Source organism: Quercus robur, chromosome 5 (genome assembly GCF_932294415.1).
Source record: "Quercus robur chromosome 5, dhQueRobu3.1, whole genome shotgun sequence".
Classification (NCBI taxonomy): domain Eukaryota; kingdom Viridiplantae; phylum Streptophyta; class Magnoliopsida; order Fagales; family Fagaceae; genus Quercus; species Quercus robur.
The window spans coordinates 18905454-18977542 of NC_065538.1; the positions used below are offsets into that span (position 1 = coordinate 18905454).

The window sequence follows — 72089 nt, forward strand, 5'->3', positions numbered from 1 at the left end:
TTACCATCTGCAACATCAGCGGAGTTCTAGCTAGAATCACTCACCAACTTACCTGCATCATCTTTTTAATTTAAGTGTCCTTTAGAGATCTGTTTATTTTGCTAAAACTGAAATTTTTTTACTGAAAGTACTGTAGATAAATGTAAAAATTAGCTGAAATAGTACAGTAGAACCAGTGATTAGTACCAAACAACCGTAAAAAATTATATTTATAAAGTATAAATATATTTCCTGATTACTGGGTGTAGCATAATACTAGCTTGTTTTATATTGTATACAAATTTACCATAATTTTTATATCAAATGTTTGAGAAGTTTATACTTTATAGCAAACAAGCGTAAAAAATTAGCTTCTTAAAGGATTAGGATCGCTGGTACCCTACCCCTAAGGAAATCCTAAACTAAAGGACCTAATCCTTTTTTAATGAATCAGAAAGAAATTTTCATTCAACCACATTGTACACAAAAGAGGCAAAAAATGAATGAGCATATAGCATAGAGTAGACTCTGCAACACAAGGAACAGGAGCTTCAGCTGCTACAGACAATTACAACACACAGCCGTCACCCATCTTCAACACCTAGACACTTTTAGCCTAGCACATTGCAAAACAAAAGAAAAACTCAATCCCTTCCAATTGAATACAACATTTTACCCCATGTAAATAACCATGACAGATTACCCAATTACCAGCAAAGGCAATCCAAATTACAGTGGGACGCAGCCTCCACAACTCAACAGAACACACCAAAAACTGATGGTCAATACCCTGGAATCAAACCTCGTAATTGTAAAACTAAATAAAATCTAAAGCATAAAAACTTTTTACTTGCATATTATTATCGAATTCCAAGTAGGTACATACTTATGTTATCTTAATATAATTTTGTTAAATGTAATTAAAATTCAACCAATTAAGCATTTAATATCATATATTCTACTTATGTTTTCGAGTAAAATATATATATAATAATTAAGTAAGGAGATAATGTTTTATATATTCCTTCATTCACCATAAAAGAAAAAAAAACAACAAGAAAGTATTTGTTATCCTCTATTTTTATTATTTAAAATCAAATATCCTTACACACATATTATATATTGTTAAAGTTTAGACCCCTGAAAAACTAAATTGTTTAACCTAATATAATTGCCAAGTTGGTACTTAGGTAAATTATGCAAATCTAGATTAAACAATAATAAATCATTTTATAAACAACGGAAAAGTAAAGAACACAATGATTTGATGACCCAGAAAAACTAATAAAACAATCCAATTTCAAAGTAAAAAACTTAGGGAGGATTTAACCTAAACAATTCACAAGGCAATAATTCACTAATATAATGAAAGTTTTTACAATAGACTTAACCCTAAATCTACTGCTATCTCATGTAGTACCTATTTATGTGACAACACATAACTCTGAATCCATGGACTCTTCTATTATGAATATATTGCACATAAACGCTCTAGTGTGTGACATTGAGGTCTCCACTCAAAGGTTTAGATCATCAATTGTGGTTGATCTACTTGTAGCAACTTATCTCCACTAGCACTAGTAATTTGAATCTTATCTCCAACAAATGCTTGTTGAGTAATTAGAAGGTTACAAAACCTTTCAGATCTCACAAGAGTAACTCATAAGACTTGAAAAATTTGTATTAGAGTTTCCCTTTTATACTTAACAGTGTTGGACTCAAACGCTAAACATTTTGTGGGCTTTTGGGCCTAATTTAAAATCTGCAGAATCCATGTCTCGATCGGTCGAAGCTTTCTTTCAATCGGTCAAGCTTAGCAATGTCTAAATTCTTCTTTCTATAACTTGTATGTTCTTGAGTCTTGACTTGTATCCTCTTGAGCAATATCTAAACCTTTTCAAAGACACTAAGATCTTATGCTAGACTAGTTCTTGTGCTCGATTTGCCAACATACAAAAAATTTAGTTCCTAAACTATAATCTTAAATATTTAGAACCTAACATATATGGTGGTAAGATCTCTCTTCTTTTTTGGTTGAGATGGATTGATAAAGGGGAGGAAGTGGTGAGGTCTAAACCATGGAATATAATACTAAAATATGGAATTAAAAAGAATGATTTTGATCATTTTATTGTAATATATAATGATACACATGAACAAAATTTACAATTTTACTGTCAATAAAAGTATTAAAATTAAGTCAAATTAAAATATTTTTGTACAAATATAACACGAGAAACTCAAGTGTACGTGTTGGCATAGACTGAAAGATTAATGAATTAGCGCTAAAAAATTCTTGAGTCTCGACAAATGGTGGCTTGAGCCTGCGATTGCGATTAGTGGTTGGTAAGAGACATGGCCAATGTAACGGTGGTGGTGTCAGTGAGTCGGTGACTATGGCTATAACGATGGTTGGTTATGGGCTGGGAGAGGTGGTGGTGGTGGCCATTAGAGGAGTTTTTTTTTTTTTTTTTTTAGAATGAAAAAATGGGGGCCTTTATGGCTATATTTTACCCCCGGGCAGGGAGCCGTACGCATGCCCACCCAGCTGAAGGGCCACGAATGCGAGCCGTGTGAGAGTCACCTCATTTGAGTACACCCCTCATTAAGTATGCCCACCAACGGAAACCTGTGGGCAGCGGGACTCGAACCTAAGTGTGGTTGCACGAAGTGCCCAAGCCTTACCCATTAGAGGAGTTGATTCTTGAGAATGTTTGCGAGGTATGGGAGGAAGATAGAAAGAATTAGAGAAGAAGAGAAAGGAGGAGAAAGTGATTTAACTGATTTCCTTCTAAATTTTGACTCTCTTTGTAATTTTTAATTATCTTTTAGTGTATTATCACAAACATACATCTTTTGTTGAACAATACAAAGAGCATGAGCTTATTTGTGCAAGTGCACTAACTAGTATCATATATAGGTGTGAGTGCTCAAACTTAATTGAATTTACCTTGGACTTTATATCATGGATTAGGTTAGGCTAGTGTGCTACGACTGAGGGTGGGGGGCTGAAATTGTGTGGGCCTACAATTAGCACATGAAGCAATGCTTGCAAAAAGAGTTTTCAAGAGACAGTCTAATGAGACCACCCTCTCATAGTATGTGGAACCCATATGTATTGTGAAAGGAAAGTCTCATAAAAACATCTCATAAGATAACTTTTTCTAATATGGGAAGGAGGTAAGCAATAGGTCTCAATTTGTTTAATCAATGGGTTACCACTTTTCTTTTATTAATGAAAGTGGGTTAAGATGTTGACAAAAGAGAAGTTTTTAGTTTATTTTTTTTATTTTTTATAAAATACTTTGTAAATTTTTATGGATATTATTTTTTTTTTTGTATTTTTAATCTTTTTAAAATTATTTTTTCCCCATAAGTTAGTTAATATTGTAGATTGTGAAAGGAAAGTCTCATAAAAATATCTCATAAAATAATTTTTTCTAATATGGGAAGGAGGTAAGCAATAGGTCTCAATTTGTTTAATCAATGGGTTACCACTTTTCTTTTATTAATGAAAGTGGGTTAAGATGTTGACAAAAGAGAAGTTTTTAGTTTTTATTTTATTTTATTTTATTTTTTATAAAATATTTTGTAAATTTTTATGGTTATTATTATTATTTTTTTATTTTTAATCTTTTTAAAATTATTTTTTCCCCATAAGTTAGTTAATATTGTAGATTGTGAAAGGAAAGTCTCATAAAAATATCTCATAAAATAACTTTTTCTAATATGGGAAGGAGGTAAGGAATAGGTCTCAATTTGTTTAGTCAATGTGTTACTGCTTTTCTTTTATTAATGAAAGTGGGTTAAGATGTTGACAAAAGAGAAGTTTTTATTTTTTATTTTATTTTATTTTTTATAAAACACTTTGTAAATTTTTATGGTTATTATTTTTTTGTATTTTTAATCTTTTTAAAATTATTTTTTCCCCATAAGTTAGTTAATATTGTAAATTCTAATTAACTTGACTGATAAAAGTTTTTCGCCGTTGAATAACAAATCTAGGGTTTGAACTTTGCCTATATTTTAAACTGATTGATATCTTAGTCTAATAATTAAAATTACAATTATTATAGAATGTACGTCATAGATTGAACTTCTATTATATATATAAAAGAAAAATGATGGTATGGAGGATGACATATGTGGGGCTTTAATGGCAATTGAACTAGAGATTATTGACTTGAAAGATTTGGTTCAAATTCCGTCTATACCATAAACTGATTGATGTCTAAGCCTGATAATAAAAACAATTATCATAAAGTGAACAACATAGATTGAATTTTTGTCATATTTACCAACAAAAATAAAATAAAAAATTAGCTAGTATGGAGGATGATATATGGGGCTTGGATGTCTCATGCTACACTATAAACCGATTGATGTCTTAATCTAACGATGGAAAACAATTATAATGAAGTGAACACCATATATTCAACTTCTATCATATCTATCAAAAAAAAAAAAAAAAAAAGTGAGCAGGTATGGAGGATGAATGACAACTGAAATTAGAGACTGTTGGCTTAAAGGCTTTGGTTAAAGATATTTCTAGCTAGTTTACTCTTAAATAAACATATATTTACTTTTATATAATAAGATATTTCTAGCTAGTTATTTAATAATCATATAATAAATTTAATATTTTGACAATCTCATTATTAGAAATACTATTGTAATAACCAACAAATTTAAATCTGTCATTTTTTTACTTTAGTGGAAACTATGTGCTCGTTTGGATAGCACTTATGCTGCGCCTGCGTTTCCTCAATTTTTTTTTTTTTCCCTTTTCAGCCGCAATAGTTGACCAGTTCTGCTGTGAACAGTGCATTTGTGCACTGTTCACGGATTCCACAAACTCCACTTTTTATCAACTTTTTCATTAAAAATGGGTCACACAATACTATTCACACATTTAAAAATTATTTTGCTACAGTGTTTTTAGTTTTCAGTTTTCAGTTTCAGCAAAATAAGTTCTATCCAAACAGACCCTATGACTTCAAAAAGGTTCAAACTTTCTTATTCTAAGCTTCTTGTCATAATCAACGCTTCTTGTCATAATCAACTTTATGAACCTCTATGTTTCTCTTATGGATGATATATTTGCTCGTGATTAACTTGAGGTTGTGGTTCTTATAAAAAAAAAACTTGAGGTTGTGGTTGTAGGGAAGAGAAAGACCATTTGAAGCAGTCTTTTTCTTTCATTTCAACCCTACAAAAGCAGTTAGATACCTTTATATGGGTAGGGTAGCCACACCCGTGAATGTGCAGGTCGTTTTCTTTTACAGGCACATATATTTACGAAAGGGAAAGGAGATTTCAAACCAAAAAGAAGAAGAAAAAGACACCGCGTTTATATTAGAAACACTCAAATGCGTTAGTTGAGTTATAAGATTTTTTAGAAAACCACTTAATATTTGGTCTAAAAAATGCTAAAAATACTACCAATTATACTATATAACCTCTATAAATAACATTTCTTTTTTCTTTTAAATTCCTACATTATCAGTGGATTATGTACCGCTCCTGTTTAAGAGCAAGAGTGGCTGATCTCTAGTACAATTATACTAGCAGGTCATTGATGAACCAACTGCATAAAAGCAAAGCCATGCACGGTACGACTATGGAGAGCCACACCCGTCTTGTTATTATCATCCAATAAAATTAAAGCAAAGAAGCAAAATATCTTAACACATTCATGGAATCACAACCAGAAGTGGTCAGTTCCAAACTTATATGCATAGTTATTTCAAACTTAAAAGAAGCAGAACAACTTGCTTTTCACGAAAAATCGAGCATATTCACAACTCTTCACGCTTACGTTGATAATTGACATGTGAGTTTCCAAGATCCACATAAATTCACTGTATAGGTTCAAAAAAAAGAGGAGTAGAACTAATATAAATAAGAGTAGTGCTGTAGTTTCCTTCTTCCATCTTGAGATAAGTGTTCAAAGTTATACCACTCATCAAAGTCATTTCAATTGCTCTTATTGTGTGATCTCTTTGTTCCTTTAAGAAAGTTATTGTATTGTTTATCATGGCACCACATGGAAAGGCTATTGCTAGCTCTTACAGTAGGAGCAACAACTTCTCCAAGCCACCAAGACTCTCATCCGATAGCCTTAAAAGAACAGTTTCAGACATTTCATTCGAGCTTAGCAAAGAAGGGATTGATTTAACAGCACTCCCACCAATATCCGAGGTTGAAAATGCAAAGTGCGAGTGCTGTGGCATGTGCGAGGAGTGCACGCCGGAGTACATTGAGAGGGTGCGAAACAAGTTCTCCGGGAAGTGGATATGTGGGCTGTGTACTGAAGCAGTGAAGGAAGAGATGGAGAAGAATGGAGGGAAGAGTGAAGAGGCTTTGAGTGCACATATGAGTGCATGTGTTAGGTTTAACAAGTTTGGTAGGGCTTATCCAGTTTTGTTCCAAGCTGAGGCCATGAGGGCAATGTTGAAGAAGAGCAAATTGGAAGGGAGAGGTGTGAGGGCTAAGTCTATTAGTCCTAGAGACAAAGGAGGGCAAAAGAAGGGTGGGATTGCTCGAAGTTCAAGTTGTATTCCAGCGATCACAAGGGAGATCAGTGATCTCACCATGGCCAATTGAGCCTTTAAAAGGCTCCTGCATTCCTATCTATCTTTGGAGGGACATGATTCTTTATATTTGTGAACATGTTCCTTCTCTATTCTAACTAGTATATGTATATTTCTCCATTTAAACCTTTTTAAAGCCCTATGCTTGGATTTTGCTAATTCCACAATGAAAATCCAGATGTCCCTCCTTAAGCTTGGATACTCATTCACCATCTATTTTGTGGACCAACCATTTAGTTACCTTACCAAGGTTTTTTTGAGTTAGTCCAAAGTTTTAGTGCATCTTTCTTCTATGGGGCTTTTTGACAATTCCTTGCGTGATTTGGTTCTGACTTTCCCATCTCTTATACCTTCTAGGGTTATGTAGTAAACGAGGTTCAAAACCTTAAATCTCACCCCTCCAAGGTTTTTATGGGTTGGACCAAATGCTCATTTACAAGCCATTTACCCTACTTTTTCACCTTCCCTTTTTTTGGGTTATGGGCACTCTGTCAGTCTTTCTTATTCCCTTGCTAGTTCATGCATGTTAACTATAAATATGGTCATCCAACAATTACGTATATGCCAAATTAACGTCAGTGATTGTGTTACATTAAACTTACAATCTGTGAGTAACAAAGGCTTTAGTTGTTAGATGTTGTGAAGAGCTGCCACCATATGTTCCTCACTTTTACTCTAACCTCAGGGTCATCAGTATTTGTAACCAGGCATATCCAGTTTGTGGGTGCTATAATATTAAACATGTATCTCTAGATTCTCTTCAATAAAGTACTTTCATTTTACTTGTATTTGTGAAATTATAGTTTTTCCTTTTTCTCATTTATATATACTCCCTTTATGTTTATTTTGTTGGATGTTATAATCAAACGCCGACTCAAAAAAAAAAAAAAAAGTATAAATAAAGAGTAATGCTAGGTTCACAATATTTTTAAAGTAAATTTACGATGAATTTTATGTGATAGACTATTATTTGTAAGTAAAAAAAAAAAAAGTGATATCAATAATTGACTCAAATTAAAACCAAAAACAATATATCATCCATGATTTGTTGTAAAAACATTATAAACGCAACATTAGTCATAGTTCATAAATAAACCAAAACTAAGCAGACTTGCCATGTTTTGATTCCATCACTAATTTATGAATGACTTTCTAATACTGCCCGTTATTAGAAGAAAAAATAAACCTATAATTATTAATTTGTTACTTTCAATTCATAGTTGTAACTAATAAAAAAATTGGGAAAAAAAACTATGATCACATTTTCTGAGTACATCATCAATATAGAAGAGGCAGTTCAAGACTCTTTAACCATATTTTATAAGATTAGAAAGAAAGGCATCTAAAAAATCAATAATAAATATTGTCCATATGGTATTCTTCTAGATGGAAATACAATATATCAATTGTTTGAAAAATGTGTTACTCTAAAAGAGTTACACTATGTGTAGCTTGAATATATAAATATTCAATTAAATCAATACCTTGAGTATTAAAATTTTGATTTTAACCCACTAAGTTTGAATCTGTTTTCAAAATGATCCTTCAATCCATATCCGTAACCAATCTAGCCATTACGCGAGGGGAAATTTTTTCTTTTTGCAGACTTCAATCATAAATTTTTAGCATGTCACTTCATTATTATTTGTAGTTAATCATGAGCATGTTAGAAATTACATTAGTGATATGGAATTAATAATATACACGTGATGCATTTCCAATTAAATCAAGGATAGTTTTGAGAAACAAGGAATAGAATAATTGAATCATTCTTTATAAATAGGGGCTTTGCTAATTGATCTTCATATTTCACAAAAAAAATGAAGAAAGTTAAAGGTATGATCAGAAACCTTATGTTCTCATATTTGTTTTTGCTACAATGTTTAGACCTATTATTTTAAGGAAAATATTAAGTTATTACCATTTTCTCTATAGTAAGCTTACAAAGTGAGATGACAATGAATGTACATAATGTTGCCAAGAACCTTGTAACTCAATTGATTGACACTTTTTAGTGTTTTCAAATGAGACATCAATGGTTCAAATCCTCTTCCTCTAACTATCGAATTATAGTGATCAATGTAATTTTATATCAATAACATAATAAATAGGTTGCTAAATTTTATTTTTGTTGTGTTTAAAATCTAAAATAGCAATTTGTAAGTTTTAGAGAATAAAATTTGAAGTAGCTTTTTTTTTTCTTGATTTCCTGAATGGATGCATGGGAAAAAATCGAAAACAGGAGGTGGTGATACTCAAGCTACACAAGCGAGTGCCTCTAAATCAAAGAATGGAAATGCATCTCAACAAGCTCCTCAGACTAAAGAAGCACCTCAACAACAACAAAAACAAATGGAAATGGTGACACAAGTACCATCAAAGGCATCAAATTCTCAGCAAGAGCCAAAAGCAAATAAATTATGAGCCTTTTAATTACTACATTTATGAGCCTTATAGACATGAAAGTTACCAAATAAATGAAAATTGACATCTTATAATATATATTCTCATTAATCGGTTGGATCCAGGTTGATCATATCAGGTTTCTCAACCAATAAAAAAAAATAAAAAAGGTTTATCATATCAGCCATCAAACCCTTTTGTGCACTCATCACGTGAAAATAGGGGGATATTCTTAATTTTGAGCCTTTGGCAGTTTGATTTGCAGATGGTCCTCAAATAAAATGACACCTTTTCTTCCACATAAATGGTGGAAGGTGATAAGATAACTGTTTGTATCTGTTTAGCATTAGCTTATTTAGGTGTGGGGTTTTTTTTTTGGTGTGTGTGTGTTGCTGAAAATGAGTTAAAATTTACGTGAGCTTTGAAAATTTGAAGTTGTAAAAAGTTGTATATAAACAAAAGAAAAATGTTATATCTACAATATTTTTACAACAAATTTTAAATGTCAGGTTGTTATTTGCATTTATATTTGGACAAAAAAGTAATTTAAGTTGTGAATTCAAATTAGAACCAATAACAATTTACCACCTATGATTTGTTATGTTAGTATTGTGAAAATGTTTTAGACGTAACACATCTCTAAACAAAATAAACTAAAAGTATGAAAAATTTTAAAGTTGCTACTAATTTTACGACCAAAAACTTATATGACAATAAATATTATTATTGTCACTTCAACTCATACTAATATTAAAATTTATAGTATCATGATTCCATATTTCATGGCATCATTCTTAATCGTGTCCACCTAAATAATGACCATGCAGTCAACTGGATCATATTAAAAAAGAATAACCAACATAATACACTTAATACATGTCATTAATTCATGACTATTCCGAACAGTCACTTGTCCAGATGACCCTACGACCATAATAACTAGTATAATAAATGTATTCCAATTATGGAATGAGACATATCATTCTTATCATAACTATCTACACCTAGACTCATTTACCTAAATGGATATATGCAGTTAACTAGACTAGAAAAGACAAATGTACCAATGGAATACATTTAATATGTCATTAATTCATGACAGTTCCGAATAGTCACTTATGCCGATGACCCTAAGACCGTAACAACAAATATAATAATTGTATTCCAATTACAAAATGAGACATATCATCCTTGTTGTAACTATCTACGTCTAGACTCGCCCAACTAAATGGATGACTATGCAATCAGCTGAACTAGAAAATGAAAGCGTAACCAGCGGAATACATTTAATATGCCATTAATTCATGATTGTTTTGAACTATCATGTGTCCCAACATTCTCCTGGCCGTTACAATTAGTGTATTAATTGCATTCCATTTATGTAATGGGACCATTGTAAAGGCAACCGTCACTCAAGTTGCCCATATAAAGGCAACACCAGCCCATTAGCAAAGGGTTTGAGAATAGCTCCCACTCATTCTATAATCTTATATTTCTACCCAAATTCTTAGATATCAAGTATCAATGACACTTAGGTCGGTACCATACCGGTTCCCTCCTCTATGATTTTCTTCTTGTAGATCTTTCAATGTTGTGTTTGGACACGAGGCTCACTGAAGATTTCTGCGCATCAACACTCATCATTATGCACAAGGCAATTCAAGAACAGTTGCAGTAACCACACCATGAATTCAAGAACAATTCATTATGCATTTCGTTAATTTTTTTACAAATAATTCAACCCTATTAAGTATGCATTCGTCGTCATGGCCATAACTTTGTTAGCTAGTAACGATCAAAATGTGGCTTGAACCTAAAATTTGAACATAAATACTCAAATTTAAAAGGGCAACCATACATTGGCTATCAAAGTACATGTCACACGTTCAAATCTTCTCACCCAGCCCAAGTGCCACCCCTTTGTTGCAGCCGGGCCACACCACAACTATTCATGTCCCGTTACTCCATTATTTAAAACTTGCATACAAAATTCTACAAAACATATCAACCATCAGCGTTTCAACGAAGTCCTTGCACTGACATGCTACTAACCAGGGAGATGAATATAAAATGCACATTTTTTTTTTTATACTATGAATAAGATTCAATTATACTGTTCCTACTTTCTAAAATTATTTTTTCACTGCAGTGCCTTAAATTTGGAATTTCTCATTTAACCCACCAAGTTTTAATCTGTATTAAAAATAACCCTTTTATCAATATCTGTAACTAATCTAGCCATTACGCGAGGGGCAAAAAAGCCATTTTATTGGCACTTAGTGATATTAATGATTCATTAGGAAGATAGATAGGAATATAGGACCATTTTCAAAGCAAAATCAAACTGCGTGGACCTACTAGTTAGTTGCATGTACGGAAAATCAACCACAGACCTGGGACCGGGAGTTAGTTACATGTTCGGAAAATCAACCACATATACCCGGATCCCAGATCTAAACCTCCTTGTTCAAGTTATGGATTGAGAGCTTGAAGACAAACCAGCACTGTTAGCATCAATAAACTGATTAAAGCATGACATACCAAGGTACTAGTATTAGTTTAAGTTTACAATTACAACAAAAAGGAAGGCTAACACATAAGGTCTTCATTCAGAAACAAGGTTTTGCAGCAAAAAGACTAACAAGCCAATATAACACAAGGGGTTTTCTGGAGTTCTATAATGCATTTGAATACTCACTGATCCAATTTCATACAAAAGACCAGTTCACAAACATAAAGCAGATGCAATGAGCATTCTCTTCTTCGTTCAGAACCTTCCAAGCCACTGCTCTCTCATATGAGACTGGTCGGCCCATGCTTGAGAGACAGATACCACCCTGGAGACAAGCAAAGCCCTACCAAAACGATAGAAATAAATAAAAACAATGTTAAAAATCTATCAAAATCTAATCCTGATTGTTATATAACAATTTATTACCAGCCTTTACAAAATTCTTAAAGCCAAAGGCCAAACAAAAGCTATCCACCATCTAAGTAGTTTCTCAGGTAGAACTAAAAGGACCTGATATTATAAATATTATTGACCCAAATGGATCTATATACTACAACATGTACAAGAAACTATGGACTACATAAAAGCACCGTTCGTACTCTTATTAAATGGTATTGGCAAGGAGTTCTGTATTTTGGAATGACTTCAAAGAGGGCCTATACTAGCTCTACGTGAGCAAATTTACTTTCGGTTTCAATTACTAAGAACACGGAATTAAAAGATACTGATTTTGGAGAATTTTTGCCATACCTGCTGCATTATTTGTGGGAACTCTGAGCAGAGAGTTTTTCGGCCATGATCGTCAAATATCTTTTCCAGAGTTATGTCTTGCAGAGCAACCAAGGTGGTCTCTAGCATGTCAAGCCCTGCCTGGTTTGCAAATGTGAAAACTGGTAATGCCTGCATAAATTGAATGTCAGATTCACTTGCTTAGAGACAAAGGATTGAACTCTAGGCTCTATGGATTGAAAATCATTTCTAAATACAAAAATTGTGAAGACAGCAATATAAATTGAACAAATTTTGAATTGTGAATCATCATTCTATTTCAGATTCTAGGCATGGGAAATTGACATTTAATTTGGCATGGTGGTCAAGAAATGATCTCTAAATTGTTTGATGCACTTATCCAGGAAAAAAGCACAATAATACTTTGACAGATAAAGCTATTAGAAGAGGTACCTCAAAATTTGTCTCATAACTTAAATAATTCATGCCAATGCAAAGACTTTTTCTAGTATCTCACTTCTCAGTACTGGAGAGTTTTAAAAGTCAGAATTATCCATTGTAATATGGTGCCAGATTAATAGCATGATCCCCAGTTTGAGTAGTCATATTGTTTACTACTGGGCATGTGTGTGTGTGTGTGTGTGTGTGAGAGAGAGAGAGAGAGAGAGAGAGAGAGAGAGAGAAACAATTTGGGAGAGGGTTTTTTAGCAAAGTAACTTTCATGCACACCTTCAAAGAGCAACACATTATTGCATCTGAGTGATGCCAGAGGGTTTTGAGGATGGATTCACTCCCTTCATTGCCAGATTTGAGTAGCTCTACACTCATGTAGCATCTGCATAATTAGAAAGAGTCAGCCAACTTATCTGACCATGGAATAAAATATATATATATATAACAGTTTTTAAGTTCCCAAATAAAGCCACTTAGCCCAGAAGGGTTAAAAAAATCCCATTAAATTCACCCCACTTCCTAACAACTTATTACATTCTGGTGTTGTATTAGTGAAAAATGCAAAAGATAAATTGACCCCGCGGGCCCTTTAGCATGCAAGAAACCATATCCAGTACCAATATTACTCGACTGACAACAATCTCTTTCTACAACTTCAAATTTAATTGCATAGGCAGCACCAATTATCTAACTACATACTTGTAAGTGTCAGTCAAGTACATCTGGTAAAACACATCAATGTCCTGCTTCATCAATGCCTGTCACTCACTAACAGTAAGACAGAATCTCGTACTACCATTTTGCTATTGATTTCCAAAATGAAATAAGAACATCATCCTTTAGGGTGTTCTCAAGGGAGGAAAACAAATTGATGATATTCAACATATTAACATTTCACAAGAAGCAAAGCATGGAAGGTAACACCCTGCAATCCACCAACCTCCTGGCAGAGGGATGCTCTGATTATGTTCATGAATAAAGGTTAAAAAATAATAACTGACACACCTGTAACTCTGGCAGATCCAACGAGCAAGTGTCTGAGCTTCAGGAGTACCCAGTGGTGTCCGAAGACCAGCATGTGAACTTAAATGAGAAGGAGATAGTGCTAATGCCACCCTCTGAACTGATGATATAATACTTCGGACATATTGCCGAGCCATGGATGCTACATGTTCTTGCATGTGGCTCTCAAAAGCAAACTCAAATGCTATTGTCATCACGGATCTCACACAACCAGAATTAGCAGAATAATCATTAGACGCTTTATTACCAGCTGGCCCAATCTCAAGAGCAGACGCAAGGTCCAGTGTGCGGTTTGGACTAGAGGCTTCCTGCAACATTTTAGACTGCATTAACTAAGAATTCCAAGGATGAGGTATTCAAGAAACAACAGTACTTGGCATATGCAATCTAGAAGCTAACCTTCCCAGAGTCGAGAGGAATTATGCGAAAACCAGAAGGAAGAAGAGGTGCATCATCAGCAAAAGAAGCATCAATTGGAGCAAAGATAAGTTCCGCACAAGTTCCGACAGCATTCTCATCCATTCCACTACAGAGCTAAAGAGACAGCACAAGCAAGCAAAGTAAGAAAGATGCCCAGAACAAAAGCAGTTAAAGAATCAACCAAATCCATTGGCAGAAACAACAAGAAATTGGTCTACTAATACTAGAGCTGTAAGATGTTTATTTCCATTTTCACTTCTTGGCTTATTTATGCAAATTGCCTTTCCTTGTGCATATAGGAACCACTGGTTTTATAATAACCACAGGTTTTTACATCCATATTCTTCAATTAACATCTTACAGCTATTGAAGATAACAAATAACCACATTTCAAGTGGAATACCAAGAAAATTTGAATAGAAATCTAGGAGAAAAACCAGGGACCCAAATATATTATTCTCTTTCATTCAACCAAAGTCAGTTGCATTATCCATTCCTTCATGACAAACTTAGATCCTTTTATATTTCCAGCTTCAGCTCTATTGTCCACAACAAACCATTCAATTACCAACGACAATCCAAACACTTAGAAATTTCATAAAATAAAACATACAGCAGACCAAATTGAGCAAAAATTCTGGACAACCTATGATGGTACAATCCAATTGGACTAAATATTAGAGCTCATCTTGGATGGCAGCTAGGCCCCCCAGCTGGATCTAGGGATAATAAGGGCACAGTTAACTAATATGACCACCATCCTTACATAGTGGAGCAAAAGACAAGCAATAAAGAAAAACAATACTTACTTGCAACAGAAACATTTCTCTAGGCATTATTGCATCTTCAGGAGAATGGCCCACACCTTCCAATTTAATGACTTCCAAGAACTAAAATGTACAAAGAACTAAGTATCACATGCATGAATAATAATTATAATAACAATAAAGAACTCACTCATGCTTCACACTATTGGATTAAAATACAATATAATGTAATAAGACCTTAATGGTTTTCTAGAATTATTGCTTACCTCTTCATGCTCCATAGTGTGAGCCAGTGGAAGTATAACTTGACCCCCAAAACTTCCAACTCGTGACCCTGGTAAGCTACAGGGACCAATTTTAACAGCTGCAGCTGAGTAAGCATCAATATTGTTGTCTGCCCATTCTGACCTGTGCTCCCTAAGGAATCTAAGAAGAATTGCAGGAGGGACATTCTGAAAAGGCAACAATCAGTTCCAAGTACCAAAATAAAACAGGAATTGCAATTACAAATATTATTTCTAACTCTCCTTTCAACACTTCTGAGGGCCAGTTTGCATAGTTTTTTAAATAATAAAGAAAACACTAAAGATTATTTTAAATACATTAGAGATACTAAACAATGATTATTGGTGTTGACCTAAAACATTATAGATCATACAATTATAATTGTGAAACTATGATTGAATGTAACAAGAATCTTCCCTTATAGTTACAGATCAGGATTCTGGACAGGAAAGGAATAAAGACGAGAAGAAAGCTACTGATGGTTCAAAGACACGAAAATATGTATCTGTGTACCCCAAACAGTTGAGGTTGATACTTGAGAGTATCCAGCCCAGGAACTAAAGTAAGATTTATTTATTTATTTTAAGAATCTCATGTACTACCCCATACCCTACGGCAGCAAGAAAATACCCATAAAGGATGAGGAAGGGAGGATGGGGAGGGTAACCCAATTCTTTTCCCTAGTTACTGCATGAAATAAAAAAGCAAGAGATATTGCCAAATGTTTTCCATAACAATAGGACAGTGCTTGTAAATTTGAAAAGTGACTCACCTAAAAAACTAGTGTAATTAATAACATACTTAACTTAGAAATTCCTATAAAATATTTCGACAGCCAATTTGGAATGTAAAGTTACAAGCATCCTTACCTGTAATAGCATTGATGCTTTTGCACATAGGACAGCATTGCTGACAGCTGGAAATCCAGTGGCAAAAGGAAGATTTAAACCCATTAGCTTGTCAGGAGAAGAGTTCACGAGAATAGTAACATCATCCATGCCATCATTTCCCATCATTGACCACCCCTCATCAGTAAAGCCATTAAGTGCCTCGTTAAAACCCCTGCAGAAAACATTCGTCATATTCTGAACAGCAGAGGACATTAACAAAATCAAGACATCATGTCAAATTAGAACAGAGCATGTTAACCTGCTCAGCCTCTGGCTCAGTGCTCGAAGAGCTGCAGGTCGTCTGCCCCAGCCTGTCACGGTTGACTGAGAAACCTCATGAGCTATCTGCCTCAGCTGGCGTAGAGCCTGGATGAGGATAACACACAATTTGGAATATGAAATCCAACCACCTTTATATTTTACAATTGCATATTTCTCAAGTAAATAACAAAACTTCCATAATGATTCTATACATCCCAGACAGTGGTAAAAGAATCATAACTTGCAACATAACAAAAAGTAGAAAGCTAATCTTACCGTCATAGTCGTCTTTTGTGCAAGAACAGTTGATGATTCATACAGTGGGCGTAATACTTCTGGCACGCTCCATGGCTAGTTAATCAAACAAGCAAGCAAAAGTCATAATTCCTCTAGCCAGTACTCCAGAAACAAAAAAACTAACCAAAGATTATCAAATTATACATGACGTGCAGACTTTATACCTCCAAATCCATATGATCAACAATGTGTATGATTGAACCACCCCCCTCGCAGGGCCGTATGAGATACCCACTAGGCAGCATTTCTGCTCTCACAAAATGCTGCACTGGTGGCATGCTTGGACCATTTTGAGTATTTTTAAGTGACCTCTCACAGACCTGATCACCAAGTTAAATTATGAGAACGACTTGATTTATACTCAACCTAGAAAGAGGAAAACAAAACACATGCATGTGCATGTGGACATGTGCTTGTGTCTACAAATCCATTGAATTGACTATGAAATCATAAGTCCAAATACTTTGGAACCACATACCACAAGGCTGCCATCTTCTAAAACAGAAGTATAGCGCAACAACCAAAAGTCGCGAGCAGGCGCCAATGTAGTCGGAGCATAGAGCTATATCATCAACAAATAAAGAGATCAATAAACAATTTAGTATAAAAGGCTCTGACAAACATCATATATAAATCACAATTAGTATTTACCTGCATGTAAAGCAGCTCAATGGTTCCACCGTTTGCAGTGGGCAGCACATTCAGAACATCCACAGCTCGGCAATCGCGGAACCACGACGGCCGATCTTTGAGGATTTCTGCAACCTGTAAGACATATGGTGAACAATACGATCTCATAAGCTCAAACTAGAAGAATAACATACGAAGGAACAAATTAGAAACCCAAAGCACTTACCCTTGTAGGTTCTAGACCCACTAGGCCACAGGCTCGTGCTGCCACGCCAGTGCAACCATGAGAAATAGCAACGATTCCAATGGAATCCGGACCAGGCTGTGCATGTCATAAAGAGATGATAAGGAAGAAAGATTAGAACTCTTTGTTCAACCAAACAATACGTAGTGACCATTTTCTAAAAACACAACATTAAACAACTGCAACAAATTTTGGGTTATACTGTTTCTCCGGTTAACCAGGAAAAAAATGCAATTAGAGGTTTACTACAGAGGAGTGCAACAGATACCCAGGTTTGTAATTTGATAATAAAAAATTATTATAACTTAACTTTTTCATTGTTCTATCATTTAAGCTTTCAACACTTAATCATTGAGTTAAATAATTATTTGAAGGAAAAAAAAGAAAAAAAAAATTTGAAAAGAGATACCTTCATTCCAGGCATTTGGACCCACTCCACGGCAGTTCCAGTGGCCTTTGAAAGAAACTCTGCTAAAGTCTCTTCTGCAATGGACAAAAGCCTGGAAAAAATACAAGCATGAATTCATCAGCCACTGGCACAAAGAACAATGTGTGACCACAAAGCACAATGGCAGAAATGGACCCAACAACTGTATCCCCACTAACCCTGCAGGACTAGCATCCCTTGGCGGATGCTGAGGTGTCAAATGGTGTTGACCACTAGTCACCACCGATTCACAACTTGTGTCTTTGGTTGCAAGAGTTGTCTGTAAGATAAATAACCCTCAATCACAATTCACACACAGTACAGAAATAATGACGACAATAGTAATAATTAACTTTTGGTTGCTGACAAATTCTAGGGAAAGAAAAAAAAAATGCAATCATGCAATGTAATTATCATGTTTGAACAAGCAATTTTAACATTCCAAGTTTTCTGCTCTTTTCCTATGATTTTTCCTGCAACCATACTGTGATGAAAGAGTGCAAAATTTACATTCTGGGTATGCTGGCGGAAGTAACCATTCTCATACACCAGCTGTGATACTTGCTTCTGCAACCTATCATTCTCCTCCATCAAAAGTTTGTTCATGGCTGTCAGCTTCCTATTCACAGCTTGAAGCCGCGAAGCCTCTTTCCTCTGTTTTTCTCTGCATCTGCAAAAGCAAAACACAGATTGCATGAAATTGTTACCAGATGCACAGCAAGACAATCAATTGGTAGCTTAAAAAAAAGAAGGGGAAAAAAAAAAAACTAAATCTAATACTAATTTCTCATTGTTTGGGAAACTAGGCCTAATACATCACCGAACTAAGTAGAGAGAAATTTCTTATCAAAATCTAAAATTTATAATCAATATAGACAACATGGAAAACCCATCTCAAATAAGAACCAAATGATTGCATTATGCTCCAATAAGGAAAACTTAATGACACAAAATTCAGTTTCTTTGCAACTTTACTAATTCAACCGACAAAGAGAGAGAGAAAAAATATAAAATCATAAACTTTTGGCTATGGAACCAAACCAACCAACATTACCTTCTGTTCTGGAACCAGACCTTGATCTGTTTCGGCTCGATGTTGGAGAGAATTGGACACTCACGAATAAGCTGCTGACGCCGAATCGAACTTGGCTTTGGGCACTCATGATAGAGCCTCTCGAGGGCTTCAACCTGCTCAGGTGTGTATCGGACATACTTGCCATTGTCAATCGCACTCTGCTTACCATCCTTGCAGGACATTGCCATCTCCAATCACTTCAAGCTCAACTTCCTCAATGAAAACTAAACCAACCCAATTAGATTCTCTTCCTAGTGCACAATCTCAAACACCTTCTAGAGCTTCAAACCCAAAAACACAGCCACAAACTAAAAATTCAAGTACCCCACAAAAAACTAAACAAAACCCAAGTAGCTTTACTTCCTGCACTACAATCCCAAGCACTTGGCCACAACTAAAAGCTATACAAAATATAAGTAGCTTCTCTTGCTAAGTGACAAACTCCAAACACTTACTAGAGCTTCAGAGACCAACAAAAAGGGACATAAATTGAAGTCTTAAGCAAAGTAATGCACTTTCAAATCTTGTGCCCGGGTCTTCAAACTATATACATATAAATATATGTAATTTTGCTTAGAATACAGAGATTGAGAAATGCAAGGATATAGATAAAACCGAGACGCCAAAATCCTTAACAAGAACGTAGTAGTTTATCCTTGTTTTCTCAATAGGAGACAGCCCCAAACACAAGACAACATGAAATCTATCGAGATCAGAGCTTAAAAACCCCACAGAACTCTCAGGAAAACATTCGAAGCAACTATTCCCTTTACCAAACTTTGTTTCCAAAAACAAAAACAAAAACAAAGACCCAGAAAGGAAAAAAAGAAAAGAAAAGAAGATATGTTTATATATGTTGGCCTTGATTCAAGGCTCGTAGTTTTACCGATCCAACTCAGCTAAATCCTTGAAACGAGTCACAAAAGCACCAACTCGGTATCTCTCTCTCTCTCTCTAAGCTCCACCCCAGAAAAAGATCCAAGCTTTTACTCTGAAACTGAAAATATTCTTTTTGCCGATCTCACACTCTACGGCTTAAGAACCAGCCAAAACGACACGGTTTCAGCAATCCTCATGGTCCAAGAAGATTCCTCTGCTAACAGCTGAAACATTTTGATAATATAGGTTTCACCAAAACCAAACCAAACAAACAAACAAAGCAAAAGACATGAGCTCAAATCAAACCCATTTGTACCCTCTTTTTATTTTTGTTTTAGGAAGCAGAAAAAAGAGAGAAATGGGAAATGGTAAATGGGAATTTGGAAAGTATATTTTAGAAAAGGAGGAAAACCCTAGGTGAGGAGGAAGACAGAAGAGGAAAGTAGTTTGCTTTTGGTTTTCATTGTGTTGTTGTTTGATGTTGTTGTTGTTGATGTTGTTGTTGTTGTTGCTGTTGCGTTTGCTCTGTGGGTTTTCATTGGTTCGTCACTTTCGGCTCAGAGGTCTTCGCACTCCACTGTGTGTGTAGGGAAATGGAGCATTTCTATTTTCTTTTACCCTTTTTTTTTCAAAAGTGGTGGCACTTTGTAATGACCCTTTTGCCCATTTTCGCAGTTTGAGATTGGAGTTTCCCGCAAAGCTACAGAAGTCCGAGAATTACTCAATTATCCTTAAACCTATGTTAGTATGATACCTGACGAAATACCAAATGATTTTTGGTATAAAAAATATTCAAATTTCAGATCTCTTATTCAACAACAAGACGTGGCAGCAATAAAAAAAAGTAACATATGTTTAAAAGCCCATTTGATCATGTGCATTACTCATGACCCTTAAACACAAGTTATTTTCTTTTTATTGTCACATAACTCATTATGCAGCAAAACATTTTCACTTAAAATAAGCTTTTATTCTCTAAAAAATCGTGTTAGAATTTAGTCACCAAATCAAGTGGCAAACATTTTAGCCTCACATCAAAATCAGCAATACAACTTGCTCTTTCGACAAGGACATGAGCTAGGCCATTGCCCTCATGTTTGTCATGTCTAAAACAATACCAAGTCAGACCTGATATGCTACTTCTTTGGTTTCAAAGATTAAATTTCCATATATTGTAAAAACTATAAAATTAAGGTCTGTAGTTGCGAAGTCAATCACCATCGAACTTCAAGTTGTGAATTCTCACCTCAATAGAAAAGGTTATGGCTCTTCTTGCTAGTTCCACCAAATGTGGAAGTCTTATTACATTATTGCTAGTTCCACCAAATGTGGAAGTCTTATTACATTATTACTAGCAAACATTATGAATGGAAATAACTAGAACTAGGAAGGAAACCCACTAGATTGCTAATGTTTGGCAGTAGAGCCGCTGCGGAGGTTAAATTTGTCAAATGAATGAATGATGAGAAGAGACGCAAAGTTCATGGGGAGTAAAAAAGTGAATGGTAAGGAAGTAAATTGGTGCAAGTAGGGGTGCAAGTAGAGAAGATAATGCGCGAATCAGAAGCTTAAAAAATACAAAAGGCATGGGGGAGAGAGGTTTGCGTGGGACACAGAGGACACCATGATGAGGTTTTTGCATGCGTCTCGATTTTAAAGCTTTTTAAAAAAAATAAAATAAAAAAGATATAATAAAAAAAATATTAAAATTTTTTTGAGATTTTTTTTTTTTTAATTTTCCCATATGAGAGGCTACGTCATCATAGCACTGGCTATCCGTATTTAAAGAGGCACATATAACATACCCACATACATGACATGACAATTGACATGACATGTGACATAAAAAAAAAAAAAAAAAAAAAAGGAAATGTCGTGATAAGATGGTGGGTGTGTGATGTAATATGTAGCCTTGTAGTTGTAGGGACATGAGGGCGTTAGCAGGCCTTATCGTCTCCATGTGTGTCTGCTTGGGTATCAGAAAAAGTCAAAAATATCAGGTGGAAAATTTTATTCAAGGATAATCCTTTTTGTTCATGGTAATTGGTACTGTTTTTTTAATTTATTATTATTATTATTTTCTCACATTGTACTAGATGATGATGATGATATAGTAGTATCTTATTAAAAGTACAAATACATATATTATATATACATGTACAGCAAACTAGATATTACAGTGAAGGTAACAATACCTAAGACTGTTTTGCAGAGTTCTGCAGGCTGCACTTTGTGGTTGAAAGTTGAAACAGCATTTTCCTTCTTTTTTTTTTTTTTCTTTTTTTCTTTTTCTTTTTCTTTCTTTCTTGTGGGCTGAGTGATGGGGATTTGGTTGTATCTTTCATTTGTTTTATACGTAACTGTTGAAATCACAGTCAATGTTTGTGGGTCTTGTGACTGCAATATTGTGTGGACTGGATCACAAAAATGATCCTTCTTGGGTTGGGGTACAAAACACCACAAATTTTTTTTTTTTTTTTATGGGTGCGGCAATTTCAAGTTTTGAACTCAATGGCTTTCATACAATTGAGTTTTAATTTATTCTCTTGTCGGTTTTCAACATCGATCAGATGTTGATCAAATACCAGTGAATGTGATTTCTTTTTTTTGATACAGTAGGATTTGAATTTAAGGTAAAATACAGTTAACATTTGGGTTAATGTCAGTTAGATTTGAGCAATGCTAAAACCATACAAAATTACATAATCATGTGATAAGTTGTAACTGTTAAAGATGTGTCCTCACATGGACTCACCATCACACCTCTACCACTCATAAGTCACGCATGTGACTAATTGTGATAAAAGTTGTGCAATTTTATGTGGCTCTAGCATTACTTATTAGATTTAATGCATTTCAAAACTAACCAACTTAGTTTCTAATTACCAATTTACCATGAGAGAATGAGGAAAAAATAGAGTAAGAATTTAGGGACCAAGTAAGGTTTGGGAACTTTTTTTTTTTTTTGATAAAAAGACTGTAACTTTCATTAAAATAAGATAAATTCAATACATCTTAAGCTAAAGAGACTTTAATCATACTATAAATTTTCTCTATTCAAGTTACATAAGGAACAATGTTCTTGACATATCAATCCAAGACATGTGCATACTGATTTTAGAAACCAATTTAATTAATTTTGAAATGTTTTAGATCAAAAGATTTCTTCTTAGCATAGAAGGAATTCAATCATAAATTTCTTATTTAATGATAGTAAAATTACCTTTATTTAACACAGACCCAACTATATCATGTTTCGAATGTATGCTTCCTCCCACTCACAGCTGGTGAGTCCCACCAACTATGAGTGGGAGGAAACATTTACCTGAAACAGGATGTATTTTCCCTACTTCCATATCTAGCACAAGGAAAATTAGTCATATAAAATAATACATGCCACTATTACCATTTCGGCCCATGGTATAACTGTGTCGGCCTTTTTTTTTACTGTAATTTTGATTCAAGCAAAAATTAAGAGCTTTCCCTTGAGAACTTTTTGTAAATCTTCTTTTCTTGAGGACATGGAGTTTTAGTTATGTGATGATATTTTATAAATATTTAATGATAATGTTATCATTAATATTTATTAGTATTTTATTTTTAAAGGAATGTGTATGTACCTATTATATAATATAGCTAGGAAATGTTGTTTTGTTTTTATAAATGTACAAACTCCATGCATTAAATTGTAAATTGGACCCTCTAAACTTAAGGCCATTTTGATTTTGTCTCTTAATATTTGAAAATTTAGATTACCATCCCTAATTTTGTATAGTGTTTTAATTCAAACCCTTCCATCAAAGACCGTTGATGAGGTCATTTTATTTAGTTTCCACACTACAAAAGGATTGCATGAAAATTGAAGAGATTCGTCTCTATTTGTAACTATTTGTAACGTCCTAAAATATTTTCCAATATAAATTTTATTCAGTTTAAAATGTTTTGGGAGAAAAAGTTTTCTTTTTCGGTGTTTGCTTTGAAAAACATTTTTTAGATGTATGGTACAATGAAAAATTTTTAAAAATAATAATAATTAAATATCCTTCATAGAAACACAATCAGAATTCGGAAGCCCACACTCAAATTCCGCAACAACCCAAATTCAAATTCTCAAATTTCAATCAGAAACCCAAACAAAAATTTCTTAATAACCGTGTACTACAAAATTGCATAAGAAATTTATTTTAAAAAATTCCACATCCTACAAAGATCGTTGCGATAGAACTCCTCCCATCCAAATTTGTGAAGAGTGTTCTTACAACTTACAAGATGAGTATTCTTATGACAAAATAAACACTGAAATGTACATTTCAGTGTTTATTTTCACATGTGATGGGTCTTCAAGAGCGTCACAATGGGCTTATAAAAGTGTCACTATGGAGCTCCTCCCACCCAGATTTGCGATGACTCTTTAAGGCAATGACAATGGGTGGATCTCATGCCAACATGCCGACCACCGCAAACCCCTAACAACCACCTCTGTGTGCAATAAAGATAGAAGAGAGGGTGGAGGGCTTGCAAGAAAGAGAGAGTAGTGGAGTTTCACACATGGTTTGGAATGAAAATAGTTTACCATAAAATAAAATTCAATAAACCATTTTACAAGTTTTTACAATATGTTTTCCGGTCAACAAACACCATAAAATGCTGAAAATAATTTTCATAATATATTTTACACTAAAAGAAACAGAGTCTCAATTCGCATAAACCCAACCATCCCTTCCCCAAATTGCAAGCCCCACATGGTCCTCAAAACCTTAACTGAGGGTCAAACCAACAAATCTTGTGCCCTAAACACCCATTTACTCAATTGAACTATGCTAAGGACAATTGCAAAATCTACACTGATAACAATTGTTATCACTGACCCAATAGCCAAAAACCTCTTTGCACCCGTAAGCTAATAGCATTCAAATTGGATTCCAAATTAACACACACAAACGAGTGGCGACTCTTAAGATTTTTTTCTAGGGAAATCGATAAGAAGATGAATCTTGAGTAGGGGATGAATTTTGTGGTCTACATGGTTTTATTATAAATTTGTCCATATTACTAAGAAGATAATAAAAAATAAACTATAAGTTCATCTGGTATATTGTTTCTAATGAACATACTAATTATGATTGATAAGATAAAAATCTTGGAAATAATCTATTTTCTATAAATATAATGTCATTGTGCACCCTTAGCGTAATGGTGTGATGGACACTTCACAAATACAAGTTCTTATAAGGTGGGGGGTCAAAGGGCTAAGGTTTAAGTCTCTTGGAGGGAGTTTCGCACACATATACACATAAATTAGGCAAGAGTGAGATTTCTATCTCAAATTAAAAAAAAATAAAAATACAATAAACATATTAATTATTGTTGTTAAGTGAACTTTATTTATTATTGCTTAGAATATTTTTATCAATTAGTTTATGTCTATACTCTATACAATGATTTTATTTAACAATTCAACTCAACTTTGAAAACTATAAATCTTTGTACTAATTGGATGACTGGCCCATGCCTCAATTCCCACTTAACAAATAACAAATTAAAAACACATTCAAATTCAGCCACTCTACTTGCTGATACGATCAAAAGTATAAATTAATTGTAGCTTTATTTAACAAACTCAAATTTGACAACTATTAGTCTTTGTAATTCTATTAAGAAAATTTTTGTTATGTTAATATTTATTTTTGTCTTCACTCAATCACTCCTCTATCCCATGGCCCTTGTCTAATTTTTTATTTTTGTTAAAAAAAAAATCGTCCCTTGTCTAATTATTTAATTGTCTTTTAGTGTTGAAATTTACTAACCCATGCCCCAATTCCCGCTTAACAAGTACTCCAACAAATTAAAAATACAATCAAATTCAACCACTTCACTTGCAAATGTGATAAAAAAATATAAATTAATTGTAATTTTATTTGTAAGAATAAATTGTTAAGGGGATCACATTCAACATTCAAGTTTATTTCAGTTGAACTTAAAAAATATTTAAAGTTAGGAACTCAAGATGTTCAAATTTTTATTTTCAGAGGGTAAAACTTTTTTTTATAAAATTATATATATATATATATATATTCTTTTATCTTTTTTCTGCAACTCAAGGGGTTCATAACCACCTGACCAAAGCTAACGCCGCCCCTGACACAAACGGCACTTGGGCACCATTGCTTAATTGCCAACCACCCTATCGGCAACTTGTTAGAAGTAAAAGCATTGTCATAACAATTTTCCACTGCCACCTCTTAATTTGAACCATAATTACTTGGTACTTATACTGCTTGCACGAAAGATCGTCAGCAACTTTCTCAATCATCGCATAGAGCGAGGGCAGCGTAGCCAACTCCTCTGTGAAGTGGGTTGTAGTGCCAAAGAAGAAACAAATAAACGATGGAGATTGGAGTGAGAGAGAGAGAAGCAAGTAAAGGAGAATAGGAAAATAAATTAAAATAAAAGGCAAAATAGAGAAGAATTAAAAACTAATGATATTGACTTGTAAAAATTAAAAGATATGTTGAGGTGGCTTAAATAAGATTTAAGGTTTTTGTTAATGTATGCTGATTAAGTTATATTTTTATATTTTATTAAATAATATTTCAATACATTTTTAATTTTATAAAAACAAGTCAAACTGTATATAAATATCTAAAAAATCACACATATATAACCACAATAAATTTGTGTATGTAAACCAATCAATTATTGACAAGTATATTTTAAATTTTGAAAAATGTGTATTATAGCTCATAATTGTGTATTTATTCATTATTAACTTGTGTCTTTAGCGCACTTATTAATAAAGTCCAAAATTTAAGACAATATAATCTTTTTGAGCTTATGCTACATTTAATATTCACTTCATCAATGGATATGGATATAAAGGTTATAATAAATGCTATATAAAGTTATTTAGTAATTTATACGTAATTGTTTTAAACATAAGAGTACAAATCAAAATAATTATTTAGTAGTTTGCAATTATTTTCAAAACCTAAGAGGGGGTCAAAATCTTCTGTCTCAAACTCTCTATACCACTCTATGCTCCACGAATTAAAATGTGCCACATGTCCACAAATTCCTAAATTCATGCTTCTCATTTCACTAATCAAAAAAAAAAAAAAAAAAATGCCCAACATCATCTCATCCCACTGACATGAGTTTGCCAACGCCATTAGAGGTTGTCACAGCCATGGCTCTACCTCTAGCTTCATGTGGATCAAAGTTGGTTTGAAACCCCCACGAACCCATCGCTGCTCACTTTGCCTTGTTCTTAGAAAGGTACAACAGGTTGCCCCCCACTACCACCACCTCGGCCTCTTCATTTTCTTGTCATCAACACCAGTTCCATCCCCATCTCTGTCAAATCTGCCTTGCTCTTAGAACATCACTACCACCTCTGATTTGCTCCTCTTCTTCTTGCCATCAATGCCACCAAAGAGCACATCTTGTTTAAAGACGAAACCGGCGTGCCAAACTAGGATGTGCCAGTGATTGGTGGTGGTTGTCTCTTAGTAGTGGTGTTGCCGGAGTTGATGGTGGTGACCGGTGATGGCTTGATGGGATAACGTGAGTTATTTTTTTATTATTTTTTTTTTAAAGAAAGTTCTATTTGGCCTTGTGAAATAAGAAGCGTGAATTTAGGAATTAGTGGACATGTGGTACATTTTAATTCGTGGAGCATAGAATGGTACAGCGAGTTTGAGATATAAGATTTTGACTCCCTAAGAGGACATATATTTAGTAATTTGTACTTATTAAAGTAATTAACAAGTGATCATTGAAACTAAATATATAGTTTATTTCAACATAATTTAGGTTGAAATATTGCATGGCAAAAGATTCCATATGAAAAATATGTTGGTCGTTTGTCGTGATAATTTTGTTTAAAACAAATCAATCTTTGTCAATTATTTCTTTTTTCCGCTTAACTTTGCTGATTACCTTTTTATTGTTTTATTAATATATATCTATGTCTAATATTTTGAGTATCATTTTTGACTTTATTTCGGTTTGTCTATTGCAATAGAACATTTTGTTTTGGACCTTATATATATTATTATTTGCACTAATATTATACCATATCAATTATTATTTCAAAAGCAAATAATGCACATTCTCAATATCATCATTACATATATAATATAAATATATAACATGACATATAGAAGCAAAGAGAAAATATATATATATATATTAATGATGAAAAAAACCATAGCATATGTGAGTAAAGTAAAGAAGAAAAACATATTATTAAAAGAAAATAATATTGAAATGCATTTGTGAGTAAAGTAGTAAAAAAATGTTTAGGAGTAATAATAATAATAATAATAATAATTCCTCTGCATATCGGCTGAAAATCACCAAATTTGTTGAAATTTAAGTTGCGTTTGGTGTTGGCTTAAAAAACTAATTTTTTTGCTATTTAATTTATTTTTACTACTATTTATAGGTCTTATTACACTTTTTGATACTATTCGTTAGTCTTACTGTACTATTCATCATTTTTTTGTATTATTCATTAGTCTCACTGTACTATTTTAGTTTTATCTATAGTACTTTTAGTAAAAAAAAAAAAATAGTTTCAACTAAATAAGCAATTTATAAACGAAATCTTAATAGAATAGACTAAAATAGATGGAATAGAACGGAATGGGGCCGAAATTTAAAACAAAGAAGGAATTGATGGATTGTTTTGTTTGTTCCTTTTAATTAAATGGAAATGGGAACCGAATGAAATTCATAATAAAGGAATAATTTTAATTTAGAATATATATATATTGGCTACAAGTAGAAGGCTAGTCCAGATTTTGTAGGTAAGTATTTATGTACACAGTCCGTCAAGCTGACAGCTTATAATCATCATTATCATCCCCTATTGGCTATTCCCTACACGCCTACACCCCTCCTACTCTACCCTACTACAGTCTACAGACTACAGTCAACACATCAATGGTCATTACTCAACAATATATACACTCTCACTTCACAATTCAAAATAGCTCACGTACACCATGATGTATGCATGTATGTATATATGTATGTTGTATGTTACTTTATCTTTATGTATGCCAGTGTATACCAAAAAATAAATAAAAATGCCCATATTTATAAATTAATGCACGTGACATACGTTTTTTTGGTATTGGGCGCTGAGAGAGAGAGAGAGAAAGGGGCAAGCATGACCCGACAGCTGACTGGTGGTGTCCACAAGACAAGACATAGATAAGCGAGTCTTGCTGATCTGGATTATGACGTGGCAATAATGTTATGATGCTTGGGCTGGGGCTGGGGCTGGGCTCGGTGAATTTCTTTTTATTTCTTCGGGGGGCGGGGGGCGGTGTCGCCAATTAAGTTTGCCACTCATGTAGCGTGTTTTTGAAGGACGCACCTCCTCGCCACCCTTTTCTCTTTTTTATTTAGAGGATAAGAATTTCATTTATTAAATTCACTACATGATTACTTTTTATCCATCGACACTTAAGAATTACTAAATTTTTTATTTAGGAACTCTAGATCTCTTATTCCAAGAGACTTTTTGGTATCTTTAATCACGTATTTAACCATATATGCCTCATGTTCAAAATGATTTTCATTATTTGAAATGTTTGATTTTAGTCCCTACGTTTTTTAGTTTATATAAAAAGATCACTATCATTAACTCTTACTTTATTTCCTCTATTTGTAAATAGATACTATAAAAGAAACAAATAAAGTATTTAAGCAGCTGATTTTGTTAGAAACAAAGACTACACAAAGGAATTTTAACAATTAGTTTTCCAACGTACCTTTCTTGGCTTAAACTAACGATCACACGAGAGTTTCAATATTGTTCTCTGTTGTAATGGCTTAAACAGTTACTCTACCCCATTATTACACTCCATATTAATAAAGTAGTGTGTATATAAACACCATGAATGGTACCCACTATATAGAGAATGAATTATATATTTTTCATAGTGTTTATAGAGTGTTGTGTGACTCTTAAGTTATGGGTTATGTTTGCATCACTTTAGTAGTGTACAACACCTTCAGAAAAATGTTTTGTTCGTGGGTAACTGGAATTCATAATGAGTTTGAATCATTGGTTTGCTTGGAGGCTAGCTCTGGACAACATAAAACAATCTTGAAACTCCTGTGTTATTGTCAATTTAGGCAATGAGAGATATGCTGAAAAATTGATTGTTAAAATTCTGTTGCATAGTCTTTGTTTCTAACAATGTCACTTAACTCTTTTATAGTTATTAAAATCCTCAAGATTTAGTTGAACAATCTCAATTCAAAATCAAAGTAAGAATTAATGGTAAAGACCATTTTAACACAAACTTAAAAGTATAAAAACTAAAATGAAACATTTTAAATGATTATGAGCCATTTTAAAACATAGGGTAAATGTTGAGGACTAAATATGCAATTAAACCTTTATTTTTTTAGTGGAGGGTTTTTGAACAAATAAATTGAAAACAACACAAAAATTTGTATGATATCTTTCATAATTATCAAGATGGTATGTTGTGATTGGTGCTAATAAAAATTGTGTTAACGATGGGCTCATATAAAAATAGTGTTATTCTAATTACAATTGACTACGATAAAAGTTATGAAAAAAAAATCATGAATTAATATATTACCTAAAATTGAATTAATCACCTTCCTTCCTTCCTTCCTTCCGACCTCCTTCTTCTTTACTGAGATTTCGTTTCAAGTTCTTTTTTGTTTGAACATTCCAAGTTTTAATTTTAATTTTAATTTTTAATAGCAAAAAATTTGTGAACTATTAAGAAATCTAAAAGTTATAACCAAAATTATAATAAAAATTTTCATATAGAGGAATTAGAATATAGTACGAAAACATAATTTTTTTGGATAAATAGTGTGAAAACACGATTAAAACATATATATACACACAATTCTATATATATACATAAAAGTATACGTATGTGTTAGCTTAAAAAATATAAATGACACCTTTTATACCTTTTGAGATTTAGAAAAATCGAAGTGCTAGGGAGGATTGGGGGTCCTCATTAGAGAGGATGAAAGGAAGGTCTTAGCAAAGGAAGCGCCAAATTCTGTGAATTTTGCTTGTGACTTGGGCTTTCAATGAGTGGTGATTAAGAGATACTGTGTCTTGTTGTTCTTTACTCTAAACAATAGTGAGAAATGAGAATTGCTTATCCTCCTTTGGAATATTAGTGAATGAAATTTGAGAGACTGTGAAAGCTTTTGAGGGATGTATGCTTTACTTGTGTAAGATCTGTTTGTAATAACACTGCCATTGTGTTAGCTAAACAGGCTTGTGTCAAATTAGAAGAGTGTCCTTACTTTCTCCTGCCTTTTATACAAAGTTTGTGATTGAATAATATTCAGCAATCGTTTTACTTCCCAAAAAAAAAAAAAAAGAAAAGATGGAAAATGACTAATGTAACATCACTAAGCAGGATTGTACAAAAAAGCACTTATTATACACGAAAAGAGACCTGGCCCAACCCATTTGGAAAAGTTTTCAAAATTCACATGTTGATTTGGTTGGGGTTGGATATTAAATCCTCAGTCTATTCATACTTCATGCTGATTAGAATTCATACCACTGAACTTGTTATGATCGACTACTTGAGCATATATATGTGGTCATTAAATATTGAGGTGGTATTACTTATATCCACTTTCTATAACTCGGGTACATATATTAGATACATGATAAATTTTCTCGTTAAAGACACATCTATTAACGATTTATCATCAATCTTGTTTCCACTTGCCGATGAGGCGATGACCTCACTCATCAACTCACAATCTTTTAAAAAATCCTTCTGAACATGGAGTTTAAGCCGATTATGGTAGAACCTGTCCATCGCTAGTGGTAGTTTCTTTTGATAATGAGCCAATTAATGTCAATCACTCTTGTGCTAGTTTTCTAGACTCTTTTTTAAAACATTTTTTCATAGTTTTGCTCAATAAAAATTAAGTACTTTAAGATCTTGATTTTTATAATAAAAATGAATGTAAATTTGGACACATGTATTGTCATACATATAGTTTTATTATCGTTTTACTAGATCATTTTTATTTTATTGAATGTTATATTCTCTTAAATATTTGAAAAAAAAAAAAAAATCTAAACATTTTGTTTTTAAAGGGGGAACTTGTAATTATGATATCAAAGCATCAAAAATCGGAATTTATTATTATATAAAAATTGTATAAAGAGAAAAAAAATTTCAACCTCCTTTACTTAGTTTTGCCCCTTGTCTTAATAGACTTTTGAAGAATGTGAATAGTTAGATACACGAAGAAATCTAGATGTTTTCATTTGTCAAAAAGAAAAATGTTAATATTATTGACTTTAAGAAAAGAATCCAATCATGGGTTAGAGAAAGTTAACATGAAATTCTATTGTCCAAGTATGGTTTTAATGACTTTGAATCTACCATCATTTTCAAAAACATTCAGTCTACTCTACTCTAGCTAAATTTATTCTACACCCCTCTATCAAATTTGGCCATTATAGTTGGATTCTACCATCATTTTAATACAGTTAGATCATTACAAGGAAATCTAGGACATTTGGATGCTAGTGGTCTAGCTAAATTTATTCTACACCCCTCTATCAAATTTGGCCATTATAGTTGGATTCTACCATCATTTTAATACTGATAGATCATTACAAGGAAATCTAGGACATTTGGATGCTAGTGGCCTAATTAGAAATAGCATGGTTTTTTGGATTGGAGGTTTCTCCAGAAAAATTGGATACTCAAATAATTTGATGGTGAAACCTTGGAGGCTTTGGGAGATTGAGATGGATTGAATCTTACTAGTTACTACCGACCTAGCTATCCAAAAAACCGTTGTTAAAGTAGATGCAAAGTCAGTTGTGAATCTACTTACACCTTCTAAGAATCCTATTGGCATGTCTCAACTAGAGTAGTGTTCTAATTCTAAATTTCTAATTACATATCTCACTATTTTACCTTTTTGATGGTGGGGTACAAGTGTTTTTTTCTCGGACTCACCAAAAAGTTTTCTCTCCAAAATAGAGAGAAAACTGAGTGGGGGAAGTTTGATAGGTAAATGATGAAGATACCCATGTGCACTTCCACATAGGCTTGTCCAGTACGTTTTTTTTTTTCCTGGTCTAGACGTTGCCTCTTCCTTCTTTTCCTTTTTAATTTTTTTTATTCTTTTTTTCTTGGACGTTGCCTCTTTTCTTCTTCTTCTTCTTCTTCTTCTTCTTTTTATTTTTATTTTTTATTTCCTAGGCAAGTCAGTACGTTGCTCTTCTTCTTCTTCCTTCCCTTTTTTTTATTTTTTTTATTTTTAGACGTGATTTTTATTTTGTAATAAATTTGGGTGATTGCTTTTTATTTTTGTCACTTTTTTTTCAATTGGACATCATTTTTTAACAAGGGTATTTGAGTAAATTTATACAAACTTACTTTTTCCATTTTTTCATGTTCCACCCCTCCAACAAAACAAAAAAGAGGAAAATTAGAATTTTTTCTATCATCTCACTTTTCCACCCTTCCACTATTTTCTATCCTTGATTTTTTCTTTTTAAAAAAAATAATAAAGAAATTATGGGCCTAATTAATTTAGCCAGTAGCATTAAAACCACAAACTATTTCACAAAATTTTTACAATGGTAAATTTTTACTTATTCTCATATGGACTGACTATGGACATCACTTTTCACCTACTAATAACCACTCACAACAATGGTTTTAAAAACTAAACCAACTTGTTCAATTAGGAACCGAACCCTAACTTGGTTTGGCAAAAACTAGAAATTGGAGTAATGGACTATTTTTCGGTTCTTTAACCGTTCTAGTATTTAAAACCATGCTCACCATATCAACAATTTGTAAAAAAGTTTGTAACTCTAGAATTTTCTTGACTTAGTTCTATATATCCATAAAGATGTATTCAAGTTCATAAGTGAAAGAAACTACCAGCTTACAGTGTTTTTGTTCTTGGAGGAGAGGAGGTGGGTGAGAGAGGGTATCTCATGACTCATGAGACCAGGCTCTTCTTTTTTCTTTTCTTTTTTTTTTTTTTTTTTTTGATAAGGACCACCCCTTCTTTTAGTAGCTAGAAAGTTTTGATTTTTAATTTTGAGTGGTGGTAAATTGTTATTCAAAGTGTATTTTTGAATAGGTCCTGTAAGCTAGGCAGGGTAATAATAATCTGAGACTCTGAGGGCCTGTTAAGCATAGCTGGCCCAGCAAAAGTGGTCCATGCTTTTACTTATAGGTATGGGGGGAGAACCATGGGCGCTCCAAATCCAATCAATGGTAAAATTCTTACTCCCTAATCATAATGGGTTGAATTTTGGGCATCAAAGGCAAAGGGGTAACAAACATGAGACTCGTGATTGAAAATCGGTGGATACCCAAACATGCCACAAAATCAACGCGGGCCAGGCCGACCTCTGTGGTTTATAAATGAAACTTTTAGATAAGAACCATGTTTTATGAAGTTGTATTATTTCTTTTTTTTAACAGTTTTGTAACTAAGATCTTATTACTAGTCAAGAGAGAAAGAGAGAATAAAAACAACAACAATCATTATTGTTGTGTACCACTACCATTATCATTTCCTAAGACAAAGGGCACCTAGCTGTACTTATTGTAGAGCCATTGAGTTTTTTTTTTTTTTTTTCCTTCAATTAAGCCTAGAGGATCGAGTTTTTCACGGAATGATTCACAGTGTCTTTGTATTTTGCGTTATCATGAACCCCATTAAGATGGGTTGGAGAAAAAGCATGTTAGTTTTTCTGTAAAAAATCGGTGTCTAATATATATAAATTATATCCTTTAACATCCATCATCCTATCATGCAAAAAGAAATTCCAAAATATTTCATTATGAGAAATGCTAACAATCTATTTTAGGAAAGTTTTAACATTACTTTTATGGAAAATGAAAAAAACTATCAAAACATTAATTGTTTTTTTTTTCTCATAAAAACTTTTTTTAATTGGATTATTAACTAATGCCCTTAGGGCACTCGTTAGCATAACACTTTCATTATATCAACTATAAGATAGAAGGACATCTCACTCTTACCACATCAGAGAACATCTCTAGCATCATAACATTTCATTATGTCCACTATCAGATAAAATGGCATCTCACTCTCACCACTTAGAGAACATCTCCAACATTATAAATAGAAGGGGAAGCTTTGAAGACAGTCGGACCAAATTGTAGAGCAAATTTTTAAAGAAGAAAAACCCAGAGTTTTCTTCCATAAACTTGTATCATTTCCAAATTACGTTTCTAAAACCTATCTAGCTCATCCCATAGTATGTATTTTAGTTATTAGTTTTCATTTCAAGTATTTCATTACAGGTATTTCAAGTGTAACCAGTCTACTACATTTGTAAGCACTTTCAACTTCTTCAAATAAAATCTTTTAGTTCAATCAAATATATTTGCATTTCACTTTTACTTTACATGCATTCACAGTTTACTTTTATATTTCATATTCTTCTTAAATATTTCTGTCATGTTAAACTTCGCTTCCCCTTTTGGGATGGTGTTTCTCGGTGAAAATAGAGAATCATTGAGAATTGAGTTAGAGTGGAAATAATTTAAACTGACCACTTCAATCAATTTGACAAATTTTGATCATTGTTTATTTGGAGAGATAGACCAAATATCAACAACAATCAATATTATGTTACACTATCCTTACTTCCTCAGAGTCTCAGACAAAGCTCACCTTTTCATCCATTTAAAAAAAAAAAAAAAAAAAAAAAAAAAAAAAAAAAGCTAATGTACTAGTTATTGTTGAATCAAGAGAACCATTGGCATTCGAGTAATTAAGTAGAAAATGGGAGTTTTTTATTATTAATTTTTTACAAGGGAAGAGAAAATGGGAGGTATTTAACTCTACCAATTGACAACTTTGTGAAATATAGTAAATTGGGTTTAGTTAATAGGTGCAGTTAGGATATTTGTTAATTAATTATTTTAGGAAAATTTTGATATGACTTTTATGTGAAATATAAAAAATTGTCAAAAAATCAGTTATTTTTTTCCTTTTTCATAAAAGGTTTCTTAAAGTATTTCTTAAACAAATGTTCTTGGGGCATCTGTCAACAAAATTGTTGTAAATTTAAATTGTTTTGGTTTAACTAAAAGCATGTGTTTTTAAACTTATGGACACATTTATTTTTTAAGCCAATTTATTGTATATATTTTTGAAACATGAGTTTTTTGGGGGTACAATTTCACTTTTATTCTATTATTTTTTAAGTTAATTAAGGAAATAAATTTTTTTAGTAATACTGTAGAATTTCAATTTATGGTATTTGCTTCATATAATTATCTTTTATCATTATACCATGACACTAATTAATTAATTTTATTAGTTGAAATAATTAAAACCCACTTTTAAGGCAATAAATTTAGGAAAAAGAGGAGACAAAGGTTTAGAAATTTTGATAAGGATGAGGCCAGCAAACCAAAAGTAACAGTTCAAATCTCCAATCATTTGCCTAGTCCATCTTGTATAGGCCCAAACCTTCCAAACCCAAGCCGATGCCATGTCTTATTAAGAAGGGCACAAGCTACTGACTAGTGAGTATCAATTCATGGGCTTTAAAAATGGTTTGGTTACAAAAACAAGATGAGCTGAGTAATGTAAAATGAGCTACACAACAGTTGTGGCACCGGTTGGCAAAAAAGAGTAATATTTGTGTTGAGTTCAGAATGCGGAATGTGTAACAATGCCACCTATAATTTATTTTAAAATTATTATAAAAATGTTGTAGAAGTTGTAAAATTGTAAGGAAAATGCTAGAATTAAATTTTCTTTGAAAAAAAAAAAAAAAATTTGTTATAAATTGCTATGTGTTGAATGGTTATTGATAAGTGAAAAATTGATATATGTGTGTTACAAACCCATAGGTAGAACTCACCTTTGAAAATTGGCTTGCAAGGAGAAGGTAGCCCTTTCTCTTTTTGGCGGCTCCACTCACTTCTCAGTTATTTTAATCTAGCTTCTAGCTTGCCCTCTCTGGAGATTTGACCACAAAGCCGTAACTCATTTGATCCCATACTCAATGAGTCCAATTACTCGATGTGGTGATTGGTTCTGATACCAATGTTACAAACCTATGAGCAGAATTCACCCTTGAAAACCGGCTTGCAAGGAGAGGGTACCCAAAAGCTTATATACACATGTTTAAGTGATTATTGATAAGTGAAATTTTGATACAAGTGTGTTACAAACCCATGAGTAAAACTCACCCTTGAAAACCGGTTTGCAAGGGAAGGGTAACCCTTTCTCTTTTTGGTAGCTCCACTCACCTATCAATTATTTTAATCTAGCCTCTACATCGCCCTCTTCGAAATTCGGCCACAAAACCGTAACTCATTTGATCTCATACTTAATGAGTCCAATTACTCGAAGTAGAGATTGGTTTTGATACTAATGTTATAAACCTATGGGTAGAACTCACCCTTGAAAATCGGCTTGCAAGGGGAGGGTACCCAAAAGCTTATATACACATGTTTAAGCTTTTTTTTTTCTTTTTTTGATGAGAAAGATAAAACTTCATTGAAGTAAAACAAAACAAAAACAAGGAAACAGCGCACTAAGAGCAGTCAAACTCGATGATGTGCTGGACCATCCAAGGAACACACCCTTTCCACACTTGGTTTGTTCCATTACATTTTGCAAATCGAGCAAGGGCATACGCTGATTTGTTGTACTTCCTTTTCAAGTGACAAACTTTCCAACTACAAAAAGACTCAAGGAGAGCAACAATTCCTTGGTACAAATGGCCTGAGCTGCCATTTGTTTCCTTCGCTTGGAGGGCTTGGACATCTGTGAGGGCATTTGATTCAAAGATGACCTGAGTGAGCCCCATTTCTTTGGCTAAAATGATTTCATTCTCTAGTGCAATGATTTATGTTTCCAAGCTTGAATATTGGCTTGGCAAGAGCTTACATAGAGCTACAATGGGCTCCCCTTTGTTGTTCCTTATAATTACCTCAACACTAGGCAATCTTCCATCTCCAGATACAACTCTATCCACATTAACCTTGCACATACCTGATGGTGGAGCTTCCCATCTACCTGCATCGGAGGTCTGGTTCTTATTACACAGAGCAATGGCCTCTCTATAATCAAATCTGGTTGCAACAGCAAAGAACCAAACTTGGTCAAGCGAAAGGTCGTCATCCTCAAACACCTTTTGATTTCTATTATACCATATAGACCAAGATGTTACCAAGAAAGTTTCAAGGTCTTGAGTAGCTCCAGTATTCAACATTTGCAGAGCAAAATCTATGAAATCACCTTGTCTTACCCTTAGGTTTATCGGACATCCTTCCTACTTGTCCCAAACTTGTTTTGCAAAGTTGCAATGGAGAAGAGTATAGGAGATGGATCAGGCTCTTGCTCACACATTGGGCACATATGACTAATATTCACCCCTCTTCAACAAAGATTCAACGTGGTAGGGAGGCCATTCATGTAAGCTCGCCAAGCAAAGATTCTGATTTTTGCAGAGATCTTTAGATGCCATATTTTCCTCCATAAGGGGGTCATCTGATCACTATTCAAGCATTCTCCATATTCTTTAGTTTCCACCAAGCTTAATGCAATATAATATGCACTTTTAACAGTAAACTCCCCTTTTTTATTGCCCATCCAATTGAGCTTATCCTCTGGCAAGTTATAGCTCAATGGAATATTTAGAATTGTATTTGCCTCGAAAGGCAGAAATATAGTTCAAATCACCTCAGATTTCCATCTTTTAGTTTCATTGTCTATTAGAGCCAACACCATAGGGAAGTCATTAATGGGCTTAGGGAGAGTGATTACCTTATATGTTGAGGGGGTAGGCAGCCACTTGTCTTCCCAAATGTGAATACGCCGACCATTTCCAACTCTCCATCGGGTTCCTTTTTTGATTACTTCCAAAGCTTGGAAAATATTACGCCAAGCATATGACGGGCTGCATCCAAGCTTTAAGTTTAGGACGTCACCATGTGGGTAGTACCTTGCTTTTTAAATTCAAGCAATTAAGGATTGAGGATTTGAGAGCAATCTCCATCCTTGCTTTGCTAACATGGTAAGGTTGAAGGCTTGAAGGTTTCTAAATCCCATGCCTCCTTCTAATTTTGATTTGCATAGCTTCTTCCAATTAATCCGCGTTATTCTCGACTCTTGCTCTCTTTGGCCCCACCAAAATCTTCTCATCATTCCTTCAATTTCATCATAAAGGCTCTTAGGAAGTAAGAAGTAGTTCATGGTGTAAGTGGGGATGGCTTGGGCTACTACTTTTATGAGAATTTCCCTTCCCCCCCATAGATAGAAGTTTCTCTTTCCACCCAAACAATTTTCTAGCAACCCGTTCCTTTACCTCTGCAAAAACATCTGTTTTGGATCTACCAATGAGAGAAGGCAACCGAAGGTACTTGTAAGGCTTCGAGTCTTTCATTGGCCCCATTACTTCCATTACCTCAACTTTTAATTCAAATGGAGTGTTTTGGCTAAAAAATATTGAGGACTTATCTGCATTAATCTTTTGTCTAGAGGCTGCTTCATAGAGGTCAAGGATTGCTATAAGCTTCTAACATTCTTGTATACTTGCCTTACAAAAAAGAAGACTATCATCGGCGAAGAATAAATGGGTGACCATAGGGCTGCCTCTACAAATTGATACACCACTGAGCATCTTGTTCCTAATTGCATCATTTATAAGAGATAAGAAACCATCGGCGCATATAAGAAATAAATAGCATGAGAGGGGATCTCCTTGACGGAGTCCCGTTGAGGGGACAATGCACCCGTGGTCCACTCCATTGTTCAAAACATAGTAGGTAACAGTGGTAATACAATGTATTATAAGGTTGATCTATCTTGCATGAAAACCCAATTGCTCCATGACTTTTTTAATGAAACCCCACACTACCTTATCATATGCTTTACTCATATCTAGCTTGACAGCCATAAAACAATCCTTCCCCTCTTTCTTGTGTTCCAGGTAGTGCATAAGTTCAAAAGTGATTAACACATTGTTAGTGATAAGTCATTCAAAGAGAAAAGCACTTTGATTTTCATTAATTATTTAGGGAAGGATGGTTTTTAGTTGGTTAGCTAGGACTTTGGATATGAGTTTGTAGATGACATTACTTAGACTTATAGATCTGAATTCTGTTATTTTGGTGGAGTTTTTTGTTTTTGGAATAAGGGTTATATTAGTTCTATTTATCTCAACCATAGACTCATTTGAGTTAAGGACATTTAGCACCATGCATATAACATCATTACCCACAATATTCTAGTATTTTTGAAAGAAGATAGCAGACATACCATCTGGTCCAGGAGCTTTTGTGGGGTGCATTTGTTTAAGAGCATCTTCAACCTCCTTTTTCATGAATTCTCTTATAAGGTCTTGATACATCTTATTGGTCACCCTTGTAGGGATTGTGGATGTTACTTCTGCTATGCTACTTGGGAAGGAGGTAGTGTAAAGCTTCTCAAAGTATGACAATGCAATGCTCACAATGCCTTCCTTGGAATTGCACTAGCTGCCCTCTTTACTCTTAAGGCCGAGAATTGTATTTTTCTTTTTTCTCTCTGATGCCTTAGAGTGAATAATTTTTGTATTTCTATCTCCTAATCCAAACCATTGAATTTTAGCCCTTTGCTGCCACATAATTTCCTCATTGTCAAAGAGGTCATTGATCTCTTTTCTTAACTGGTTGATTTCTCCTCCCAAGCTTCCTTTTCTATTTATCGCAACCATATCACTTAGAGCTTTCTTTTTTATCTGAATCTGCTTTGGTACCCGCCCAAAGGTGGACATATTCCATCTACTAAGCTCTGATGCACACTGGTTTAGTCTCTCTGCCATACCTCTAGGGTTATTTTGGTTTGTACTATTCCTCCAGGTAACCTCAATAATATCCCTACATTCTTCCTTTTTCATCCATATCGCCTCAAAATGAAACTTCTTCCTTCTGGGCTGTTGGTAAGCAACATAATCCTAAATTAGTAAAGCAAAATGATCTGAGGTTGAATCCACAATATGGTGAACTCTAGCCTCATTGTAATTATTGGTCCAACCTTGCATTGCAAAAGCTTTGTCTAGCCTTAGATACACTCTGTCATCCCTTTCTTACATGTTGCACCATGTGAACTTAGGGCCAATGAACCCCAGGTCTTTGAAGCTACAAGCATTGACAGCTGATCTAAACCCTTCCATTTGCCTTTGGGTTCTTCGTGCTCCTCCCATTTTTTCACCCATCAAAAGTATCTCGTTAAAATCTCTAAGGCATAACCATGGTTGTTGATACCTTCTATTTAATGCTTTGAGTTGGTCCCATGACTCCTTCCTCCTCTGCGTTTCAGGATGTCCATAAAAGCCGGTAATTCTCCATTTGAAATTTGAAGGTTCATCAATGACTATTGCATCAATGAAATTTCCAACATATCCCATAATTTCCAGCTTGGTTTCTTTCTTCCATAGCATCGCCATGCCGCTACAATTCTTAGATTTGGCACCATTAAACCAAAAACAAAGCCAGTCTTCTCTTTTGCTCGCCTTATATTTTTCTTATGCAATTTAGTCTCCATTAAGAAGACTATATCGGGATCCCAGCATTGCTTAATTTCTCACAGTGCGTTAACTGTTCGAGGGTTCCTAAGCCCCCGGTAGTTCCAGCTTAAGGCCTTCATTACTACTGGCGGTGCTGCACAGTAGCCACCGCCAATAGCTCATTAATCTGATCATCATCAAGAGTATGCACTTCACACATATGTTTCAGAGGCCTCTCATATAGGTCTTTAACATCCTCTGGTCTTTCCTCCCTTTTTGTGCCTATTGAAGGGGTTTGGGTTAATGACATTTGATTTTGGGCCTTACCCATTTCCCTAGCTATCTTTCTCCACTTTCCTTTACTTTGGGCTTTCTTATCTTTTACTGAGTCTAAGTTAGAGATATTACATACCTTATCCTCTTTGGTCTTTAACTTGCTTTTATTTGGGCTGGTTACGTCCTGTGCTTCTTCATTGGGCTTCTGACTTTGGCCCACACTTGATAGTGCATCTTCGTTCATCTTGAACAACTTTCTGACCAGAACCTGTTTAGTTCCCATTTCACCTTTAGATTTTCCATCCTTTTGCCTCGATTCTCACCCCTCTTTTTCTTTACTATCCCATCTTTCCGGGTTGTCTGTTGATAGAGAATCTGACATCTCTGTGTCTGCATTACCACTGTTCTAACTTTCCTTCTGCATCTTGGTTTCCCTACCTCCAGTTTGATTTTGAATTGAATTTAAATTTTCGATCTTTCTCGGCTCCGTCTGAAACCTTCCTCTGTTATTCTCATCTTCACTAGACTCATGGCCTTTACTAGTTGATGGCCTCATCCTATCCGATCCTCCTTTGATTGCATTCCCTGCTTTAAGCCATTCACCATACTGAGGGTTTGTCCATTGCCATTCCAAGCTTTCATGGCAATGCCTATTGTCATGCCCAAGTATTCCACAATTGAAGCAAAACATTGGTAGTCGTTTGTACTTAAAAGTAACCCAACATCTTCCTCCTTCCACATTAGTGATGTGCCCCCATCTCCTTAGAGGTTTGTCAATAGGTAGTTCTACCTTAATCCGCATGAACTTGGCTTGGTCATCTTGCCAGGACCGTTTATCTACCTCAACCACTTGACCAATTTTATTTCCAATCACCTTACCAACTGCCTCAATCATATTCTCAAAGGGCAAACCCATACCTAAACCCAAAAGGGTGAGTGGGTGAAACTGATGTTAGCTGAAGATAGTCATTTCCTCCATCGGCAAAGAAGGAGGAGGTTGTTCTCAAAATTCCAAGGTCCACTTTTTTCAACCCACTCCATTCGGTACCTTGAGCTGAACTTAAATTGTAGAATGTTATTCCCCACCTCAACTATTCTTAAATCCGAACCCATCTTCCATGCCAATCTCAATGTACTCTTGAGAGCTCCTAGATTTGGCTATCGATCTGATAGTAGATGCCTAAATAAGCTTAGCGAACATTCCTCAAGTAGCTTTGGTTTACTCGTGGTTGATATAGGGATATCTTCTTCCTCCTCATTTTTAAGTTGTAGATTCTGTAGGCTTTCAACGATTCTTTGTTCCATTCTAATATTGTGTGGATTCTCCTCAGTGGGAAGAGTAATCCAAGATATATCTCCTATAGCTGAATCTACTGGAGAAAGAGAGCTCGCATCTTCCGAGAGAGAAATACTCCTATAAGGGAGAGAGAAAATTGTTCATGTTTAAGCTTACATTTAAGCAACTTGGGCCATTGAATACGGGTAAGAATTTGTCACATCAACGTTTTATAAAAAAAGTTGTAAAATAATTTGTGAATGTAGCATTTACTCACATGATAATAATTGAGTTGGCTTAAAAAAAAGGTCTACTTGGCATTCTAAAATGACATGTCTTATTTTGATTGGGCCATCTCTATTAAAACACACTGGCGTTTCGTTTCGTCCCACATTGAGAATTGAAGAAACTGAAATAGGCCTCTCCTTCCTTGCTTTCTTTCTTTCTACTCATTTTCACAGCAGCAGAGAAACAAGCAAAGTCGCTCTGATCGTTTCTTTTCCCAACAGGTCCGCTTCTCTTTTCTCATTTCTCATCAATCAAAAACACCTATCTCTTTTTTTTATATATATGTCGTTATATTACGTTAATATTGTTTTTCTGGGTTCTATCAGATCGATCAATTGTATGAAACTCATGTGTCTATGCTCGAAATTTAGTTTGTTATTTTTGTTATTTTTTAAGATTTTTGCGAAATTAGATCGATTTTGCTTCGTTATATCTGACCCTAATTCAGCAATCTGAGATCTAAGACAAAGTGTTCAAATTTCTATTACTATCAGATCTGAATTCATGAGCTTTTTGAACAAATTCTATTCCCATCTGGTAGCTGGGAAAAAGGTAGTAATAGAAGAGAAACTGAAACTTTGAGATCATATTTCTATTATTTGTTAGCTTAGAAATAATGGGTAGCTCATGTAATTTATTCAATTTTCGGGTTTTTTAGGATTTGAGGAAAGACGTAGAATTTTGAGGTTTTTATTGAGTTTGTTTATCATGTTCTTGCACTTTCTTAGCAAACAAATGGTGGGTTATGTTTAAAATTTTAGATGATTTCACGTTTTGAAGGATTGGAATTTATGTGCAAAAAATCAATTGGAGGATGAATCTGTTGTAATTTAGGTTTACTTCTTTTGTTCTGAGCAGTGGATTAAAGTGTGTTAAACGGTAGAAAATGCCTTCGCAAAAGATTGAAACTGGTCACCAAGACGTGGTCCATGATGTGGCGATGGATTACTATGGTAAGCGTGTTGCCACGGCCTCATCAGACCACTCCATTAAGATAATTGGGGTGAGCAATGGAGCATCTCAGCATCTTGCGACGTTAACTGGTCACCAAGGACCTGTTTGGCAAGTGGTATGGGCTCACCCAAAATTCGGGTCTTTACTTGCTTCGTGTTCTTATGATGGGCAAGTGGTAATATGGAAGGAGGGTAATCCAAATGAGTGGGCTCAAGCTCATGTCTTCAATGACCACAAGTCATCCGTCAATTCCATTGCTTGGGCTCCTCATGAAGTGGGACTTTGTTTGGCATGTGGTTCCTCTGATGGGAATATCTCAGTATTCACTGCAAGACCAGATGGTGGTTGGGACACTGCAAGGATCGACCAGGCTCACCCAGTTGGTGTCACTTCTGTGTCATGGGCTCCCTCAACAGCACCTGGGGCTCTTGTTGGTTCTGGCTTGCTTGATCCTGTTCAGAAGCTCTGCTCAGGTGGTTGTGATAATACTGTGAAGGTGTGGAAGCTGTATAATGGGACCTGGAAGATGGACTGCTTTCCAGCTCTTCAGATGCATACAGATTGGGTTCGTGATGTTGCCTGGGCACCTAACTTGGGACTTCCAAAATCTACAATTGCAAGTGCCTCACAGGATGGAAAAGTCATCATATGGGTTGTGGCCAAGGAGGGTGATCAATGGGAAGGCAAGGTTTTGAATGATTTCAAGACTCCTGTTTGGAGGGTCTCCTGGTCGCTGACAGGAAACATATTGGCTGTTGCTGATGGAAACGACAATGTTACATTGTGGAAGGAGGCTGTAGATGGGGAGTGGCAACAGGTGACTACGGTTGAGCCTTAGAATCCTATTCTTTGTGTCTGTTAAACGGTTAGCTCCTAAAAGTACTGGATTCCTTTCTGAATCTTTTTGATTTACATGTATTAGGACTTACTATTTGTTTACATTTTCTTGTATCTTAGTACCTTGCTTAATATTGTGAAAGATTCAAAATTCGGAGATTATACCAAATGCCTAAACTTGCCAGATACGATTGCTGATTGTAGTTTGTGGGAATTCTCTTGAAATTTTTGATGTTTGGTCATGGTGGACTTCTAATATCAGTTCTGAAATTTTGTCATTCAGTTATTTTTCTGCTAATCTACCATTTACCATTTATGATTGGGACCGTTTGCTGATTAATTAAAATAAATACATGTCTTTATATGATTACACCTAGAATCCACCCAAATGTTATTTTCCCATCCTTTTTCATTGAGCTGAAGTGTGTGGTTTTTTTTTTTTGGAGATTGTGTGTTGGGGGGGGGCGCTTTGTTGGGTTCAAATTATATGATGAGTTAAGAGTTCCTTTTTTTTTTTTGGATATCTACAGAATGTAATTTAGGGTTTTTCCTGTGGTTGACTGGTGTCCCTTTACCCTTAAAAGAGACTGAAGTGATGAAGTCATTGTAGCATCTGTCAGTAACCATTCATTTCAATGCACTTGATTACTGTCATGCATGTGTAACATATAGCACATGCCTCTGAATAGCTTGAGCATTGCTGTGATCTGTGAAGCAAGCTGATTCTTCGTATACAAATGAAATGGATTTGAAATAAATAATAGGAAATTTGATCCTCAAAATGGTGGAAAAATGTCTGCCTTTTAAGTTGTACATTGTAAAGGACTATAAAAGTATTGAAGCTTCTTACAGGGCAGAAGCAACTGAAGCTTTTGCCCTCTTTTGCTAAGGAGGGGAAAGGTATTGATGCTTATGCAGTCAGTGGGAATATCTGAGTTGGACTGCATGTGTTTCTCAAGTATTGAGACTCAGAAATTGTGCACTTCTTGCTAGCCCAAGGAATTAATGGCAATCCAATTTTGTTGGAGTCTTGTTTGATGCGCTGGCATTTCTTTTATGAGGCAAGTAATGCTGTATACAAAACTGTCAAAAACATTACCAATGCAAGTGTTGACTCTGGGGGACTACTACGGTTTCAAACGGAGATATCCAAGGTTCGAATCCTCTTCTCTTACTTTTGTATTTTTAGTTAAAGAAAAGATTATGATTGGGGATTAGACAAGCTACATTAAAAAAAGATCTTAGAATGTTGATGTTAAATGGATTACCAGATGCCCATACAAGGAGGAGTAGAATTTATGGTTTGTTTTGTAACAATATGATGATGATGCACAAAGGTGATTTGGAGCAGCACTTAACTATCTTTTAAGTTCATCTTGTCAGCAATATTTCTTCATTTGTGAAAGGTAGTCAAACCTTACCACGATACCATCATCACCTTCAATGATACGGGTGTTCATGTTGAGATTACATATGAGCATGAAAGTTGCTTCCCCCAAATATTAGTATTGATAGGATAACGACATGATAGACATCCCTCATTTCTTATCAAAAAAGTAATTCCCTCTCTTTGAGTGCTAATGTGCTTGGACTCGGGAACTGGTCAACTGAGTGATGCATTGTGCATTGCTTTAGGTGTTAATAGATGTTTATATCATTGTACTACTTGTAGAACTAAGATGTTGCAAAAATGATTGGTTTGTTTTTATTTTTGTTTTGTTTTGTTTATTTTTTGGTTTTTCTAAGTAGAAAACGAGTTAAGTCGCGCTTCCTAAAGATCAGCACCTTAAAGTATATATAGTAGTAATCTGATGGTGTTTTTTGTAGCCGTCCAAGGGGTTGGTTTACTTTTGGACATGGTGATCCAAAGACAGAGTAAAAAGATTCGAAAATCGTTATATTCAGATATATGATAATGTAACACCCAAAAGGGCTGTAGTTTGTAGAGAGCTATTATTGAAAGACATGATGAATCCATATGAGGATATATGTATATTTTTTTGACAGGATCGCAATCTCCTGTGCAGTATCCGGAATTACTACTGCTTTCAAAAATCGTTATTTACAACATGTATTTTCACAATATTTTTTCACTCATACATATTTTTATAATAATTAAACAATACCAAACGGACTATATATGTTAGAACCTAGATTTTGGGATTTGGTTTCAAGAAACCAGGTGCCTGAAAGGCTGAAACATTTGTCAGATTCGTTAGCAAAAAAAATTGTCAGATTCCAGAGACATGGTCTGAGCACAGCTATTGTTAGATACCCACCTATTGATATGAAACTCATAAATTTTAGATTTTTTTTTAGATTAAAATTTGTATTGTCCTTGTACTTATTTATTTATTTTTATCACAAATGAGGTAGATTTTAAGCCAGGAAAAACCAAAAAAATGTCACCTGACTCAAAATACTCTGATAGCAAAATCAATTAGGTTCGCTGTCGTTTGGCTGGGAGTTGGGTGAGAGGACCTATTAATGCTTGGGTTAAAACATTAGTCAGATAACATGTAGACATGATCCATGGACCGGCCCAAAATGACTTGCTCACTCCATATGTCTGCGTATGGTTGTAAACGAGCCAAGTTTTGTCGAGTAGTGCGTATTTGAGCTTGACTTGTCAATAAAAATCAAATGCTCAAGCTTGGCTCAAGTTTGAGAAAAGCCTAACTTCAAGTTTTCATGCTTCACTTAACTGACGTTTTGACCCATTTAACTTCAGAATAACTTTTGGTAAATTACAAAGTTGTAGCCTTTAAGTTAGCTTTCCAGCCTAACTTGAAACATCTCAGACTTCTCAATTGGACATCTAAGCCGAAAGTTATGCTCCAAATATTAACTGGTGCACATGCTGGAATCCTAATCCGAATTGGACTTGGATTCAGTGCAAATTTTCTTTGATTTCTTGCTCCAATTGGACTTGAAATTTAATTGGGTTGGCCTTCTTTGACTCCGTCATGGCCCTTGTAAAAGTAAAGTCCATTAGCTTTCTTCTTTGCACAAATCCACTTATTTAATTTCATTATCCAACAAAAGAAAAATTCATGCATTAAAATTCAATTAAGCACAAAATTAATTATTCAACATTATTCCAAAACCAACTATAAGTATGATAATATTTTCTTATAATGATATAAATATGCAAAATTAAACTATTATTAGACACCATTGGTGGAACATGAATGATTTAGTAAACTTAAATATAGATCAAAATGATAATAAAACTTGCAAGGCAATTAAAAACAACACTAATAATAAAATATAAAGTTGAGATTCATGAGGAGGCTTACAACATTGTTAAAAATGGTTTTCAAGTAGGGCTTGTAATTCTCAAGATTCTTCAATTGATTCATCAACGAGAGAGTGTACATAACATGTAGGGTTATAGATTACATCTATTGATCCCTTTGTTGCCATTAGTGTCTTTCACCCCAAAAAAAAAAAAAAAAAAAAACTATAACCTTTTCACCAACTACAGGGAGTAAAAAAATAGCCGTATAATAAAAAATAAAAAATAAAAAAAAGAGGTGGAGAGACGTAGAAGGCAAGAGGCAAGAGCGGTGCGTGCCATCCACGTGACACACTTGCACGTGCTATCATGTTAGTGAGTGTAGACATGATAAGCACGACGCACGTGTGGGAGAGGGAGGGGAGCAGGAGCACCGTCCGGAAGGAAGGAAAGAAGGAAGGGTGGTGAGTAACCGTGAATAGAATAATAGATTCTAGCCACGTGGAATTTGACCAGACCAATGGGTTGGCTTTTGAACACCCCCCCCGACCTTAAAGACCTCTCACATGTTTGCTGACACTACTCCAACTTTCTCACGTGCTCCTCGGACCCCACCCCCACCCTTATATTAAAAGTTTAAGCAAAGTAAAAAGAACCAAAGAGTTAAAATAATAGTAAACAAATTTATTTACTGTATAAAATAAAATAAAAAGGTAAACATTAGTTATAGTTAGTTAAAAATGTAAGTATTATTATGTTGACATTTAACTGTAACCGAAACCGGACCTTATCCATTTACCTATATATTTTTTTTTAAAGATAATCCATTTACCAATGTTAATGGGGATTGGTGTAGAATGACTCGGGCCATCTGACTCAGTTTGTGGCCTAAGTGCCACACAGAGACACTGGTACCCCGAGAAAAAAAAGTCCACATACATTGAATTTTTCTTTTCTTTTAGTTACCAAATTTAAGAAATGATTGTCAAGAGTCTTATGATTTGATCGCATTGTTTGCTTTATTTTTTATTTTTTATTTTTTTTGGAATTGTTGCCATTAATGAATTATGAAAAGAAAAAAAAAATTACATGCCATCATTATTTTGATATGTGTGTTGTGAAAAATTATTAGATATTTATTGAGAACAACCACGTTGTACTATTTCCTCTTGTGTGAAATTAGAATTTAGAGATATATGTTATTTGATATTAACTAAACAAACAAAAATAGGGGAAAAAAAAATCTTATAATGAGTAATGACTACTAGTCTACTAGAGAAGCTCATCATTCAATTATTGGTTTATTTATTTATAATTCTAAAGAGCAATGAGTAAGGGATTTGAACATTGATTTTCAAAGTAAAGAGAAAGTTATGTCATTGAGTTACAAAAACCTTAACAATGATTTTTTTAATTGATGAAAACAATGAATTCCAAAGAACCATGCCTTAATAATTGCGATGAAGTTCATCAGTGCATATGCTTAATATTTAAACCATTTGCATTGGAAAATATGTTACAAGAAAAATATGTGCCATTATTCTTGAGCTCAATTTGAAATTGGGTTTTATAAAAAATGTGACATTATTCTAAAATTAATGAATTGGATTAAGAATCTGTTTAAAATTTATTATTTCATAGAGAAAAAGAATGATTTTAAATGAAAACACAATAACTTTAGTGTTCCAATTTATGTTTCTAAGAAAATTACACCTTTAAAATTGGAGTAAAAACGTGTTTCCAAATCACAATTTGTGTGGTGTTTTTAAAATCCTTAGAAAATTTTGTTACTCATGGACGTCTTTATGAGTTAAAAGGGGGATAATTCGATAGTTGGGGAAGTGGAAATATCAAGAGTTGCTTGTTGAGCTAGAAAGCTCTTTTAATTTTTACCATGCACTTATTTGCATTTTTTAAAATTATTCTTTCAAATTATACCCTTTAAAATTAACATTTCTTAAAAAAAAAAAAAAAAAAAAAAAAAAAAAAAAAAACCACACACACACACACACACATTTTTTTAACTACCTAAGCCATTTAGGCACCCTATACAAATTTAAAATTTATATAAAACATGAGACATTTGACTTTTTGTTAACATTTTAATAATTTTGTCCCATAAGCTTTTTATTATTATTTATTTTTGAGAGAGTTTTAATCTATGACGTCCGCTTCTGATGATAACTTTTTATCATCAAACCAAAACACCAATCAGTTTTTGGTGTAGGCGAATATCGAATCCTAAATTTCACAAGTTTACGTATCATAATTATCATATATATTTTTAATTAAATTTATATTTTATTATATATTTAAACCCTCCACTAAAATCTTGGAATTACATATTTTCTTTTAAGTGTTAAAATATATAGTTTTATATACGAGCACTATCATACTAAATGCCTAATGTATAAATACATATTTTCATATGCAAATACAATTATAATAAATAATTATTAATAATTAATAAATATCATAATCATCAAATTTTATGTTTAAATATCATATTATAGATTTTTTTTTTGTGCATTGTATGTGGATTTTTTTTTAATACATATAGAAATTCTATTTTAACATAATCTAAGTGTACATATGTGTGAAATTTTTTTTAAAGACTTGAATCCCGACATTTGTCCCTCACACTCTCGCAAACATTAAATTCTTGTAGAATGACTATCGCATGCGGTGGTGTGCATTGTACATGTTACCTACTAGTAATTTTGAATTTGAACTCAAGAACTTTAATATTCAGTTAATCTTTACTTAACTAGAAACCTTGATTGAGAATCTTACTTAATTACCTATGACCCATGCTTTACCTAACTGAAGTAATTACTTATAAAAAAAATAAAAGATAATTAGGAAAGAGGGGTTTACATTGGCTTTTTATCTTATGTGGCAGGTAAGAATCAAAGTGAAAATTATGCAAAGTGGCCACGTGGATAACATCATGACCGTTGTTTTTTGTTAAGTTGAGCTGTAACCATCGTGCTGAAACGTGGGTAGGCAATATAATAACAAGCAATGATAGGGCAATAGGGGTTAGAAAGTACAGTTAATTTAGACTTAAACTAATGGAAAACTCAGAGGGAAGAGATTTTAAAATCAAGGAAGAAAAAAAAAAGCACAAACCCCAAGAAAAAAAATTATTAGCAGCAGAGGAATCCGGCTGTAAACTTGGACAATATTGGAATAGTCACTGCGACAAAAACCTGCAAGAGATTGATTCTTAAGGATTTTAATTTTCAACATTCATGGTTTTTGCTTTCCTTAATTTTAATTATTTAATCACCTCATTAATTGACAAGTAATGTGATAGTATTAATTTGGTTGGCCTTTTGTTTAGTTTAAAATGTTTTCACCCTCTAAAGTCTAAACAGCCTTCCCCAGTAAAGAGCCCTGAAATGTGTCTGTGGCTTTAGCTGCTATCTTTTCAGGTGGCTGTGTGTGTGTGTGCTCATTAAACTTGGTTTGTGTGAATAATTTGTTCCTCAAAAAAAAAAAAAGTTGGTTAGTGTGATTTGTTGTATGATGATTCATGAGAAAGTTTAAGTATATCATTTTGATTGGGCCGACACTGAATGGTATAAAAAAAAAGTAGTAAGTTTAAGTGAAAGTAATTATTATTTATTACTTATAATTTACCACTTTAATAAGTTGTGATTGTGTAATTTTAGAAGAATAAGACTTAATTTAATGAGTCATACGCATATTGTAATGACAAATGATTGTTGATTTCTTTTTTAGAAAATGCAAGAGTTACAAATTATTTTATAAAAAAAAAAATTGTTGATATGGTGAGTAATTATTAGTAAATGAAAAAAAAAAAAATGATGTTAGTGGTGAACGCATATGATATGATAATCAGTAAAAGTTTGTCATAACAAAAATTTGTGAAAATGTTGTCAAATAGTTTGTAATTGTAGCATTACTCGTCAACGTAGTGGAAGTATTTGATGCATCATGATAAATGCTTTTGGTTTCAATATTTTATCTTATAGATTTGAACCTATGATATTCGTTTTATAATAATTACTTTTTATTTTTTGATAAGAAAATACTATATAATTGCTCTTTATTATTAGGGTAAAATACCAATAACTTTGTTATAAATGAGGTTGGATTTTTTAATTTTTTTTTTCTTATTTTTTATGGAAAGTGAGGTTGGAATTTAGGTCTACTATTCAATAATAAACGTTTTTACTAATTGAGCTAATTAATTAATTTTTTTAAAAAATACACAATTAATACATATATTTTTTCATTTTGTAATTTTATCCCTTCTTTTATGTGAAGAGGAAAGTCTTTTAGGTGATATCAAGTTTGTATGGCCAAAAATTAGGCAAATAAACTTGGTAATTCCCAGAAAACTTGGCTAATTGAGACTAAATTAGTAACTCATTAAACTTAAACAAGCATTAAGATTTCCCCTAGATTTGGTATCTTTAATCACTTACTTTCATTAAAAGAGGGTACCGTTACTAATTCCCACTTTAAAAAAAACACAAAATAAATTGAAAGAGTAAAGAGTACTAAAACATCCTAAAAGAAATACTAAAAAAAGTAAAAGTATAACTGTATTGTTATTTAAATAATTTAATAGCTAAAAAAAAAGTAAAAAATAAAAGAGAGAGTATATATATATATATATTTATTTTTTTGATAAAAAAGGTTAGAAAGAGAGTATAGTTAAAATAATCAATAATAATAATTGTAGTAGTAATAACTTTACAGAACTTGCAAGTCACTTCCTATTATTTAATTCGTACATCTCTGCATGTAGAAAGATGCTCCAATTACGTCCAAATTACACTTATGCCCCTCCCCTTTACTCCTCAAAACCCCACCCCTCCTCTCCCACTCTCACTCTCTGACTCTCTCAGATACACACTCAGCTCTCACTCTCTCTCTCTCTAAAAAAGCACAACTCTCTCTCTCTCTCTCTCTCTCTCTCACACTCATACATATATAATGGAAGTGCCGGAGATATATATGGGAGGCTACTTTGGCGGCGCCGGAGGAGCTGGCCAGTACTCGCCGGAGAAGCAGAGGACTACCGAGAACTTCACCGTCGACGACCTTTTGGACTTCTCTAACGAAGACGCTGTCATGGCCGACGGTTTCTTAGACAATGTGACCGCCAATTCCACCGACTCCTCCACCGTTACCGCCGTTGACAGCTGCAATTCCGGCTCCGGACCTCATTTCTCCGCCTGCATTGGCTCCCGCAGCTTCGCTGACTCTCAGTTCTCCGGCGAACTCTGCGTTCCGGTAATTCCTCAAAATTTTTGACTTTTTAAAAAACTTCAAAGTTTAAATTACCATTTTTCGAAATTCGGAGCCAAAAAAATATTTAAAATTTGAAAAATAATTTGAATTAAACAATTATCGTTATTAACTAACTAATTAATTAATTAATATATTTGGGTTGTGATACAGTACGACGACTTGGCTGAGCTGGAATGGCTATCAAATTTTGTGGAGGACTCATTCTCGGCCCAACAAGACTTTCAGGCCTTGCAATATCTCAATGGGCCCACCACCACTACCACCACAGCCACCACAACCACAACCGTTTCGAAAACCCAAGCCTCCGAATCGTCATCCTCGTCCGAAACGCTTCTCCCATCACGAAACGCACCGTTTTTCAAGCCCGAAACGCCTCTCCCAGGCAAAGCACGTAGCAAGCGGTCACGCGCCGCTCCCTGCGACTGGTCCACGCGCCTCCTCCACCTCGCAACAACAACTCCAGAAGACCAAAAGCAACAATTACCGGCCGCGATGAAAACGACGACGTCGAAGAAAAAAGAGTCCATGATAATGGACTCTACCACTTCCTCCTCCTCCTCTTCTTCGGGGAGGAAGTGTCTCCACTGTGGCTCCGAAAAGACGCCGCAGTGGAGGACTGGGCCTATGGGCCCAAAGACGCTTTGCAACGCTTGCGGAGTTCGGTTCAAGTCGGGTCGGCTCGTGCCAGAGTACCGACCCGCTGCGAGCCCGACTTTTGTGTCCGCGAAGCATTCTAATTCGCACAGGAAGGTTTTGGAGCTGAGGCGGCAGAAGGAGATGCAAAGAGCTCAGCATCAACAGTTTCTTAGTCAAGCTTCGATTTTCGGTGTAGCTAACGGTGGTGGTGGTGGCGGTGATGAGTACTTGATTCATCACCACCATCATCATCAACGTAGTGGGCCTGACTTTCGGCATTTGCTTTAGTCGGTGCTAGTGTTGACTTGTTTTTTTTCTTTTTCTTTTTTTACTTGTGCTAATTTTGGTTACTTTTGAATTTGTAGGCTCTTTTAATTCTATTTTTTGGTTAAGCAAAGAAAGAAAAAGAAAAAAATTTAAGGGAAAATGAGGTTGTTTTTGTTTTTGGTATTAGACTCAAAAATGTACTTGTGATTTGGCTTAATTGGCCAAATTTGGCAAATTTAGAATCAAGCAATTTTTCTCTAAGAGATGTTTGCTTTGTTGGAACTTATATTTTGGGAGCTTAATTCAAAACCCATTAATTCTATTTCATACTCAGCATTGTGTTAAGGCTTTCAACTGCTTAAACTTAATTTAGATGGTAATTAGAAGGATTTGACTATGTGGTAAGGATTTGACTATAAGGAAATGAGCATTGGGAGTAATTTTGGAATAAACTCAGCCAAGCAAAGTGCATCACTTTTATGGGACCATTGGGACACGGATGGTATGGTGAGAAACAGTCCATGCCTCGAATGTGAAGCATTACATGTGAAGAAACTTATTGGTTCAATGAACAATGACATTTCTTGCAAAAAAAAAAAAAAAATGAACAATGACATTAGTGGGTTTTCAAAAAAAAAAAATCAAATCAAATCAAATAATGAATACTGAAGGATGCTTCTATGATCCTCCAATTATGTATATTTTTTAGATTCTTGGCTTTTGATTCGAATAGAATTTGATTTTGTGACTACCAAAATTTGTGAAATTCATTAAATTTTATGAGCGCCCTTTGTTATTTATGAATCAGAATCCATTTATAATAATTTTTATGCGCCATTTGGAACCCTTTTCATTTTACTAAGTTCCATTTAGAAATGACCTCTCCATAATCCATCCAAATAATAATAATTTATATATGATAATTAATTTAGAAATTCATGAGAATTCCAGATTTTTTATTCAACTATAAAAATTTTTATCAATTGAACTAACTGGAACTACAATTGCTGAGGAATTAATTCGCCCTCCGCTATTATAATTTAAAGCTCTGCCTCTTTGGTCACACACAATACTACAATAGTACTGTCCTTAGACACAATTTTTTTTGGGGGGGGGGGGGGGGATTAATAGAACCTCGTTTCTTTAAATTCTCCAACTTTCTACAGTGAAATTCACTCTTAATTTAAAACTTTCATGATAATTAAATGGAAAAAAAGAGAGAGAGAAATTTTACTGGCAAGGTTATCTCAATATCCTGAGTATGCTTATTTTTTATGAAAATCGAGGACCCAAATGCCGGGTATTAGTGAAAAACAGAGGAAATTTTGAAGCAGAAGAGAAGAGAAGAGAATGCATGGGTTTCAGTGATATAAAATTATCAAATTGGGATTTGTATACTTTTCAGTAACCAATTATACATCGTCTTCTGTACGTACCATCTACATGAAAGTGCGTAAAACAATTATGACACCAATGTGGGAAAGAGATGATCAAGAAAGAAAGAAAGAAACCCATTAATATTTTTATTTTTGGAGAATTTAAAAGCTGCTTAGCTTGCAAAATTGTGCAGCAAGGCCATGTGGGGAGGGAGTGATAAATAAACAAAGAATTAGGTGTACGTTGTGGGGTAACATTACTGTCCACCCGATCCTAGACATTTGCTCTTCCATGGGCTCCACTCTTAGTACATAACTAATAGTATTAATTACATAATCAATTCTATAGTATTTTTCTTCTTCTTCTTCTTCTTCTTCCAAGTTTTTAATTAAACGAGGGCCTCATAGTCAAAATTTTATGCTACATTTTAGTATCACATATAGGCTATATAGCAAATTTCTTATAAGAAATGGAAAGGGCAGAGTTGTATTGGAATATTGGATTGGCTAAAAAATGAAATAAACTAAATAGATTAGATGTTGTAGACTATGATAGGGAAAATTAATTAAAAATAAAATAATAGGGAAGGAGGCGAGGGGCTGGGCTGCTACTAATGAAAAGATGGTTATAAAGGATGTATTAATTAGGATTTTGGTTAAATGATTAAATTTACTATTTTTTTTATTAATTTAAAATTTTAAGACAATTGATAATTTATCATTGAATCAAAATGTTAGAATTTAGAACAAAAGTATGGCTCATTCTTGTGCGCTTGTGTTAGATCCATGTTTTTCACACTTAGACAATAAATTTTCACACTTTAAATTAATAAAGATTACTCTCATTATCAATTTGGATTTCGATATTATTTTATTAAAATATTAAATTCTCATTTAAAAATCATTAATTAAACGAAATTCTAACTTTTTCTCATTTAATTATTACTTGACCAATTCATTTAATCATTTTAGAATTAAAATGATCAAAAACATCAACTTTTGTACTATGATTTATAGAACTCAGACTAGCTAGCCAGATAGAAGTCTAGAACATGGCTCTATGATGTGGAAATTTTCAAATTATGTTGAGTGTACTAGCTCGATGAAGCAAGATTAATTAAGTTGAGTGTATATTGGCCTTTCGCTTGAGAAAAAAATTAATGTATAACCTAAAGACATTGATTTAGGAAATAATTTTAGAAAATTTTTTATAAGAAAAAAAAAGTAACTAATTTGTTGACAATCTTTTATATTTTCCATATAAGAAGGATATCAAAACATTTTTTAAAGTTGTCCATTAACATATGCCTTAAAAACATCCCGTTAACTAGATTCTTTTCTGAAAATTGAGATATAACTCATGCTTTTCAGAAGTGTGATGCAGAAAATTAGGCCAAAGTCACGTTTTGAGCAATTTTTTTTTTTTTTGGAATATTAAATTCGGGAAAATCATTTTCCCAAAATGATACCAAGAAATTTCGCAATTGTACCACATCCATACATGTTCATGATAGATTTTCTTAATTAATTATTTTTATTTTTTGGTAATTTGATACATATTTTGGAAATTGGAACTATGATACTGTGGAACCTTTTTCTTTGTGTTCATAAGATGATACTGTGGGACTTTGATCTTATCCATGCATGCATACTTGCCAGTATTCAAGCTACTAAGACTTTATGCTAAGGGTACTCAGTAGTACAATGTAAATATATATATATATATATATATTTGTACATTTAAAGTGCCGATATTTTATTATACCTACACGTACGAGAGAGTATAGAGTTTATATATATAGTACTCTTAATAATTAATTAAAAAAATATGTGGTACGAGAGAGCAAGAATAGAAATGCATGTGGATGATGGAACCTAGCACATGCAGTACGTGACGTGCATGACTGTTTCTGATAATATATCAAATTTTAATTTTCTCTCAATTGTCTTTGCTGTTATTTTTTTTTTTTGATAACGTCTTTGCTGCTAATTGTGTAGGGATCTTTCCATGTTATTTGTAAAGAAGATGATATGGCTTTTGTCCCCTCCCACAGTACCCTTTTGCCCACTATATATGACTTTCTCTGTGTTCTAAATTATTGCAAATTCTAACTTATTTATGGTACCCAATTATTATGCTACTCTTTTCTTCTTCCTTTTTTGAGAAACTATTTATTATTATGGTTCTTGGAAGTGCAAATTCAAGGTAAAAGTTGAAATTGTGGGATATGGTCTAGGAGAAGTTATCTCACATGTCGGTCGTATACGATTTTTGTTTTATTAATAAGTGAGTTCACACCTATAAAATTCACCCTATAAAGTTCACCTGTCAGTGGTCTTATGTGCCTGACACATACAAAACTTTTGAATGCTTAAGAAATAAGAAGACATTTTTGTAATTGGCATGTTATGGGGGTCCTCCTGGTGGGTCAGTACTGGTAGGTAATGACTAAACCTATAGCTTCGTTAAAAAGTTGGGTGGTGGCCTTTGTACTATTTAATGATTTTGCTCCAACCAATTTATGAGAAATATGTGAATGTGAGTGAAATATTCTAGGAAGTTAGATCATTTTTTTATTTTTAGTTATTGGATTTTTTATAGTTCTAGTAGAATTTAAATGTATAGTGTCAACTTTATGATGATTATGACTAAGACATTAATTTTTGGTATAAACAGGTTAGAATAACAAATATTTTATTCAACGACAATTTTTTTTATCAATTGAGCTAATTGGAATCTATAATTATTATTTTTTATTATTACAAAGAGAAGTCATCTCATATTTGAGATGTCCATATTTGAGGAGGCAATTTTCTCCCCCAACTCTCGATTCCCTAGCTCCGTCATTAATCATGCCTATTTAGAATATCTTAAACTCATTTTATTAGGGTCATGTTAAGAAACTCATTAAACCCGGCCCAACTTGCAATTATCCTTCTTTTTTAAGTGTATTCAGAATAACATTATTGATATATTCTGTTACAGTAGTATAAAAATGTTTTAAAAAAATAAAATAATTGTTAGAACAAGTGAAATGGGGAGTTCGAAGTTTGAAACATAACAGTTCTCCTTATCATGATAGGGAAACATTTGGTACTTAAATTACATTTTGTTTTTCTTTTCCTAGAAAACCATTCACTCAAATCAGTCGGAAATGGATATCTCCATACCTTTTTAATTAGCTAGGAATCCCAGCCTCAGCATATTATGATATGATTTTTCTACTCCAGAGTCCAGCCTCTACATATTAGGTTGGAGTTTGGACACATCAAGCTCAAAAAAAATCTTCTTATGCAAAGGCTTTATCAGACATATTAATATACCAGCAAAACTATATCTGTAGTCAATTTCTTTTTCTGGTTCTGATTTCCAGCGAAACAAACAGAATGGAAATGTTATGTCCCAATTGTTTCACCCTTAAGCATTAGAATTGCACAAAAATATAATCACACCCCACCTTTAAAAATACACTACTTTCACCATATATATATGGGCCTACATACAAGTTCCACAATTGAAGAAGCTCCCATAAAGGATTTAGACAACACAGAGTCATAAGGCTGGTGGAACACAAAACAAAAGGAAAGGCCTGGTCTGACTCAAAGAAGTTAAAACTTAAAAAGAACCCCACACCACACGACTATTAAATAGTAATGGAGCAAATATGGACTCAATGTCCGATGCTTCTTTCTTTTTCAAAAGAGATAGGAATAGTTATTAGGAGACACATTAAATAAAATAACGAGGAAAAAGTCACAGTCCCATTCTGTGTGACCTTCCCTTCACGTGGCATAATTAAAAGGTTAATTGTTTGATAGCATTAGGTTCTTTTGGAGTGGGTGAATTTGCTATCTGCCAGAGTTAATATACTTTACAGGATAATTGTAAGAATAAAAAAAAAAAAAGGGTAGCCCTAGAAATAATTAAGTTCCAATTTATAGATAAGAGTGTCAAATTTGTGAGTTTTGAATGAGAATTTGAGATAGGAACAAGGACATTTGGTTTGATTTAAGCTTGTGAGTGTGGTTTGTGAACATAATTTATACGAGTTGGTGATAATTTAAAAGAGGGCGGCTACTAAAAATTGGTTGAGTGTTTGTAATTTATAATGTGAGTTTTTGGTTGGAAACCATAATAGAGATGTAATTAAGCTTGACCAGACCATGTTAAAATTTTGTTATTTTATGTGGTTAATTATTTTATTATTGTTCTTGTAGATATGCCTCCCTTCCAAAATTTTAACTAATGAGTATTAAAACTTCTGTTCACAAAGGGCTGAGATAATTTTTTTCTATGGAAAAAGATTGAGGTGAACAGCTCTGCAACAGCTTATGAATCACTTAAACAAAGAGCAAGAAGGTTAAAAAGAGTGAGATTGGCTAACCACTCACTTAGAATGACGACATTAACATAAACAAAACACGCTAAAGGAGAGCGTAATTAACTGTGTTCTTGAACCACCCACCATTAAACTTTATAGGCACATGGTCACAGAAAGGCTAGTTAGTCTATCAATTCACAGCATCCAGTTCATATATTTGTCTATTCTGAGTTTGGTTTTTTTTTTTTTTTTTTTTTTTTCCTCTGATAGATAGGATAGAGTTTCAAGTGATGATATCTGTTTTATAATGATTATCTTTTTATTATTAGGTTAAAATACCAATTGGTTTGATTTAAGCGAAATTCGAATTCGAAACTCCTATTTAATAATAAGTGATTTTACCGTTGAACTAACTGGAAACTACTTATTTATTCCTCTCGATCAAAAGTTATTTGACTATCATGAATTGATCAATATTTTTTGTTGATTCCCCTCGCAAAAGCTGACTACTCAATGATAATTTTGGACAACATAACATCTCAAGCTTTGCTGTTCTGGTCATAACAAAATATTTTATCAGTTCTAATAAAATTGGTTTTGGTTATACAAGTACACAACACCAACCTCTTGATTCTTACTCATTCTCATCAAGTATTTTAGATGGTCCACATAATAAACATAAAAGTAGGGAAAAAATTCTTTAGAAAGTCCAGGTTTTCTTCAAAATGCCTTCTGAAAATATTAGAGTATACACAGAAATAAGACATTAATTAACTTATCAAGAAGTGTGTATAGCTAAATTCTTTTATCTCATCTTAGAAGCACTACATGTTTCATATAAGAATACATTAAGCCAACATGCTGCTGAGAGTGACCTGAGACATGCATTGCTTTTAGTTACAAAGAATGATGATGTGCTGTACTCAAACTAGTCTGCAAATTGTATAACATTCTTATTTTCTTGCTGTGGATTCATTTGTACCGTCTATTTAGAAGTATTCAATGCCACAGAAAATAATCATATTTTAAAGCAAGTTCATCCATGGTAATTGACAATTGATTCACTGCCATGTGAACTGAAGGAGAGTATTCTAGCTAAGCCTATGAAAATATGCCAGACTGGGCCTTATAGGGTGCCACTTCAAAGTTTCAGCCTGGTCAAACATTAACCACTAGTCTTATTCATATTGATAGACTTATTTCAATTATTAAGCGAATATCAAACTTAATTATCCACACTTTTATGCCCATGCACGGGTATCTGGATTTAAGGGCTGGATATCATATCTACAAGTAGGTCTATATATTGTTTTAAATAAAAAATTTTCCCCCTCCAACTTATCTTATCTCACATGATCATGTACAATTTTTTGTTATAACCTCAATTTTTTAATAATGTATTATTGTATTTTTGACCTTGATAACATGTAAAATGGTTGGATGTTTCATTTTGGTTTGTTTATCGTTAAAAAATATATAATATATATAGAAAATGAGTCATTTTTCTATTTTCTTTGGAAGGGTGACACACGGGAGATCCTTATTGATTTGTGGTCCACGATTGCAAAGTTGAACATTAAAATTTATTAATTTTCAAAAAAATTGATTTTAGAGTTAATCGTTAGGATCTTTCAATTTATATATATATATATATATATATATGAGGATCTTGGACCAATGATTGTCGATGATCCTAAAACTCACAAATAAAAAATGAAGTTAGACAAAAAGGTTTTATGATTCATTCTTTTTCTGAAGATGCAAAATAATTAAAATGTTAAACTCCTCTTTGTTGTTATAATGTCAATATATATATATATATATATATTTATAATGAGTTAAATATAGGAATCCATATGTGCATGCCAATGAACTTTGGTTCAAATGGCACCTCTTCATCCATGGGCCGAGTATTTAGTTTAGGTTTATTTCATTTCTGACCATTGGTGTCAGCTTATTTAAATATTTTTCCTTATTTTAGAAAAAAATTCTAGTTTAGCTAACTAATTTTTTCTTTTTACCCAAATCAAATTCTTTATTCTAAACCCAATTTCATTTTAATATTATTTCTTCATTCATTTATTTTATTCCCCTCACTTCATTTTTCAAAAACGCACTTTACTTTATCACAGTTACTAAGATAAAAATAAATAAACAAATATTTAGGGAATGAGTAGTGCTCTGCTCCCTAAAGATAGGGAGCAACTATAGCAAAACCCCATTTTGCAGTAGAAATTGGTACTTTGATGTGGGTAGGTTTGTGGGTGTTTATTGATTTTGGTTATCTTTCTTGAATCCAAATCTTCTATCCCACTTTTCCTGTTCTATTCTATACTCTACCAATAAAAACTTGCCACGTGTTAACATAATAATGATAGTATTTAATTAATTATGTTAATACGTGACAAGCTTTTATTGGTGGAGTATAAAATGAAACAGGAAAAGTGAGACAGAAGATTTGGACTCATCTTTATTCACCTCTTACACCATTTTAAATAAGTTGCCATCAATGCTCAAAACCAACAAATGTGTAATCCCATTCCAACATATGTAAAATTCGTCATTTTACCTAGAAAACCATGGCTTAGATAATTGTATTACATTTTGTTTACTGTAATTGAAAATCATCCTCAGTGAATTTTTATTTTGGTTGGTTGGGATAGATTTAAAGGCAGAAACTTATAAAATATCTACCCCTACCACAAATAACATTGTTCCAGATCGAATATAGATTAAAAACCTTAAAAATAATCTCCTTCAAAAAAAAGAAAAAAAAGAAGAAGAAAACCTTAAACGGAATCCATCACAATGTTGCCCGCTGGCCCCTTCTTGTAAAGCTGTTGGGCCAATATTCCCATCTCTTCCATCCCGTCCTCTGTGTTGGTATGTGGGCTGTGGGGAGAGAGATGGGCTTGACCTATTAAAATCTTTTGGGTAATAAGTTTCTTCTTTATCCAGCCAGGAAAAGAAAAAAGAAAAACGAAAAAATAAACACAGGAGTATTACAAAGACTATGGGGACATTTGATAGATGTATTTAAAAACTGTAAATTGTTATTTGAAAATATTTGTGCAAATACGTGTGGGTGAAAAAATATGTAGAAATACGTGTAATGTTGTTTAAAAATTGAAAATGATTGTTTGAAAACACAAACCAAATATCCCCTCTGGGTCCGTTTGTTACTACTGTTTAAACAATATTTTTATACACTTTTTTACTTATATATATTTTCAAAAAATAGAAATAATATTACTATAAATTTCTTACCAAACGGTCCTTATGTATTATTGAATTTTGTGGAATGCTATTATTATTGAATTTTGATTAAAAAAATGTTTCATTATACATTTCCCCAACATTTTTTTTTCTTTTTCTTTTTTAGGTAAACAATTTTTTTTTTTTTTTTCAATATGAATACTATGCCATTAATGTCTTTTCAAGGCTATGGACCTATGGTGCCGGTATTGACTTTGAGTAATTTCCACAACCTTTGCTTAGCAGTTAAGACATCCACAACCAATGGTGTTAGGGCTGAGATTGACACAACACAAGGTCCTCATTTTTTGGCTCTCTTTTCTTTTTGGTCTCAATCTTACCAGTCAAATCACATAAATTCGGATAGTATTTGTGTAAGACCATAAATATTGATCCAGTCAGAAAAAAATAATCTATAACTATTGGACTGTAAACCATCAAGACAGTTGTTTCATAAATTCACAGCTAATTTCAACCAATAATCCTGCGCACGGGACCAAATTATATCATATAAATGCAATTTCAACCTTGAAAAAGATCGAGCAACCAATAGAAAGACTAGGGATGATAATTGACCCCGTGAAGATACGTCTATGTGCATCAAGAATTTAAAGTTAGAAGTGACAATGAAATTTGTACACGAGAGAGGCACGGGATGTGAATGAGACGGAGAGTTTTCTTTGCTCTGTAACCTCAAATTTCTACAATCAAAACCAAGTGAATCCGTGAGTCTAATAAAGTATGATTGACATTTTTTAGCTATATATAAGACTCGCCTATGAATGAAGGCAGTGACTTATTACCATTGTTGGTTGTTAACTTGTTATGGGCAGCAATTGCTCTCTACATGGCTAACAACTGTTGCTCCATTGAAACAGAGCCTAAGACCCTGAATGAAGGACAACTTAACCGTGCCAGGGTAAATTACCTTACTTTCTCTCATTTGTTATTGAACCATTTATTGCATCTTAGTTTTTTATGCTTAGAAAGGGTAGTTATATGCATTACCTTAGCAATTGATTGCATGAGTAATTCTCATTTGGAATGCTGCTTTATTCACTTCATACTTATAGGAAGATGATTTGTTTTAAGTTGAGCTTAATGGCTTCATTACCTTAGTCTAAAAGATAACCATTGATCAAATGGTGGGAAGAAGTCTATGAAAATTATTCAATATTTCAAGAGTAATGTTCTCTCATTTTACATGAATGGTGAATTCTACCATAAATTTAAACGTGTACTTTCTCTCCGGTGGTTTTGTGCATTGAAATGGACATGATATTGAGAAGTGTCTTAAAATGAACACGTGTCAGTCTCGTACCCTATCCTAGGCTTATGTTCATAAGAGGGAAGCCTTATCTTAAATTTAATTAGTGAGATTTACCGCATGTAAGGGTGAATTACAAAATAATTAGTCAGAGTTTACAGCCCTCGACCTAATTATAAGCTAAGAGGGAAAAAAGTCACATCCATCCATGGCTTTACTGCATTAGAAAACCTAATGGCACAAGTGAGAAAAATGAGAATATACACTAGAAAATTCTTAAGATTGTTTGTTTCATCAAACAATCATCTTGTTTTCACGCTAGTCTTTTTTAAGTCTTAACATTTTCTGATGCAGGAAGTGGCTGCAGATGTTGTTCAAAATATGGAACCAAATGAAGCGTCAACTATATTCAATGAGGTATGTGCTTCAATAACATACATATCTGAAGTTTGAATAAACTACTTTACAATAAGAATTCTAATTTTCTGACCATACTAACATGCTGCTTCTAAAAATTCAATGCAGAAATTAATACTAAGCCCTCAAATAAAGGATCAAGAGCGAGAAAAGGAGGAAAAAGAACTTCACGAGCCTGTTGAGAAGGGTGACATTATTGAAAGACCTTGCCAATGCTTGTGCCCTACTGCCATTTTAGAATCCCCAGATCAAATGAGTCTTAAGGAGCCCCTCTCAGCTCCATTTTGAAACCATCTTATTGATGAGATGGTCTTGTAGATATGTGGTCTCTAGTTGTCATAATTCTAATGTATAAATTATAATAATATTATTGTGAGATAAAGTGGTTATAATTTGCAATAAAACTGTATCTTTATGGGGTGTGAGAATTTTTCTAGGAGATCTACATTGGGCACCTTAAAAGGCAATTAATACTGATATAAAGGTGCTGCAACCAAATCCTCTTTTTTTTTTTATTATTATTATTATTATTATTTTTTATTTTAAGGTTGCGTTTGGCCTTCTATGAAAAAGGCCGTTTTTTTTTTTACTATTCAACTTATTTTTGTTACTATTCAGTTTATTTTTGTTACTATTCATGGGTTCCATTGCACTTTTTGATACTATTCATGTGTTTTACTACACTATTTCAACTAATTTTTAGCTTTATCTACATTACCTTTAACAAAAAGTTTTTAATTTTAACTAAATAAACTATTTTCAAACAGACTCTGACATGCATGGATTTTGTGAAGGCAAGACCCTTTGAATCCATCACTGTCCAATAAGAGCACATCTTACTCACACATCAACTAAAAGCAACAATCCCTTACCACATGTTAAATATAGTATGGCTCAAGAGGGTTAGTATTGTAGCAAATACGATTACTTAATAATTAATAGCAAAAAGTTTTCAGTTTCAACTAAATAAATTGTTTCCAAACAGATTCTAAGTGACATGCATGGATTTTGTGAAGGCAAGACCCTTTGAATCCATCACGGTCCAATAAGAGCACATCTTACTCATACATCAACTAAAAGCAACAATCCCTTACCACATGTTAAATATATTATGGCTCAAGAGGGTCAATATTATAGCAAATACGATCGCTTAATAGTTAATAGCAAGCAGATTAGTCCATGTTAATTTAGTGCTCTATAGTATATAAACTTGGGAAAAGTTAATGGATGGCCAAGGAAACTTGTTTATAAAACATTTTAAAAAACTTTTGAAAAGAAAAAACAATTAATTTTTTTAATAACTTTTTATTGCAAACCTGTTTTCCGCATGTTATCCAACGTTAAATTACCTCGAAAGTAGGAACAAGCAGCACCAACGGTAATAATGCACCCAAAAAAAAAAAAAAAAAATCTAATCTAATGTCAATAAATCCAACTTTGCCTTCTTCTTTATTTTTAATTTTTTAACTTCCTCTTAAAACAAAATAAGATAATATATAAACTTATAAGGGTCTAGTTATCAGGAAACAAAATAAGATAATATATAAACTTATAAGGATTCAGTTATCAGGTGTCTTTAGGACATTTAATAATGAGACATTTTAAGAAAGTTTTGATACTATTTTTATAGAAAATATAAAAAATTGAAAAAAAAAAATTTGCTTTTGTATTTTTTTATAAAAAACTTTTGAAAATATTTCCTAAACTAATGCTAACAAGAAGCAGGGCCTAAACCCATAGGTCCATGAGGTAATGAAACCTTACTATACAATACTTTAGCCCACAACTTCACATATTTAATATCTTGCCCACATATTATCACAAAATTACAATTTAGACTCATAATTTAACATAATTAAAACTTTATCCACATTCTTTCATGAAATTACACATTTCATATTAAAAATTTTACTCTCATGCTTTCACAAAATTTCACTTTAAACCTACAATTTTCACATTTTCAAAATTTTATCCTCATACTTTCACAAAATTACACCTTAGGCCCCTACAACTTCACATATTTACAATTTTACCACATTTTAAATGAAATTACTCTTTAAACCCTAAGATTTCATATATTTACAATTTTGCCTGCATATTTTCATTAATGTCACATATTTACAATCTTGCCAGCACTTTTATTTATTTATTTATTTATTATAATTACACTTAGCCCCCTCCAATCTGACATAATTACACTTTGATTCTTCCAAAAATTACCAGATTGTCTTTTTTTTTTTTTTTTTTTTTTTTTTTTTTTTTTTTTTGAGATAAACGCTAGAAAATATTATTAAAAAGAAAGAAAGGTCAAACCCAAAATACAAGTATAAACCCCATAACTCAAAACCGGGGGACAAAAAAACCAGACACGCCAAAAGAAACTATTACCCTATTACAATAAAGCCAAGGGCCCTATCAACCAGAAGCAAAAAATCAGTCATCCTATTGAGCAGCAACCAAATGTTGATACTCGTCTAGATACCAGATTGTCTTAGACCTCACCCAAATGAGTGTAATACCCCTAAGACCATTACATATACCTTCTAAGCACTAGCATCCGATGATGCAAAAAAAAAAAAAAAAAAAAAAAAAAACTTATTTTGCATGATCAAACACTACTTTATCTATTTTACCAACTCATCTTACATTCCAATTTTTATTTTTACATACAGCCCAATAAAATAATACAAACTATTTAATAAAATAATAAAAAATATTCTTATCTCTCTCTTTCCTCCCATTATTTTTTTCTCTTCATACACAACCCCAAGACTATATATATATATATATATATATATATTTTTTTTTTTTACAACTTGTGAATAGTAAGGTTGCATATATGCAACCTTACTATTTATAGGTTGCAAATTTTTTTAGGTATGCAAACCCGGATGGAGTGGGTTTTTGCTCTCTTGGGTTGTAAAATAGCAACTAGGGGGATGTTTGCACCCCTAATGCTAGTGCTCAAGAGCATTAGCATTTGGGGATGCCAAAAAAAAAAAAAAAAACTATTTTATATCCTCAAACATTACTTTATCTATTTTACCCACTCATTTTACAACTCATCCTACATCTAGTTTTTATTTTTACATATAACCCAATAAAATAATATAAACTATCTAATAAAAGAATAAAAAATATTATTCTCTCTTTCTTTCCCCCATTCACCTTTTCTCTTCACACACAACCACATATTAAAATAATATATATATTTTTACAACTTATGAACAGTAAGGTTGCATATATGCAACCTTACTATTCATAGGTTGCAAATTTTTTAAAGTTTACAAACTCGGATGAAGTGGGTTTTGGGTGGCTTAGGTTGTAAAATAGCAATTGGGGGGTGTTAACACCTCCCAATGCTAGTGCTCTAACAATTTTCTCTTTTTAAGGTGGTGCTATAAATTAAGGATACAATTTGACTTATTAAATCAAGCCTATTTGGTATAACGATTTCATTCCTAGTAAGTTTCTAGTTATATTGGACAAGAGGTGTTTAAGCCACCCATTAAGAAGGCTTTAAAGAGATTAAACCTACATTGAAAAATAGTAAAGAGTTTAAGGTTGAAAATGGTTTAGACTCTCTATAAAAGTAGCTCGACTACATTATTAAATTCTACCTTAATGAGTGTTTTTCGATACACCTTAACATGATCTTATTTCTAATTAGTTTTCGTTAAGGCGCCTCATAGTAATTTGCTTTCTCTCATGGTACTTTAGTCTTAAGTTCTTGTGATTTTTAGGTGTAATAAGTTTATTGGTAATTTTATTATTGAAACCTTGACACCTTGTAATTGTATCTTTATAATTGTAAAAGCAAAAGTAGCGTGAATGAGTGATGGCAAAGCAGCTGACCAAAACGGAGTAGGAAGAGGGTGTTTTGGTCATTTCCACCAAAACCCTTTCCAAGATCAAATTTGAATTTGGAAATAGGTTTTAGGGTTTCAAAATAAAAGTTCCTTTGTTTCATTTTTAAAAAACACATCGTTTTCGTTTTTGGTTCCATTTGGTACTACAACTACAAGCTCTGCGCTGAGCTCTGCTTCTATAACTTTTGGGAGGGAAAATTAGCTCAGCAAAAAAAAAAAAAAAAAAAAAAAAAAAAAAGGAAAAAACCCCAATATCAAAACATTACAAACCAACCCATTTCACCAAAACCCTAATCTCTCTCTCGCCAGGTACGCTTTCTCTATCTATCTATCTATCTATCTATCTATAGTTCTTGTTTGGTTGCAGAGAAAAACGAAGGAAAAGAAGAGAAAATTGAGTTTTGATTTTGTCGGGTCACGATTTTTGAGTTTTCTGAAGTTTCACTGTTTAGCTTAGTGAAGAAGTTGGTTTAGGAGGAAAAAAAAGCTGTGAGAGTGTTAACTTAGGTACTCAATAGTTCGTAGGTTCTAGATGGTTCTCTTGCTTTTCTCCTTCTTTTTTCTCGCAAACCAAATGAGAGGGGATCGCTTCGAAGGTTTATTTATTTGTGTGATTGGTTTGTATTTTGTTTGCTATGGTTGCTGAGAGAATTAAGAAAAATGTGAATTGTATGTGGATTGCTGCTTAGGGTTTTTGGTTGATTTGAATACTGTGGTTAGTATTTCTAGTAGATATCAATGAATGAATTTTAGCTTCCTAAGCTGGATTAACTTTACTGCTTCTTCACCTTTAATAAAAAAAAAAGCGTGTAGTCCTTGTTCAGTTGATTATATATTGTGTTGCTGAGAAATATAAATGGCTGACCCTAAATAATCTATTGAGGATCCATAGCTGACCCCAAAATTTCGAGATTAAGCTTGGTTGTTGTTGTCGTATGTTGCTGAGAAAGAAATGAAAAGGAATGCTAATTTAAATCATTGAATGAATTAGTATTCATTTGTGAGCTCAGGAATAAATGGATTTTTTGTTTTGGTTTTTTGGGGTGTACTGTGCCCTGTGGAATGACCATACTCTAACTTGAGACTAGAACCTTTATATTGGTCTACTTGTTATTTTTGTAGAAACTAAATGGAGGGGTAATTAGTTTTGTGCTGGTTTGCAGAGGCTGCATTTCATTCTAAAAATATTGTAAGATGAGTACCACAGTACAGAGAACTCCCAGATCTGGGAGGCAGTCGTTGTTTTTTCAAGATTTGGCATCTCCAGTTTCTGCCCGGAGAGGGAAGTTTTCAAGTCCAGGTCAGGCAGCAGCAGTATCTGCCCTGTGGCGTGAGAATTTTGCTGGGTCAGATCTTCCGCCTCCTCCTGTTTTCACCTTGGAAGACCGGTCAGATTTTTCTCCTGAATCTGGGATTCCAGATTACCCATTATCTCCAGAAGCCAAATCAGACCCCAGAACTCCTGTCCAGAGTTCCGGACGGGACATCTCAACTCCAGGTAAAAACAAATCAGAGGCAAGCACTTCTTATGCCCTGATGGGTGCACAGCAAAACCAACAGGGTTCAGCGGGTTTGAATTGGTGGTCACCTGCAAAGAGTGGCAGTGAGCAAGAAGATAAAGGTAAGAGTTCGCCTGTTGAGGGTGTGGTTCAGCCTGGTGCTTTGATCACACTTCCACCCCCAAGGGAAGTTGCAAGACCGGAGGTACAGAGGAATTGCTTGCCCACAGGTGACCTCAATGAGGAAGAATGGGTTACTGTCTATGGGTAATGTTTTATCCTTTCTTTTGTTTCATACCTGTCTGTTACTTATAATCCAAACATTTCATATCAAGCGAAATCTTTAGAAAATGATGCTTTCCAGAAAGATAGTCTACAAATTGTCATTGTAGCCAACAACATAATTTTCACTGATTGCCTCAATAATTAAAAGGTTGATGGAGTTGGGGCCTTGAAAATAATTTTATACTTGAGTCTGACATGCTAGAAACACTTTTTAGTTATATGGGTTACGTAAGATTTCTGTCTTAAAAAAGAACTATACAGATTGGTTACTAGTCCATATATATTTTTATCAGAACACCGTTACATGAAATTTCCATTAATCTATGAAGCAATTGAATTTTATATGCTTATGGCAGTCTCTGCTTAATCTTATACAATTTTTTGTATGCTAAACCTTTTGTATAATTCATCTTTTATTGGTAAGTTTACACATGCAACCCACAAGCTTCCACTTCACCCTTTATTATAGGAGGAGGAGGGTGCTGTCTGAGCTAGAGCTCATTAGCCATACAATTTATCTCTTCAAGAGTTAAAAACACATATTTAGATCATTGGGTCTTACAACACATTGTTCTCATGGTTAAAGTAAGGCAAAAATACCATTTTGGCATCATTGTCAATTTGTTTCCTACATTTAGGTAGCAGTCAATTTGGTTCTTGTTATTTTTATCTTGCAGTCAATTTAGTCCATACCATCAACTCACTAACAAAAATTGATTGCAAGTTGAAAATAACAAGGATTAAATTGACAGGTACCAAATTGATAGTGATCCCAAAATGTAAGGACAAAAATGGTATTTTTGCCTTAAAGTAATAACTAAAATGATATAAAGTGATAATATAATGATCTTATATTATTCATGTTTGGTACATTGGCTTTGTACTTCCTTTATGTTTAACAATATAAGAGAACAACAAGGACTTTAATGTTACTGGTTGTCCAGTAGGAAAATGAACACTTCTGTTGTGGATTTGTTGAAAAAAGAACATGAGTTACTTTTTTTTATCAAATACAACAGACTAAATTGCCTACTTGATTTGATTCAATGATTTATAATACTAAAAATGTTGCTGATTGGTCTCTGGTTGAATTTTGTCTTTATTCTCTAATATTTTCACAATTCCTACAAGCTATTTATTGGTATGCTTATAAAGTTGCCGAAATTTGTGGAGAGCATTTTTAAATGAAATAGCTATGCAATTTATATTTATGTTTTTAGAGCTGGTTCCAGCTATAAACTTTGTAAAAAGCCCTCATCTTAAAGTCATGGTGTTAATTATGTTTAAAATTGAATTGAGATAAAGGATGCAAACT

General features: G+C 33.5%; 6 protein-coding genes across 7 annotated transcripts in view; 5 read left to right on the forward strand and 1 right to left on the reverse strand.

Moving 5' to 3' along the window:
* Positions 1-5893: 5893 nt before the first annotated feature.
* Positions 5894-7360, forward strand: LOC126725379 (uncharacterized). Its single transcript, XM_050430080.1, has one exon. It carries the CDS (start codon positions 6016-6018, stop codon positions 6583-6585), a length of 570 nt encoding a protein of 189 aa, XP_050286037.1. The 5' UTR covers positions 5894-6015; the 3' UTR covers positions 6586-7360.
* Positions 7361-11462: 4102 nt separating this feature from the next.
* Positions 11463-20435, reverse strand: LOC126725380 (homeobox-leucine zipper protein ATHB-15). The gene is made up of 18 exons (XM_050430081.1): positions 18968-20435; positions 18424-18583; positions 18093-18193; positions 17896-17986; positions 17469-17564; positions 17264-17377; positions 17091-17174; positions 16777-16932; positions 16592-16666; positions 16314-16420; positions 16034-16226; positions 15146-15331; positions 14922-15002; positions 14092-14226; positions 13675-14000; positions 12946-13051; positions 12238-12387; positions 11463-11830 (listed from the first exon to the last, which is right to left on the reverse strand). The coding sequence occupies exons 1-18, from the start codon at positions 19174-19176 to the stop codon at positions 11684-11686; spliced, it is 2517 nt and encodes an 838-aa protein (XP_050286038.1). The 5' UTR covers positions 19177-20435; the 3' UTR covers positions 11463-11683.
* A 22880-nt stretch (positions 20436-43315) lies between these two features.
* On the forward strand, positions 43316-45332 carry LOC126725381 (protein transport protein SEC13 homolog B-like). Its single transcript, XM_050430082.1, has 2 exons — positions 43316-43484; positions 44122-45332. The coding sequence occupies exon 2, from the start codon at positions 44150-44152 to the stop codon at positions 45053-45055; it is 906 nt and encodes a 301-aa protein (XP_050286039.1). The 5' UTR covers positions 43316-43484; positions 44122-44149; the 3' UTR covers positions 45056-45332.
* Positions 45333-53155: 7823 nt separating this feature from the next.
* Positions 53156-54817, forward strand: LOC126725382 (GATA transcription factor 9-like). The gene is made up of 2 exons (XM_050430083.1): positions 53156-53563; positions 53732-54817. Exons 1-2 carry the CDS (start codon positions 53264-53266, stop codon positions 54503-54505), a joined length of 1074 nt encoding a protein of 357 aa, XP_050286040.1. The 5' UTR covers positions 53156-53263; the 3' UTR covers positions 54506-54817.
* Positions 54818-64194: 9377 nt separating this feature from the next.
* Positions 64195-65557, forward strand: LOC126725384 (uncharacterized). Its single transcript, XM_050430084.1, has 3 exons — positions 64195-64356; positions 65059-65121; positions 65230-65557. Exons 1-3 carry the CDS (start codon positions 64216-64218, stop codon positions 65407-65409), a joined length of 384 nt encoding a protein of 127 aa, XP_050286041.1. The 5' UTR covers positions 64195-64215; the 3' UTR covers positions 65410-65557.
* A 3485-nt stretch (positions 65558-69042) lies between these two features.
* The window catches only part of LOC126725386 (nuclear pore complex protein NUP35), a 5638-nt gene continuing 2591 nt past the window's right edge, over positions 69043-72089 (forward strand). Inside the window, exons 1-2 of one of the 2 annotated variants that reach the window (XM_050430085.1) lie at positions 69043-69299; positions 70154-70756. In XM_050430085.1, coding sequence (XP_050286042.1) covers positions 70185-70756 — 572 coding nt within the window. In that variant the 5' untranslated portion in view covers positions 69043-69299; positions 70154-70184. Of the gene's footprint in view, positions 69300-70134; positions 70757-72089 lie in introns of those variants that run through there. The other variant, XM_050430086.1, reaches the window with a different exon arrangement.

Bases quoted from the DNA above. Each gene is read 5' to 3' on its own strand.
- LOC126725379 (XM_050430080.1), top strand. From the start codon at position 6,016: ATGGCACCACATGGAAAGGCTATTGCTAGCTCTTACAGTAGGAGCAAC.
- LOC126725380 (XM_050430081.1), bottom strand. From the start codon at position 19,176: ATGGCAATGTCCTGCAAGGATGGTAAGCAGAGTGCGATTGACAATGGC. The intron at 17,565-17,895 runs GTATCTCTTTTC...TGACATGCACAG, and splicing joins TCCAAATGCCTGGAATGAAG to CCTGGTCCGGATTCCATTGG. The intron at 16,667-16,776 runs GTATAAAGTCTG...TTGATTAACTAG, and splicing joins TTGATCATATGGATTTGGAG to CCATGGAGCGTGCCAGAAGT.
- LOC126725381 (XM_050430082.1), top strand. From the start codon at position 44,150: ATGCCTTCGCAAAAGATTGAAACTGGTCACCAAGACGTGGTCCATGAT.
- LOC126725382 (XM_050430083.1), top strand. From the start codon at position 53,264: ATGGAAGTGCCGGAGATATATATGGGAGGCTACTTTGGCGGCGCCGGA. The intron at 53,564-53,731 runs GTAATTCCTCAA...GTTGTGATACAG, and splicing joins CCGGCGAACTCTGCGTTCCG to TACGACGACTTGGCTGAGCT.
- LOC126725384 (XM_050430084.1), top strand. From the start codon at position 64,216: ATGAATGAAGGCAGTGACTTATTACCATTGTTGGTTGTTAACTTGTTA. The intron at 64,357-65,058 runs GTAAATTACCTT...TTTCTGATGCAG, and splicing joins GACAACTTAACCGTGCCAGG to GAAGTGGCTGCAGATGTTGT. The intron at 65,122-65,229 runs GTATGTGCTTCA...AATTCAATGCAG, and splicing joins CGTCAACTATATTCAATGAG to AAATTAATACTAAGCCCTCA.